The sequence below is a fragment of the Pagrus pagrus genome (assembly GCF_965226575.1).
Source record: "Pagrus pagrus genome assembly, chromosome: 15".
NCBI lineage: Eukaryota > Metazoa > Chordata > Actinopteri > Spariformes > Sparidae > Pagrus > Pagrus pagrus.
In genome coordinates this window covers 4,367,724-4,439,812 of record NC_140199.1, presented here as the reverse complement: position 1 = coordinate 4,439,812, position 72,089 = coordinate 4,367,724, and positions in this window count along the sequence as shown.

Sequence of the window (72,089 nt, the reverse complement as noted above, 5' to 3'; positions counted from 1 at the left end):
GAGTTTAACGGATAATGAGGAATCTGTGCTTAACTCTCTCCGCAGTCACTTATTTAATTTTCTACCACCCACATAACAACAGAACTGCCTCATAAAGGCAAAAAAAGTTTAAGAAGATTAGAATTTGGGATTGTTTAATCACGCACACAAATACATTTAGCTCTGTCACAGTGCGGGGTCATACTCAGAGTTTATCATTTAACTGCTGACTGATCTGGAAGTCTACCATTGGCTTGGGGAGGAAGGAGAGACAGGTGCTTTGCCGCCTCCATGACACATGGTGCCAAATCAATGACATGACATCACCAGCTGCTTCTTCTAAGCTGCCAATAATGGGATTCATCATCACATGCACCGTGACCAACCAGCAGCTATCCCAAGAACTAGGGCAAGAACACTTGGCCAACTCACAACCCACCAACACAGCAAGTTTTGTTTGCTGGAACAAACAAATCAGAAAAACTAGTTTTATTCCAGTTTGGACCCTTGAAATCCTGCCGGTCTCATTCCAAGTGCATCAAAATAAGTCCCTTCAGGTCTCATGTCATAAAGAGGCTGAAACTAACTCTAATATTAATCCATCTGTGTCAATTTGAGAGAATCAGATACTGATCTAACCTAACCAAGTTTTTCTGCCTAAACCTAACCATAACCAAACTGCTGTTTCAAGTTAACCACGTGATAGAAAGGTGTTTTTTGGTGGCAGGCAAGACGCCACAGATGCAAAAGGGTACCTTGTTTATCCTTATGAGACACAGAGGGACATGGTCAAGGTATTGGCATTTGTATTTGAGGACCTGGGATGAGAACATGCTATTAAAGCTGATGTGAGATGAAATGACATTAATGTCCTTCAGGTGATCATTTTCCTTAAATTCCTCCTGTAACTTGGCCAAGAGGTCATGAAGATTTTCATGTTGGTCATATTTAGCCATTATCAAGCTAATATCCTGTTGTCTCATCCTGACATAACACTCATGAGGCTTTGATTGCAGCTATGTACTCGTTTTGAGCAGGCACATCCCGCATTTTGTTTTGCAGCCAACAATAGGCTGTTCATAGTTCATACGTAACAGTAAACTTTTGGACCCCCGGGGTCATGAGGGGGAAAGCAGGACTGGGCCCAAATTCTCTCCAATTCATTAGTTATTCTGTCTGCTGTAAGTTCCTTCACTTATTCATATACCGACAACCTTGGGAGCTAATATTCTCCTCTCCTCCCACATTATCATCTATCTTAAGAGAGCTGTAATATTTACTTTCCCCTAAGGTCTAAATTAAACCGCTTCAAGTGTAGGAAAAAAGAACAACTTAATTTGTTTTCCAAATAAGTGTCATATACATATAATGCCTGTAAGTATCAGTCCTTTCATGGTCCTGCGTGAGTTAAAGAAAGGGAAATAAACTCTTTGACATGAAGTATTGGAGTTTTCTAAAGGAGAAGTCTTAATCCCTCTCCATCATTCTCATATTGACCAAGATGCCAATTGAGGTCATTCTCCTCTGTTCTGCCCACATCATTATCTGCCCATTATGCAAGCATTACCCCCAACATCGATTAATGACTCACGACTACACAAAGTACAAGTTTTTCTGCAGGCCAACACAACCCCCCTTTAATTCCTTTAAACTGCACTTCAGCGTCTCAGAGTCAACAGCATTTGAGGATGACGATGACACTTTATCAGTATTAAAGCCCTCATATCCTGACTAATGTCACTGAAACTTTCATCAAATCAGAATTTAAAACATCTTCGCCTCACTCAGTCAATAAAGGTATTGACTGACCCGAGATAAAACCCCCCATCATTTATCATGTTATTGAGCACATTGTGACAGCCCATCATGGAGATAAAGCTTAAAACAGGAGACAATAATTTCCTTCACTTGAATAATGAAAGAGATGAAGTGAAAACGGAAGTAAGATATCTTCCCCTTATAAAGTTGTGACAGCTACTTTTACAAAATGACTGAGAGCACGCAATAAAAAGCAATTGAGATACTTCATGAACAATGGATAACTGAGCCTGATAAGCCTTGATTTAGTGTTTCTGGGGTGAAAGGGCATCTAGTTCCTGCATATAACCGCTGTTTCAACTGGAATTGACCGACTTTATTTGAATGTGTTGTAGGAAAACTGTTTCTCTTTGAAATAATGAGGCATGAGAAATACAACTCGACCTGCAGATCCCCAACCCAGTGTTTAGCCTGATGAACCGTCTGGGCAGAAAAAAAGGTCTTGATCGTCTCCTGATTAATATAGAAAGTTCATTAGAGCTGGATTCCCAGAAACAAAAAAAAATGTACCGACTTCAGTATCTACCTAATGTGCACTCAAAGGCAAGAGTGCATTCACCTAATTCTATTTTAAGAACTGGAGATTGAGAATGAGTCTTAATCTCCCCGTGTTAGGAAGTATTGACCGACTTCACTGTCAAACTTCTCCTCTTTTGTTCCTCCCACATCATCAATTGGTCATTACAAAGAAAAGACCCGGGATAGTGTTTTTTTGGGTGGATGTTCCCTCTAATGGTGAAGATATTGAGTGCTTTGGGAGGCTAACGTTTTCCTCTCTGTTCCTCCCACATCATCAGTTAGTCATTATGAAGGCTGAGTCATTAGTACGCAGACAGATCGTTAATGCAGAGACAGATCGTTAAGAGGGCCCAGCTCTTTGTCCTTATTGAACAGGGTAGTATTATTTTCACACCTGACTGTTATTCATCTTTGTGACGGTGAATGGGAGAATAGAGCTGGATTTATGGACGGAGACAAAAGCTGCTATTTTCCCATATCTCAGTGTGTTAGGGCCTCATAATGTCTCGGAAATAGACCAGTATTTTTACTGGGTGATAGCTGAACTAAGCAGGTTTGAAATGCTCATGGCAGGTCACAATTCACACTGCTGAAAATGTGACTCCATTATTATTACACCATTTAGGATTTCAGCTTTTACTATTGAAGTTTGTATCTCTATGCAAGACCAACATGAGTCTGATAATGAACCAACACTGCCTTTATGTGCCACCTACAGTGTCAACAATTACAGTGGGATGCTGTTATTTTAAGGATAAAGGTTGATTCTGAGAATGAAATACTTGGATGGATTGTATCAAGTAAATTCACATTTTGTTAAAATTAATAATCAAAATTCATACAAAATAACTATTTCTTTTAACAACAACCAGTCAGTTGTTCAATGAGTCAGTTGTTCTATTTGTTCATCAAAAAGTTAATTAAACAACTTAACATGTCTTTAAACAACTGGTTAGTGGCTGTGGTAAAGTCTGATGCTGCCATGTACAAGCCGAAACTCACTTCTGTTTTCTCCTCATGTCTGTACGTCTATGAAATTAGGCTTATTAAATGAGGGATGACTCAATATGGATGCATGATCTGGCATCACCATGTTGGCTGACCACTCATGTTTTTGTTATATCATAGCTTTGCAACTTGGAGAAAAAAGACCAGCAAGGTATGCACATTGGATAAGTTTCAATTTGTAACACGTTAAACATTGCGAAAAGGTGTTTTATATCCAAACCATGTCGTCCTAAACTGAAGTATTTTTTGTTCCCTAATCAAAACCAAACAGTGACAGAAAACTGAAAAGAAACAGAAAATAAGTAACTAATAATAAGTAACTAGTAATAAGTAAAATAACTTATTTTCAACAACACCAACACAAGTCACAAAACTATGACATCACTGCGGCGTAATTGGTCAGTTGCAATGATAATCCATGACCAACACAACATGGTAATATCAGATAGACCATCAATGACACCTCACACTAATTAATGTGTTCTACATTAAACCTTGTTGTGAGCATTGTCATATTGAGGTGTTGCTGTACCCCTATTTGCTGCGCATTTGTCGTGATTTGAATTGGATATTAATTATTCCCATCACACGCTCCAAAATAGCAGGAACACATCAGCATTTTGAAACATAACGGGACAACACAGCAGATTTGAAAAATGAGCGAAGAGATGATTCAACACTTTTCTGGCACAGCATCAAACGCTGAACATTACAAGCTTCACAACTGTAGGATTTCCTCATGCCAGACGAGCCTAATGTACTGTATTAGATCTCGTGCTCCTTCCGTCCATTCCTGTTTAAGGCAGCGTATGATGAGGGAAGTGAGGGACGAATAGTTTTCTCTTTAATCAAACCATGTTTTTTCCTGCAGTGTGGACCGTTCGCACATCTCTAAAAGCTATGGACAGAACCCCCCTGCAGGGCTTGAACTTTTCCCGGCCGTATTTGCTGTAATATGAAATGGAATCAATATGGTTGCCATGCTGAAACACATTCAGGCACTCAATTCAGGTTCATTTCGCCCCCCATCCAGTTTGCTCTTTCTCTCTTTAAGAAGGAAAAGATAGTGGAGGAAGGCAGGGAGGGCATGCAGCGGTCCCTCATACACACACACAAATACTTCCCTACAATGGCAACAGTGGACTCATCTACAATGAACCTGTGTGGACCATTGTTCTGTGTCGTTTTGAAAAATAAAAAAGGGAAGCAGAATTGGGTCCAAAGTCAGTTGTTTGTTGGTGTTAGCAGACTCAAATTCTTAACTAACGTTAGATAGCAGAGCAGAGAGAGTCACTGAGAAAAATCGGACCTGGGGCCTTCACAAAGAAATCCAGTCCAGCAGCATTAAACAACTTAAACAAATCGTTTCACAGTTGTATTTGCAACTACTACTACGACTATGAAAAATGTGGAGTGGAGCGTTGTAGTCTAATGTCTAATTTTGAATTTCAGAGTCAGGAGAAGAAGAAAAAAACAAGCAATAATGAACAATGTCGGGTTGTGTTTTATATTGTGTTTGGGCTACATTTTTTTTTACATTTTTTTGTTGTTTAAGCATCTTCACTTGGACATCACTCTATAGTATCCACATTAAAAAGGGGACCTACATGTACGGTGTGCCATTACTTGTTAGCACCAGCACATTCTGTTGAAAGAAAAAGAGTTAAACAAAATATATAGTCTTAGTTTAATGTCATATAATGAAGTCACACAAACACATATTAAAAGATAAATACAGTTACAACCAGTGTAAATGTCTGAAACCTGCAGTCATGTCAGTTGTTTAACCACACAAATATCCTCAAAAATATGTCATCATCTTCAAGAAAAGCACACACATAACACCCACATTAACATCTGGTTAATCTAACAATAATGGAATTTAATGACCAACTATACGACCGATATTAAATGTCCCACCGGTCCACTTTTGTAATGACACCGAGGTCCACTGTTGGATAGATGCACAAGTGTACACACAAACTCACACACAGGGACACACTCACACACATTAGGAACATGCACACCGTGGCCATTCATCCAGGCATTGACTTGAGTAATGAGTGGTTTTAGTGAAGGGGACAGCTCACCTTCTTACCAACCCTTCTCAAGGAGACTTCTGATCATTGTTGTCAGCTACAGCTAAGCACGTTAAATGGATACTGCACTGTCCGCTGGTGTGTGTGTGTGTGCGTGTGTGTAATTCGAGATGGACTGAAATGTGTGTGTGTGTGAAATCAACAGAGGAAGGAAACAGAGTGTAAGTTTATGTCTTTTCTTGTATGTGTGTAAAACAGATTGTGTCTATATTTCTGTGTGTGTGTGTGTGTGTGTGTGTGAAAGCGGTACTCCCCAACACCTTACATCTGTCTCCCATTACGATTAGGACGGACCCACTGATAGATGTATAATAGACTTTCCTTTCTGTGTGTGTGTGTGTGTGTATGTGTGTGTGCTCACATGTGTGTGAAGGGAGCATTTAGCAGCCAATCAATCACGAGCTGTCAGATGGGTAAGTGTGGGGAACAGTGTCAGCAAAGGTGACACACACTCGCACGCTCGGGCTCTCGTGCACACACATACACATGCATAAACATGGGAACAAAACTTCACTCGGCAGGTGGATAAAAAATACAGAGTCTAAACTTACCATAAACTTTACCTTACTTACTTCTGACTCAACATGTCCTCATTCACGACCTGTTGAGTTGTCTTTGACCTGTGACCTTCACTGTAAAGATCTGGTTAAGTTAAAGTCACTTTACATATGTATTTTTTCTTTAATATGTGCATACGGCTGATGTGCATTCAACGTCACAAACGCATCAGAAAACAGGGCACAGTACAATGGAGCATGGAGGCCAGTGATGACGTTACGTTGGTTACTTTTTTAATATCTTTTATCATTCCCTTGTTTCAAACTCAGCATCAACAGAGCAGTGAAAGAGGGGTTGAGAAACTATTAACATGCCAACATCCAGAACGTCAACATTCATCATAGCATTGCGCAGGAAAAGGGGTGAAAACTTGTGGGTCAACCCAGGTGTCATGTTTCCATCACTACCACAGAGGTGGAGTCGATAACATGTCCGTGACCACTGCAGAGTCATTTGACCTGGGAATGAATGCTGACTGTACCCTTTCCCACTGACAAAAGACAAAAGCCAGATGTGAGTGGGTGTTCGTGGGTGTTTGTGGGTTTTTTCTGTCCAGTGTGAAAGAAGTTTATGACTTTTTGATTTGGGTGCTAATGTTGCTGGTTTGGAAAATGTTGTCTTAAAGCAACAGACACTGACTGTTGGTAGGAGACGGGACAAAAAACACTATTCACATGCTTTAGGAGAGCTAAATCTACATGCACGTCCATCCACCAAGACTTTCGTCGTTGCTACAAACAGTATAGTCATTATAAACATGACCACAAGAGCTTGTTGTCAAGAAATGTAAAGTATAGGTCATTTTAAGTGTTTTCAGGAAACTAATACCCAATTGTTATACTGTTATCGTTGTTAATCGTGGTGGTCCTGGAAAGTCTTGTTTTTCTTTCTTTTCCTTTACTAGGGACATTGTTTTTTAATTCACTATTGTTGTAACAGTGCGTCGTGACAATCAATTTAACATTCATAATGTGGATGAGGAAAAACAAGTGTATCATATTCACGCATTAATGGATTTTAATTAAGATTCTATGTGCGTGGGAATGTTTACTCAACAAATCGTCTGAGGAACAATTATATATTTGTTTTTTCTCTCAACTATTATCTTTACATGTGTACATGTGAAGCAGTTCACTGGGTCTCTTCTTTCAACACCCTAACTTGACAATCTTATTCCCAACCTTTCCCACGCTCCACACACAGTACAGAGAAGCTGCCAAACCCAAACACAGCTCTCTTGGACATGGCACAGATGCAGCTTTGGTTTAATATTGTTTTTTTTTTTTTCTTTTCTTACACTTTGTTTCACTATTGGTCAAATGCATCATGATGTATTGCTGTCAGCCAAAGAGTAACCAGAGCAGCTTTCACTGGAAATGTGCACTTTGGTTTGACTGGAAAGGACTTGTACTCAGTAATTTCCTGAGAACACTGTGAAATTTAAGCTTTTTCTTTTTTTACCGAATAGTGCTGAATTAGTTTTGAACCATTTCCGTTCCTCTGATGTCAGACATATTAGCTGCTTGTTAACTTTGTTCAAAAAGTGCTTCAGTCCATGTTTATATCGTCTTTATCAACACAAATTTATATATTTGTCAAAAGTTGGTATTTGCTAAATTGCAAGGTAAAATATGAGACAGGTTAATTTGTAATATGATCAAAGACGTAATGATGCTACAGTCAATTATCAACTAAACTTCACAACTTATTTCATTTTTATTGTCTGAGACTGATGAGTTATCGTGAGTTATTAGTATTTCCAGTTTCACTTGACTGAGGTATATGAAACACAGGAAACACTATAATATTAATAATAACAATAATAATAATAATATTAATAAAAATAGGAAGAAGAAGAAGAAGAATAGTGGCAGATAGTAATGAAGCGGATCACTAACATACTGACCAAACATTAAGAAGAAAAACATACATGTACATGTACAATACGAGCTGTAACAAGCGACAACAAACAAGCACAGACACAAACTCAGAAGTGTTTGTTTGGTATTAGCCTAAAGCAGCCAGCGAGGGCAGACAAATGCAAACATGAAAGCACCACTCGCTCTAAGCTTGACTGGATATGTGAGGTATTTGTGAGGTGTCTGACAGCGGTGTATGTGCATGGGTGTGTGTGTGCGTATGGTTATCTGCGGAAGCGCTTCAAACCGCTCTGTGTAAACAGATGGACACTTTGACCTGAAGATTTGTTTGCATGCAGAATTAAGAAGATTAAAACTGACAGTAAACCAGAAAACTAAAATTAAAAGTCTAGATAAGAATGCTAAAATTCAGAAAGAGCGCAGATACACTGTCGCAGCAGGTCACAAATAGCAACAAAACCAGCAAACAAACAGATTGTGATCCTTTCTATAGAGAACACAATGAAGGAAGTACAAACAAACCTTTGTTAAGAACCCAGACGAGAAAATGGCAGCGCAGAATGATGACAAAGAGACGAGATCTGACCCGACTTAAGCTGCATTTAACACATCATTTTCAGACATTTTTCAAAACCAGACGTTCCAACTTTGCAGATAAAGAGACAAAACCAAAATCTCGTGTCCCAGATTGAATGTGGTTGTTAATAAGCGCTTTGTCAAGTATTTGGGAATGCAGTTGAATAAAACTGACTGAAGATAACAAGTGTTCACACAATTGTCTGTAGAAAGATGGATAACGAAATGAATACAAATGCGTACAAACTGGTGGAAATAAAGGATTTCAAGGTAACCTTGGGATCTTTTTATAAAAGAGACATTCACGGTTCCACCAAAGTGCATTGTGTATCACTGATGTCTTAAAAAACATAAATAAAAAATATCCTCCTCATAAAATACTTAAAGACAATTTTGGGAAGAAACTGAAAATTGTATTGTTTCCTCACAGTCTTCTATTTTCAGCGGTGCATTTCTACATTTCTTGGCGTGTTTTCACCGACTGTAGATCAGTGGAATAAAATGAAACTGGCAGCATTACAGCTTCATAATGCATATCCAGCTTGTTCTCACCAGAAAAAAAACAGCTGTTTACAATGTCTGTGTTGGCAGCATAGTGCAAACTATACTTCATTGGCCGTAGTAGTTAGGAGGGGAGCTGGGGTCGGTGGTTAGGGCAAACAAGCACAGCTCTCATTTTGTTCTTTCAAATTGCGTAACACTGTTACATTGCATCGCAACAACAACTTGTCTTCCTGCGTAGCTAATGTACTTTACTCATCTTAATCCAATCCACAATCTTTTCCTAATCCTAAACCTAACCAAGTGTTTTTTATTGGGTAATCCTAACCAGACTACAACCATTTCAGGTTAACTACGTGATGATGAATTTTCGGTCCACTTCGCCTGTTGCTGGTTCTCTCCGATGGTCATATGTTGCACTGTTCATGTTCTTTTGGGAGTCATTGGCAATCTACCTATTCAGTAGTTGATGAAGGTTCTCAGTCATCCAGGTCATGTTAAATCTAAGTGCTGTATCATAGGCAACTGGACTTGTTTCAGTTTCTTGAAGACGTTTCACCTCTCATCAAAGAGACTTCTTCAGTTCTAACTAACTGGCAAGGAGTTGGCAGGCTTTTAAACTCTGTGTGGGAGTGTCCTTACAGAGTCGTTAAGGACTCTTGTGAGCTCTGAGTTTCAGAGAGGCCACTTGTGGGTCGTTGACTCAACCGGCCTTCATGTGGGTTGCTAAGGCTAGGTGAGCCCAGGTGTGAATGGTTCTTAAGCTGTCTGGGGAGGGAACCCAGTACTGCATTGTAGGTGGGTGGGTGATACCTGTTCAGTTGTTTAAGTATTAGAGACTGTTGGCATATCATGTCGAAATAAGGGCCGCCTCTTAAAAACAGCTCTATAGGGCGAGTATGGGTCAAAAACTCCATAGCATACCTTTAAATACATAATAATGATGATGTATTTGTCCACCACCACATATCAATACATTGAAAAAGTGTTTATCAGACAGCTCGCAGACATCTGCATTTGCTTTTTTGTTTATATTAAGTGCTGCAACATGGTCACCAATTTCTAACTAGCTGTTGTTTACAGTGTTTTAACCAAAACCACATTTTGCCAAACCTCAGTTTTATAAAACCAAAGGTATTCAGCAGCTTTGGCTTGGCACATTTCTATTAACGGTAGTAACAGAAGAGTAACAGTTTCAGACAGCAGTCTCTAAAACTTCATGACAAATTCTGAAAAGATAAGAAGAAACAAACAAGATAAAAATAGGTGAGTCTTTACCCGTAAGGAGTGCCATGTGGACTACCAACGACTGGATCTCCTGAATCAACTCAAATACAGTCTCATTGAACAAAAATATTGGTACACACACACACACACACACACACGCACAACATCCTGGTACAATACAACACTGATGATCTGCTGTCAAATATGAGCAAAACAATCCATAGACAAATATTTGTTGTGACAGGGGACGCAAACCAAATGCTAATTTGCAGACACCACAGAGGATTAAATCTGTGAACAACGGCAAGATTGACTGGAAGGTTAGTTGAGAGAAATCCCTGTAGAAACTATTCAAAGAAACAAACAAATGAGAACAAAACAGAGCGAAAACCAAGCGACGGCAAACAAATAACGTCAGCCGGGGAAGAAACTGTCTAAACATAGGAAGAAATGTGTGCGGGTGAGTGTGAGGTGAGGTCTGGGTGAAGAGTGCATCTAAAAGGTTTCATGCACAATTTATGGTGGAAATCCCACAATGCACTGAGTTTGACCCCCATCAAACACACATATGCGCTCGCGCAGATGCACGCTACATTCATTTCCTGTTCCCGAAACCCAACAGTCAAACAACTTGTTGCAGATGTGCAGGACAGTAAAATGTTCCGACTGTGCAGGATTTTCCTTGTCGCTCAATAACCTCGTGTGGACATTTGGTTCTCATAACACACACATACACACACACACACACACACACACACACACACACACACACATACAATTTTTCCTGCTGTACCACACTCAAAATGGCCATTTCATTATTCAGGGGTTGAGTCTCAAGGGGGATAAAATAAGAAGCTGTTGAAGTGCGTCCATGAATGTGTGCATATTTCAGCCACATCAAAGACATTAACATCAGATGTGGCTTTACATTGGCGATATATGTGTCAGTCTGTCGCTGCATGTCCACGCTGTGTCCCGTGGGTGTATATGTTGAGTTCATGTTAAAGGGTAATTCCACCACAGTCCCACATTAATGTATGTTCTACTGCATATGTAGCGCCTTTTTCGGCTCCCGAGGAGGCTGTTTGTAAATCTTATAAATCTCCTCCAGTGATGTAATTCAGTGGCTAAGTTGCATGTATGTAGGAATGTAGGAATACAGAATGCAATATTTCTGGTTCTGCTGTATGAATTTGTATCATTCATTTTTAAAATGTCCATAATGAGTCCAACAGTGTCATAGGTGTTGTACAGTGATAGACCAGTGAACAGCTTTTCAAAACCTTCTGCCTACATTACCTACAATGCAACCTAGTACATTCAGCTTCCTCCGAAGCCTCAAAACCTTTATACTACTTAAGTAAAAATACACATGAGTATGGTGTACTACCTAGTCAACTTTAATATGTGTTTCCCACTTTGTACTGTTGTCCAAATGCTTAGTGACAGATATTGTACCTTAAAGAATGGACACAAGCTACAACATCCGACAATGCAACGTAAAACGTAGCGTCCAATCAACAGATACTATCAACTTGCATTGTGCAGGTACATTGACTTTAGATCACTGACCCATTCAAGGAATGACCTGACTATTATCCAGAGCATTTGCCTCCTGACACACAGCCCTCTACAGTTCATTGAATTCTGTGTGTAAGTAGTAAAAATGCCTGTGACATATCTTTAATGGTGTTATGTGTTAGGCAAAATACATGTTTATGAATGTTCCCAGTTTCATTTAAAAGGGTTATTCAGCCTGTTTTAGTGTGTTTATGTTCATGACCTGCATTTACCAGCTACATGCATTAAGTACATTTTGCTAATGTACTGTATGTACTTACCATGTATTTTAAATGAATGAACATAATGCTGTATGCAACCATCGCTGTGTTTCAGATCGGGGTAAGTGTGTTTACAGTGAATCAATGTTTTGCTCAGTGCAGTTTCTGCTCCATGAATTGGTTGTTAATGAGTAAAAGGTCAGTGGTGTTGAGGGCTTAGATGAGCTCCTGTTGCACTCGGCTACAGTGTTTTACTGCCATGTTAATGGAATAGGAAATCTGTAAATAGAGCCTGTGTGATGTTTTGGTGTTGCTCTTTCAGACGGAGATGTTTCATAGACAACACAACAGTGTTTGTACAGTATAGGTTGCTTTTTAATATGCTGTAATGCCCTCAGCTTTGAAAGAAGACAACTCCCTGAAGAGGAAAAAAACAAGCACAAAAACATCTAAAGTTTCTGTTGAACCTGGTTTACTTCATTTTTCACACAAAGCACATGCGGCAGGTATGTGAATGAATAACACGAACAGGGGCAAAGTAAACTGTTGCGTTTTTTTATCAAATGCTGCTCAAACGTGCATTCAAAACACATAGCTCGGGACAATTTAATTTGCAACTGAGAGGTGTCCGATAGCACGTTTTCAAAACACTTTCCGGACTTTTTTCTTAATCTCGCTTGATAAATGAGTCGGGCTGTGAGGAAAGAGCACTTTCTGAGCACCCATAAGCCCTCTAAACAGATTACAAAGACTTATGGGTAAATAGAGGCAGCGGGGGTGAAAAAAAAAAGTGAACATCCTTTTTAATAGAGCTTCCTGGAAGCAGAGTGGAGTAATGTGACGCAACTGTTTCTCTTCCCGTCACTCGCTGATGAGAAATAAATGAATGAGATTAAGGTTTTAACGCTGCTGTACGAGTGTGAGTGAGTGTGTGTGTGTGTGTGTGTGTGTAAGTGTCAGAGGAAAAAAAGACAGAGTGATATTATGATACGGCTGCAAGAGGTTCAATTTGCCCTCTTTTCAAAGTGGTTTAAGCTGTGCGGTTGGTGTGGGCCGCAGTGTGTGTGTGTGTGGGTTCGTCTGGATATGTGGGAGTTATCTCAGTTTCTTTCAGAGACAATGATAGACACAGCCCATCTCTTAGCGCCGAAGTAGCACAATACATTTATGTGCACACACATTTGTCGGGTTCACACCTGTCTTTCTTTTCTCCTTTTTCCTGAGAATGAGTCACTGTTTTATGAAATGCTGACGCTGTCGTAATGGATGGTCATTTAAGGACTTTTACATCATGCAATATAAGAACAAGAGACTTGATATTATGAGCTGTGAGACTTAAATACCTAAAGACATGGCATATAAAACGAAGCAAAATGTCTGTTTCAACTGTAACCACACACCTTCAACCTAACTTGCATGGCTTTGGACTGTGGGAGGAAGCCGGAGTGCCCACAGGAAACCCACGCAACCGAGTAAAACATATCAACAAACATGGGTCGACCCACTGGTTTTGGATGCAGAACCCTCTTGCTGTGAGGTGACCAGCCCATCCTCATCAGAAAAACGATGGTCTGGTACGGAAATGACAACATGACAACAGTCACTGGCAATAGACCTTTTGTCGTTTTGATATGTAGATGTTGGAGGTGACAGCGATCGAATCATCAATGTTTATTGTATTCACAGCCAATAGGGACCTAAATAAACAATAAGTGATATATAGTTGTGAAATACGGAAGAAGAAATCCTGATAAAACATTTTCCTAGTTTGACTTCGATGATTTTTACTCCTGTGTTAAAGCTGAGCTAAGAAAACAAGGTTTTTCCAGGATAATCTTTGTAGGTTCCTTAATTACTTTTTCATCTGTGAAAACAAGCTTTGGCGTGTGAAAAAAATAACTGAGAAAGATTATCCTGCAAAAACCTGTTTTTTTCACCTTCTCTTTAGTCATAAACAAACTCAGATCAGACTTAGAAAATTGAGGGTTTTTTTTTTCTCATGTGCCTCTCGGGGCTTCTGTAATAAAGAGACCCATAGCTTGAAATAGCTAATGAGTGCACTTCTACCTTCAGAGCTTTCTCACAGTTTTACAAAGGTACGAACAAAAGACCTGTCAGTGCAGAGACTCACATCTAATATTTGCACATTCTGATTGACTAAACTTGTCACTTTTTTAAAATTTTAAAAAAGGACTTTTTAAAGACACTGATTTTCTTTCTACATTTAGTTTCTGTCTCATTAAATACTTGAAAAACAAGACTGATATGTCAGAAACACTGACATTCAATCCAAATCCTCCGCTGGATAAGTGAGCATGATGTGATCTTGCATGTCTGTCACGTTCTGAAGAGCAGAAACAGTCACAAAGTTTTTTGTGTTAGCAAACAAATTGGACAAGAAATAATTAAATCCGCCCTGCGCCTTATTCATGCGATTTTAATTGTGCTTTCACCTTGTTAAACACAGCTCGGAGCTGTTTTTACTCATGTTTTGCATGTTTCTGTCTGCAACTGGAAAGACAAGAAACCCAAAAACCCAAAAAGCAAACAACAAACAAACCATTGATTGAACTGCCTCTGAACAAAGGGAAAGCAGGTGTGAATACATACATATATGACTTTTTGATTTTGGGGCCTATTTTTGGATTTTCTGCCTTTTGAAGATCCCTCCCTGGTGTTCCTCTTTGGATCGGTTTCACTTAAGAACAAAACAATTTTACTTTTGAAGGAGAGGACGAGGCAATAACACGTTCCTTTCTGACAGTTGTGCAGATGACAGACTTTACTGATGTACCTGACAGGAGCTAATCAACACCTGATGTGGAGAAAGGTTTCAATCAGACGTGACAAAATGTGTACTCCGACAAACGTCTGTCGGTTTCAGTCCATAGCTGACTTACACTTAGGTTCAAAACACCAAGCGTATGCCAATTAATTCCTGGTTTCAATATCATTAGTTTATTTTTACTGTTTAGAGTGAAGGTCATGTTGCTTTAGAAGTTTAACTGATGAGCTGTCTTTGAAAATAATGTAGGTCTGCTAGTTCCTGAGATTTTTAATTGATATTTCCTATCACATTGTTCAAAAAGCTCATGCAGCGTTCACCACAAGCTTGGACGCACACATATGCCATCCAAACTGCAATACCCCCACAAAACCAGTAGGAAACTCCCTTGTGTCAAGTCTAGACTTCGCTTAGAGATACAATCATTTCCACATCAAAGTGAGGTTTTAGAAATAACGTATTACACGTGATTTTCTGCTTAAATCATACTGTTGATATCAAGTCTCTTTAGATTGTAGTTTACACAGGTTTTTTTCTAAAAGGTTGGTGGGTAACTCAGATAAAAGAGACTATTTCCCATAAACTGTATTATTCACATGAGTATTATTTACTTCTTTCAATCCACAATCCTTTCAAAGGTTTTGCTTTGAACGGGTATTTACCACATAGCATATAAAGCAATATGTAAGACTGTGAGAGGGGAAGAGAGCCGAGGAGAACAGAAGATATACGGAGTAAACAAACAGTTGCACCCTGCTTAAAATGCAAGCAAACACGATTCTTAATTGAAATTCTGTAAATTGGCTGGCGAACACTGCAGTGTTTTGTCACATACAGAAAATCACAATCAGTCCTGGGAAACATACTCACAAAGAAATGCACACTCACACCGACTCCACTCTGTTCCTCAGGAGGGGAGCTGATACAAACATAAAAGCAGAGAAATTCATATTGGTTCCTCAAAGTGTCTCTGTTCTCCCCTGGGTTAGTAAACATTAGCATTCCAGTGATTCTCTGTAATATCCTAATCTGCTGTGTGTCACTCTGCAGTTGCCTCTGTTAAAATGGGCTCTCATTCACTGTTATGGACATAAAGTCTTGTTTCACTGCAGGTTCAGAGTATTTTACAGCGCACAGATAATTATCTATTCCAGCAATCTGAGGTTATGTTGACAAGAAAGTTAAACTGTGTTAAACTGCTTCATTACATAACATCTGAACGATCAAACGCTCCCAGGCAGTACATTTCACAATTCTGATGTGAGAGAGACTTTAAAGTCCTGGATCCACGCTGAAATGAATCACTTGTTCCTCAGCCTATGTTTTTACTCTCCAACAGTCTGACCAACCAAACGGAAATCTGTTAACACATTTTCAAGAGATACCGCGACAAAACAAACAGGACCAACAACTTGACCTCCTTGGCCGAGATACTAAGAGCGACAAAGTCGTAGGCAGGATACCAGCTCAGGGTTTTGAAATTTAGTTATACTGATTCAATGAAACTACAGTGGAAAGGAATACGCTCATTTGTAGAGGCAAGGCTTAAGAACTGTCTGCCAGTGTGTGTGTGTGTGTGTGTGTGCAGCCCAGTCTCACGCCAAACCATGTTTGAAACCTGCTGATCGACTCAAGGACACAGTGTAAGTGTGATGGGTTTGCCTTGCCAAAGTGCAAAAAGTAAACGTGTTATAACAAGGTGCAGCAGTAGCAGGGGTCAATAATGGCTGGAGCCAAAGACGGCTGTAGGATAGAGCCAAAGACGTCCATGTCCAAGTCCAAGTCCATGTTTTTCTGTCCGAACCCGACAAAGTCAGAGAGAGCGGTAACCGAGCCTGACCCAAGGTCGACAGACGTTCTGTACTTTTATGTCCAAACCTGACTGGAGCCCAACACAGTTAATGTCCAAGCACTGAGTTTGTGTTGCTGCATCACACAGTTTATGTTATGTTTGTGCTGAATATCAGATATTTTACACTATATTTGCAGTAAAATACCCAAACCCGGACATAATTTCTAAAGTTTTGTCTGAACCTGGCCTGGCCCGTCGTTCCCAATGGGTTCCTATGTTAGTACATACTGTATATATAGCACAGTATGTGTGCATTACACCACTGATTACTAATAATTGTAAGCCCCAACAGGTCCAGATGGGCTCAGGTCGGGTATCCATGCTCTAGTGAGGAGGAGGTTAGGGAGAATGAGACTGTATTGTTTCCACGGGTAGGCGAAGCTGTGGCACACCGTGGTAATGGATCAGACACGGTCTGGGATTGTGGGTTCCAACCTGGCTTGTATTTACTGTATATATGTTATTTCTATGTGCCTTTCAACAGGAGCAGATTTTTCTTCCCTTCTTATTTATTTTAGTTTGGAGTCATGGACCAAACATGTTATTCATCAAGAAGAAAAACAAAGATTCTGCTGATATTTGTAGTTCTTTCTCTTTTAGCAAAAGTCCTCATCAAAAAAGCCGGCTTGGGTGCTTCCAGCTGTTTTAGTTAAAATTTGCATGTTTTTGTTGTTCTGCAAACAGTACAAAGGAACGCAGGCAAATCCTGGAACTCAGCAGACATCACAAGCTGCAACAAACGGTATATGTTATTTTTCTCTTTTCTTTATCTTTTAGTTTTGTGGTATTGATCAGATGACGCACTTTGGATGAATATGAAATCTTTTTTAAGACCAAAGAGCTTGGCTGATCACCTCCGTCTTACTTTAGCTGATGTCTTGGACAACAAAGATACTTCAGTGACATCATTTAGTGAGTTTTTAAATTCACAAAGAGCATAGTACCAAATGTACTTGCCTTAAGCTACAGCAGCTATATAACTATATATATATATATATATATAGTTATATATGACGGCTGCTAATCAACACCTAAAGTGGAGATGGATTCAATTCTGACGTGTTGTTTTTATTTTGACGCAGTAGGCCATATGTTAAAGTTATCAGGGGACTTGCTTTGGATTTTGACTTTCTTTTGTGTGGATAAAAACACTCATGATGATATGAAGTGAAAATGTAAAAGACAGGAGCTTTGGGAATTTGGAAGTATAATCAGATGAAACGATGAAATGCAGTGTTGATTGAGCATATGGACTCTGAAAATAAAGATCAATATACTGGTTCTCAGAAACTCTTTCTTCCATTTGTTCCTGAAGAATATAGTCCCCTTTCTTATTCAGTGCATGAAGTTCCTTAATGGGTTCACTTTAACATCAGTGTTTAGTCGAATGCAAGCTTTTATTAACCTGGTTGAAGGTATTTACTGACTAATGGCTGCCATCCAGTTGATTGAATAACAAAAGCAGCAGAAGAAGAAAACAAAGATGTAATTTAAGGCGCGACAGGTGAAGATTATAGATAGGGCTCACAAGTTTCTTAACTTTTATGGTTAAGCAAGTGGAAATGAAGCATTAGACTAAATAATTCAAACATCCAGAACAGAAGTCTGAACAGTGGATAAAGTTTGGTTAAAAATTCTTGTCTCATTTTTGGGACTTATTAAAGTCAGTATCGTTTTTACAGAGGGAATTTTAGATATCTGGATTTTAAATTTTGGCAGGTTTTAGAACAAAATGTTTTATAAATCAGGCTATGAATGATGTATGAACAAATCCCTCTGTAAAAAAGATAGGAAGAGAACTGGAAGCGTTTGGTGTGTGTGAGGACTACTAAAGCGAAGACTTCAACATGTTTTAATACTCCGTACTTAAAAACATCAGCTTGGTCGGTGGCCTTTGGCTTCACAACATGACGCTCTACCTACCCCTCTAGTGTCTGTTTTACACGTGAAGGTGTCTGCCATCAAGTTAGCAATAACACATAATGTACTGTAAATATGCAATGTCCAGTTGCACTTTCAGCTTGCTGTCAGTCAAGCTTTGGTTTTGTTTAGGCACCAAAACTACTTAGTAAGGTTCAGGAAAACATCATGTTTTGGGTTAAAATAACTAAATACAGTCTTGTAACATAAGTGATGTTACTCGTGCACCCCGACCACCTCTTTTCTTGCTCTTTTCTTGCACTATAGGGCCACTTAACGAAGTGATGCTAGAGGGTTAGAGGTGTTTTTCTCACGTTGGGAGTGAGAACAGGCTGATTTGTGAGAGAAAAAATTATTTTGAGAAATGGCCATTTATGATTTGTTTTGTAAAATTAAATGTGAAAATGTGTTACAGGTTTTCTCATAATTCATGTCTGTATGCAAATGAGCTTAATTAAATCCACGCTAATGTGCTATTTTTTATGTTTTATGGTCAAAACAATCACTATTTCAGTCATTATTTCAGAGGCTGGAATGTGCTGAAATTTTGCATTAAAATTACAAATGGGGGAGATTCAAGTTTAATAAGTAAGAGACTTAATTCATCCTTTTAAAGTACACCGACCCCTCAACACATTGTCTACAGTTGATGTTTGACGGGGTTCAGCTTCAACAGTTAAACAGTCTCCCTGTTCGCAACTGTGCATTAGCATTCAACTATCCGATTTTAATCACCTCTGTCGCTGACAGATATTAAAAGGTACCTGTGAGGGCCAGAGCAGCCCGGCAGTCTGAGGCACAGACCATGTAGCCACAGCACCTCTGGTTTGAATTTGGCCGGAGGCTTTTCATGCATGACCTGCCCCCCTCTCTCTCCCCATGTTCCCCGTCATTCTCAGCTGTCAAACTGTCCAATAAAGGCAAAATATCCAAGACATTTCTGCACCTGCGCTAGTCAGAAATGTCTTGGGACCAACGGCAGCCCACCTTTTATGCAGGTCTCTACTATTAATGTTCTGCTGAAAGGTTTAAAAGGCTCAAATATCCCTACAGTACACCACCCTCACACTCAGCAAGTGACTCGTATCAGAAACAGGTTTGCAGAGCTCAAAAACAGACCGAGAATGTGAAAGATGATTGTTCTGCCAAATGTAATGTCTACTTTTAGCAATAAATTCAATTAATGGTTGATTTAAAACTTCTGAAACTTCAATATCGTACAGTAGTATCCATGTTGCTGCTGTCAGTCCTGGTTTAGCGTTGAATTGTTTAAAATCTGGTCTAATTAAGATTTTGGTGCTTCAGTGTCTCAGAAAACAACAGCTGAAGGTGAACCCACTGTGCATGCCACCACATCACAACTTTTCGCCTAAATTCAACCTTAAAGCTCAATGTCTGGCAACCAAAACAGGAATGTTAAGCCAAAACATGAGCTTGAAAATTGAACGTAAAGGAAACCTAAAGCTGCAACATGAAGACATGTAAAGTTTCAACACACCCGTGGCTTGGTGAACTGAGCTTAACAATGACTTTCCACTTTTTGAACACAGTCTCATAACTCTAGGTCAGTCTATCTTGGATGGATATCCTTGATTCAAAAATATAAATTGGATTTTCACTTCCTGAACCACACTGTTGAACTCTACATCTCAATTGTGACAAACTGTTTCTGTGGCTGGAAACGTAAACTTACCTCGTGATTAGAAGAGTACCGAATGCGCTGCCCTCTTGTTGTGTTACAGCAATCAGCGGCTGAGGGGAAGAAAGAGGGACATTCATTTACATGAAAATGTCACAGATTATTACCATAACACTGATTCAGATCCAGAGGCATTGTAATTGATAACCTTCACACTGAATCCTTCTTGCATCAGCTCTGCCTCTCTGTCTTTTCTCCCACGGCCAGAGTGTAAACAATCGGGCCCATAATATCAGCGGGGTGATGTAATCACTACAGTGATGTGATCCACTTTGTTTCCGCGGGTAACTCACTTAGAGACACATTATGTCGGATGGATGAATGGAGGGCTGAATGGATTGAAGAGAGGAGGCAGAGTGAAAGAAAAGAAAAAAAAAAAGAGATGGATGAGTGAAGGAGAGGGAGGGAGGGAAAATTGAATGGTGGAGGTAGAAAAGGCGGTGAAGGCCAGAAAGGAGAGGAAGAAAGGAAAGATGAGATGAGAGGAGAGGGAAGGTGAGCCGAGGGGGATAGAAAGATTATTTGTTAAAAGGTGAGTTTAGCTGAATTAAAGAGGTGTTTCAGCAAAAACAGTGAACATCAGAGGTGAGGTGAAGAGAAAAGAGAAAAAGAAGAGGATTGAACGAGCGACTTGAAGAGAACATGACAGAGATTGGAGCAGAGTGATATTAGATAAACTAATTACAACAGACCCTCCTTTTCCTGCACTCTCGCTGCCTCCGTCTATATCCATCCATCTCTTCTGCCGGTCATCACCTCATTCTCTCCGACTTTCCCGGAATAAAAGCGTGATGTTTTCCCGCCGATGGCGAGCGGCTCTGCTTCCCGCAGGCTCTTTAAAGTGAAACCGGATACGTGTACATCCAATCGGAAAGCTTTTAACTAACAGAGCTCTGGGTTGCCAGGTGGGTAAAGTATTTAGCAGTCGGGACACTCAGAGTGTGTGTGGGGGGTGTGTGTGTGTGTTGTGGAGTGTGTGTGAGTGTGTGCACATGTCAGTGGAGTAAAGCATTTAGTGGTCAGGGGATTCAGCTGAACCCTCGAGTCTGTGTGTGTGTGGGTCTTTTTTGTGTGTTTGTGCCTTCTGCATAAGTAAATCTGAGTGTTTATGTGCGTGTGGAAACATCTCACACCAAGACATTGTCTGTGTGTGTGCATCATGGATATTGTTTTATTATTAAGTATTGTGATATTAATTAATGAATAATGCAGTATTTTTGAACATTTGCACTTTTTTTAATTTTTAATGCAGTTTACACGGTTTGCATAAATCTGCAAGAAATCTGCAAAAGTCTGAATTAGGGGAAGAAGAATGTTTCTGCAGACGGTATTTGTAAAACTGTGCACGAGCCTGATTTTCATTCTCACAGGTTAGCGTTTGAAAGGTCAAATAAAAAGGACATGCAATGTCAACAGATCACATTGGTGTATAACAGCCATCTTTACCGAGCAATAGCGCGCAACTGTGGCTACTTATTGCGTAACTGATCCATACAACATGTACCAAAAATGACGATCATCAGTAATAATGTGCCTCGCTTGTCATGGGAAAAAACCCAGTCCTTGTGATAAAAGGGTCGGTTTACTTCAGTGTGTATGTACTGTAAGTGTATTATAAAGTGTGTGCTGGATATACTAGTGGTCATGCTTATGTGTGTAAGCAAGTAAACCATCATTCCAGGACACTTCCTGTGTGTATGTGTGTGTCACTGTGTGTGTGTGTGTGTGTGTGTGTGTGTGTGTGTGTGTGTGTTAGTGAGTGTGTGTGTGTGCGTGTGAATTTCGTCACTGTCTGCCAGCCGGACTACTTAGCAGAAACCTCTCATAGATTTCAAGCGCATGAATTATTCACAAAGGAAAAAAGTCTATCCTCCTGTTTCCTTTCTTAACCCCCCCCCACCACCACCACCCCCACCGCTGACACACACACACACACACACACGCACACACACCACCTCCCATGTATAATTACATTAGGGTGACTGGGATTGCACTTCACACATTGGCGGCAAAAAAAAAAAAAAATCTCAGTTATTCCTCTCTTTTCTCAGGCAAAAATAGATGCAGTCCTTTTTCAATAATCAAGGTGCACTGTGTTATAATTTCACGCCCGCTCCTGTCATCCCCTCTGCAGAATTATTTATTGGAACACGCTCGCTGGTGAAAGGTAAATCACCAAAAACAAACAAATTTTTTCCTCCTCCGGTCTCTTTCTTTCTCTGAATATTAAAATAAGGGCAGATACGACAGCTAAAAGGAGAATTTCATTAGCATAATGAACCGCAGGAGCAAGAAGGAGAGTCTTTTTCATTAGGTTGTGTGTATAATCCACGCTATTTGAGAGCAAAGTTAAGCGGGGAGGTGTTTAATTGCCTGCTTCGAGGGTTTTTTGTAAATTGATTGCTGTGGGACTGTATGGCAGAACAAAAATTGAAGAAAAGGTGTTTGCATGGCATCATCTATACAAATGACGTGTGAGGATATTGGCGGATACCTTCATACACAGCAGAGGTATCATAAAGCAACATTAGGCTTGTGCTTTAGGGGGGATCTAAGGACAGAAACAAAGAAACAGGAGGAGAGTAAGATGGAGTGATGTGAAAGATGTCATTAAATGTGTCAGGCGAGAAAATTGTCACATGAAGTGTGTCGGAAGTTGCAGACTGCCTGTTTAGTTGTTTTGTCGGTGAGGTTCAACAGAAGAATTCACCAAAAACTTAAATGTCATCCACTGTAGAGCATTGGGATACCACTGCAAGATATAATATGGAGGAGCTCTGCATTAAACATTTCCAACAATGTTCAAACCCAGAGAAATCAACAAGTTTACTCAAGGTTATGCTGTGTTACATTTGCACGCCCGTCGCTACTACCGGGATAGAGATTCAGGAAACTTAACATAAGTAAATCTTTAAAACATGACCTCATCTGTGAACATTTGTGCCAGAGTCAAATCAGATGGAGCGATCGTTTGTGTTTATTTGGGCTACTCGTGCAGTGTTCGCTTCCCCTCCAGCTCCGGGCAGCAGTCAACATTACAGAGCATAAACACCCGGCAATGGAGGCCACCTCCACGGACGCTGCCGCAGTCAGGCTGATAAACAGGAGTGAAGATGAATCCACATTTCAAACCCAAAAGTTAAAAAAATTATCTCTGAGCTCTAATCCCGTCGTAAATGGCTCCTAATCAGAACATAATCTACTATGACTCGGGGTCTTTATTCGCTAAAGGGTCGGGCTCTGCACCTGACTCTCTGGCCGGCTCTGAGAAGCTGAGCAGCAGCTACGTACCCCCACTCTGCCCCGGCCATCCACACAGCACCCGGCAACTGTCCTTTGCTTTGTTTTGATAGAGAGCCCTCTGGTGGCAGAAGTTACATATTGTACATTTAAGGAGATGAATGCTGTCTGATAGGAGGAATGGAAGGAGGGGATTACTTTTACTTTACTTTTGCAATATCATTTTGTGTATTTCTGGGTCCTTGAATAACTGCTTTATAAAAGGGATTGGGATAAAGGAAATGAAGAAAGAGAAGGTGAAAAGTAAATGTATGGTGTGTGTTTTCTGTGTTTGTATACCTGTCTTCTCTCTGTGTGTGTGTGAGCGACAGAGGTCAGACATCTCCATCAGATCATGCATGTCTTTGTTTGAGTGAGTGTGTGTGTGTGGCTGGTGGTGAGGGAGCGAGCGGGTTAGCCGTAACAGACCAACGGATAGAAAATCAATAGCATGAAGAAGAACCCTTCAGCAGCCACAGCCATATTTACCAGCCCACACATCAACCTTCATGTACACATCACACAACAAAAGCCACGGTGACATGTTCCAGCTATTTTAAGTGGCGTCCTCAATGCTTCTCAGTGGTGTGTCAGTTGATAAATGTCACATGTACAGATGGATTCATACTGTATGCAGGGACAAACACAGTAACAGATGAATTGAGATAGATTGTGCAACCGGTTTAGCTGTGAGTGTCATCTGTCTCCGCTGACAGGAGGCACGAAACGCTTTTAAAATCATTATTCCTTATGGGAAAACAATGAAAAGACCGATCAATAATAAAATGCAATAAATAATAAAACAATAGGTTCAGCAGTGTCAACTTGATTTTAATTGGCCGGGGGTTGTGCGCTATTTTCAGATAAGAATATCACTCTGACATACTGGACTCATAAATGCTCTCAATTAATACTTAGTATTGCTGGAGGGCGGCTTGTTTTAAAGGGATGCTATTTGTAGCATGTTTATATGATTGACACAGAAAGTGTCATTATGAAGTAGGGTGCTTCTTCAAAAACACGAATGAACAAACTGTCAAAGTCCAACTAAAGTCATTTCTATACCTTTGGTTTTCTGAGGCATGAATGTCCAGTTGGCACCAAAAAAGTCCTGCCTCCAGTTAGTGATGGGTATCAAGTCTATGTGCTTATGGTTGGGTTAGGCTTAGGCACCAACATGACTTGGTTAGGGTTTGCTTACCAGATTGTCTTGACACAAACACAGCTGAAAATTGTCCTGAAATCATTCATTCATTTCAACAAATATGTGTTTTTGTTGCCACAAACATGGCAGTATCCAGTGGTTTTAGATTTAAATATGTTCAAATGCCGTCTGGAACAGTGGTCTCTGGCCCGGCAGCTGTATCGCCCTCCCATCTGACGACATGACAGTTAGCTCATAATGTGATTGTGATTCGACATGTACTGTAGAAAATACCGTATATGTGACACTTGCCTAAATTTGAAAGTATCCTCGGTTTGTAGAAATGTAAAATGTCAACATTTTTTTGTCGGCTGGTCTTAAATAATCCACGGTGATGACTTGTTTTATCAAACCAAATGCTCAAAATCCAAATGTGTTGAATCACAATGACGGAGAAGTTTGAACATCTCTGTTTGACTGATGGTTAAGACGATTAGTTGACTATTACCTGTGGTGTTTATTCATTCATTCATTCTCTGAGAGATATCTAAGACAAAATGAAATACTGTGCTGATGCATTGATGTAGTTTGATACATTTAAAGAAACACATATTGTGTTATTTGTGATTTTGCAATGGTACCAAAGCTCCGGTGTCATATTTTTCAAAAATGTGAGCACTTTGTCTTGATTGCCCAACCTCAGATTTCACCACAATGGCAGCCGTGGTTGGAAGTGCTCCATCCTGCAAACTGATGGAGCTGTGAAAGTGACTTTAAAGGCCTGGGGGGCTGTTTCATGCTGTTCTGTGTTTTACAGATTCAGTATCTGCTGCCATTTTCTTAGTCCTACTGGAATTTGTATTCACAGCTCGTACGTGTCTGTGTCTCTCCATTCACAATGCCTTGACCTCTATAAAGCTTTGACATTTTAGTCAAATAACATGGGCTGCGATTTCCTGTTTCAACACTGTGACACCCCAATCAATGTGGGTTAAAGATACAATTCGTGATTTATCCCACAAATCTATACCAACCTGAGATATATTCATAGGTTGAAGAAGAGACTGAAAATGGAGAAGTGGGCTCTCAGTGGAGAAGTGTATACTCCATTTCATTTCGAAATGTGAAGCTCAAATATTTGGTCTTTTTGTCAGGGATGACTGCTGCATGCAGGAGAATCACATACGTTGACAGTCTTTATTGGAAATGAAAACGATACTCCACCAACAGTTGAATAAAAGATAAGATATTGTCTCTTACTTTCCTTACATTCTTGTTTTATCATCAAAACCTGGTACCTGCATTACCCACAATGCAACAGAGATACCTTTGCAACTGAACTTACATAAGCAATGTTGTTATTTTGAGCCATGTCTACCTAAACTTAACCAAGTCGTTTTCTTGCCCTCAATTCTTAAACCGTGGGAACGGATTCACAATCCAAGGGCACGGTTTTGTAATCCACTTTGTTTTTTCTAACATACATGCATGCATTCCCCATGGAGCGTTCTGACGGCCACATTTTTCACTCGCGTTAAATCTGCCATTAAATCTACAGTAGATGAAATTGAATTTACTGGGTGGGTGTGGTCATCGCGGCCCATGCAAGTCGGGTCCATTCACTGAAGAACAAAAGATCCGTGCACGTGGATTCTGGATTTCCACATCCAGTTTTCTTTTCTACCATGTGACCCTAGAGAGGCTCCGTAATTTTCAGATTTTAATTTGATACAAAAACTATTTGTAGGTCAAGAACAAGACGGACATCTCTGCAGAACTTCATTATACTGCTGAACCATCACACGTTTTACCTTTATCGAAAAACTGCAGCTTCTTGCGATTTTTCACGAGATAAATGTAGCTTGCACTGGATTATTTCCTTTACAATTTACATACACAACAGATACGCACAAATGAAGTAACTAACGAACCTCTGCGGTCACTACACATCTCTCGGCATCTTCACCTCAGCTGAAGCTCCCAACAAACTGACACCAATCCTGATGGTCAGCAAAGGAAACCCTCAATTTGATAATTTGCTTTGAGAGCAAAGCCAGTCGTGTTGCTAACAATGTCCCAAAGGGAATGCCATGCTGGAAGTACAGACTGAGGCTTTCATGCTCGGTCCAGCAGCTAAAAGCTCTGGATGAAATCCTCTCCCCCTCCAGATTACGGCATTCATTACTTCTGAAAAGAGCTCAGCATGAAAAGAGAAGGACGGAGGGGGAAAACGAATGAAAGTAGAGGAAGCAAATATTTGGTGAAAAATTGGAGTCACCCGAGCACGTGGCACGCTTCTGTTAAAATGTGCGGAAGGAACGATATTTAAATGTTTTTCGTGTGTGGACAGAGAGGGAAGAGAGGCAGACAAAGAGGGAGAGAGGGTGGAGGGAGACAAAACAGGAAAAGTGACACACATTGAGGCAACGAGAAAGAAAAGAGAGCAAGATCATCGGTGGGTGGAACGGATTCAGTCTGAATGAGACATTCTTCATCTCTCTTCACAATATGTCTCCTAATTTAGGTCACTAAATCTCATTCACTCACCATCCTCTCTCCAGTGCTGGCCTCTCTTCTTTTCCCTCTTAATTTATGTCATTTTTATTTTCTACAGTAACACAGCAGCCCCCCCCACGCCTCCTCTCTTCTCTCTCCTCCTCTCTGTAGACCGGAGAACATAATCCGATCCCTTCCTATTTCAGAGCTTATGGAATATGAAAGAGCCGTCTCCATTTCCTCCCGTCACTGAGGAGGACTGCAGTTTGGATGACCCATAGGGAAAGAAACGCTTTTCTTGATTTACGTGTACATTTTAATATGGATGTGCCAAAAATTCATACCAGTATTTTTTGTGACAAGCTGTCAAATCAATATTTATGAGGATGTTCTCAAGCTTGCCATAGAAGACAGCATTTTTGTTTCTTAAACAGACGGTCTTATTTGGGTTTTTTCCCTATTGTTTGCTCAGGCTTTACGTGTTGTTTGTTGGACTTCTTCATTTGTCTTTAGTCAAAGCTGCCTTTTTTTGTGGCCACAGGGGAGCAGGAGAACTCCAAATCAAGCTGATGGACACACAATATTGACATGTCCTCTCATTAAGGTGTTTTGGCTGCCATGTTAGCAAATGATTGTCTATTTACACTCCCATTTAAGTCAGATACTCGCTCTCCTTATAGCTCAGACTTGGTCCGTAACTCTCGGCTCTGTAAATATCCGGCTAATTAGCAGTTAGATTAGTGACTTTCTTGAAAATCAATGAAAATTCAACTTTGCTGGAAATTAGACTGAGTCAGACAGTTATCATGCTGTAAAACCATGAACAAAAAAGTAATATAACAAATGTATGAAGATTATAAAAGGTCTAAATGATCTATATATGGGATCAAAATCTTCACTGTAGCTGCGCAGTTAAAAGCGATAGCGCACCCTGTCTGAAGTTTGTGCCAGAGCTCGACCCCGTGCAGATGGGAGACAGCGAGTATAGCCAGAATGTTTTCACATCTCACTCAGGAACCTTGGAAAGACTAACCGAGACATTTTGTTGAGTTTTCTGGAGTCTGGTGGCTTCGAGGAGCGCTATGAACTTATGTGAGATCAATTTCTACAGCTCAAGAAACCAACATGTAACTGTTGCAACACACACACACACACACACACACACACAAGCGCCTAACTTTACACCTAACAGACAAAATTAGAGTATGCAGGAATCCTGCATACTCTAATTTTGCAGCAGGATGCACTGAACCAGGGGCGTGTTAATGCGTTTTTAAAACTGCAGCTGGTGTGTGGGCCTCGATAGAGTAGATGTGGGCAACTTCGCACGCATACATCACAAGTATACGTTGCTTATATGGATATGCTAATTTCTGCTAATTGTGTGATTGTTTGTATAGGTAGCACATTTTGTTAACAGATGTTCCTGGTTGCCAGTGTTGTCTGTCTTTGAGACAGCTTGATTGTAAAGTGCTCAGAGACTTCACTTGTTGTTTAATTGGCGTCTACAGCAGAAGAACATCTAAATTAAAGAACAGATAGACGAAGGGGCTACAGCTTATTGAATGTACGTGTGCTTTGAAAAAATGCTTTTTGTCTGTTCGAGCGTTCCACTCAAACGCACCTTGAATGTTTTGATTCTCAGAGCTTTACATGAGAACTTCTGAGATCAGAAGTGAAGCCTCGGCTCGTCTGACACTTCAAACAACTTGAGATGCCTTACTTCCAACATACAAATCAGACTGTACGTGAACTGTGCGGCACCATGGAATAATCATTGAGCCAGCTTACAGTCCCTCCAAACAGAGAAGAGCCATGTTTTCTGTGGCTTGAACACTTGAAACATGGATAAAAGTATCTTGTCACTTATGGCTGATTACATGCTTTCAGTACCGCAGAGCTGATATGAAGCGCTCGCTCTGTGTCTGCCCCTCCTCCTCTGAGAGCTTTGCTGCCAGGCTCATGTGTACTATTTATTCTATTTAAACCCAACCCTGTAATGACTGACTGACTATTTCCATGTAATACCTACACGGGTCCCGCTGGGATTTCTTAGATAGGCGTTCTATTTAAGGGAACCATTTTGCTGCAGTTAAGGGGTCAGCTTTGAAAATGCTTACAAGGATAATGACTGGTATCGCGAGGGTGTGAGCTTGGGTGCATATTATGTGTGTGCTTGATTGTGTTTGATCATATGTGTGTGTGTGTGTGTGTGTGTGTGCATTATTGATCCGTTCAGGGCTTCTCCCCTGGGAAGCTGATTTTTCTGGGCAGAGAGACGGTGAGGCCTCCTGCAGAGCCGATTCTTATGTTTCTGAAACCTTAACACTGCTTCGAGCCATCATCTCTCCTTCTAGTTATCCCGTCCTCGACAGTAGATCCCTCCCTCCTCTTTGCTCGTCTTTCATTTCATACCAGTGTTCTTCTCAGCTTTTATCCTCTCGCCCATCTTTCTCATTTGTCCTCTTTTTATCCCCGTCTCCTCTTCCCCCCCCACCCCTTCCTCCATTTGCCAGCCATTTGCCGGCTGTTTGTTCTTTCCCCATCTCCTCTCTGTTCTTGCTCTCCCCTCATGGCCTCGTGCAGATGTCGGATCAGACAGAACAACATGACTCACAGAAAAGGGCCGAATTCCCTTTGGTTCGCCATTCGATATCAAACAGGACAGTGTGCTGTGTGTGTAGAACCTTAAACCATCGTTGGGAACATGAAACACTGACAGAGACTAAACCGTGGTTGCATGAGAGGTCAAATTGTCCACAAGAGGACTGGAAAGGGTTCTTTTGAAATGCAATCTGTTTAAGAGTTCCTGCTTGGAATGATAACTTACTTTGTGGACAAACGCCACGGAGTACTACGGGGAAGTGGTGAATGAAAAGAGCGGTGATGTGCAGCCATTGTTGTTATCACGATCAGGTATTGCTTACTTTCATGTGAAGTGCAAAAGTACTGCTTGCTGTTTAAAATTGTTTGTTGACTGAAACACCAACTACTGATCCTAAGGGCTCTAAAATGTGTGTAAATGATGGGATAATACCTGATCTGAGTAAACCTTTGAAAGCTACAAGTTTTATAGTTTTATACTATCTGTAAAAACATCATCACAAAAACTTGTGACGGCTATAAAACAGGAGAAATTTCAGTTTCTAAAAAATAAAATCTGTTCACAGTGAAAAAATCCAAAGCGTCCAGTTAGGATTGCACAGAGTTAACAGGGGGTCAAGTATGATTTAAAGTTGCCGTGGCTTCTTTAAGGGTTTAGAATAAAAGTATTTGCACAGGATCAAAGCTCCAAAAACTTTATCTGACTGGAAACAGCAACGTTTCAACCTGTCTTTATCACCCACCAAGCTGACACAGCAAACTTATCAACCTAAATGTCATGAGTCCATAAAAGTCAATGGGCATCTTGTTTTGAACTTTTCACTTCAAAATGCTCATGGACTACAGATGAGAGGTAGTTTTTTTAACTAAATCTTGCACATTTACAGTTTAAATGATGAATTAATGTGCGTATTTCATGATGAAATCCAGCCCAATCAACATGTTGTCAGTTAATGCTCCTGCAAAACCACTAATACATTCACATCTGTACATATCACAGGCTACCTACCATACTGACATTTCTACAATACGTGTCATATCACATTCATATCACATGTTAATGACTGGACTTGGTGGTGGAGTCAAATGCGAGAATGCTGGCAAGGCAGTGACAACATATTTTGAAGAAGACCTTGGAACAATTTCAATCCTGGTTTGTGGCAACAAAACATTAAGTCAAGACGTCTTCAGTCTTGTTGGTTGGACAAAACTAGGTGAGACCTTGCGACATTTCCAGCCATTTTGTGGCGACCAAAGCAGGTATTTTAGGCCAAACGATGATATTTTATTAGTGTTTTTTGTTCCTAAATGCACAAGACAAAATTAAAGAGCCGAGCCTAAAGAAACGTAAAGTAGCAACAAAAATACAATTTAAATATATTTGTGTTTGGCAGAAATGCACATTGCCAACATTTATTCTGGAGATTGGGTTGGATAAATCAATGCTTTTCAAGATTGGATCAGTGAGAAATGTTTCAAAATAAACAATAAATAAATAAACGATAATAAGATTTTTGGATTTGACAGATCCCACAAAATGTAGATAGGGACATTAGGATGAAAAAAAAATACACCTGTGGCTGTAAGTCATTTTGTAATTTCACCTTATTTTTCCAGAATGTCTCATTGAGACACAGATTCTCATTGTCAGGAGACACCTGGTCAAGATAAAGACATTAATACAACACAAAACTACAGAAAATCAGGAATCAACGGAAACAGACTGATGAATCAGACAGTTGGCACAAAGGCACAGTAAACAACTTCGACAACTGGTGTGATTCAAAAATGATTTTAGTGTCGAAAACCGATAATTGATGGCCAAAAATTGTAATACCTCCATCTGTTTGACTGCAGAGGAGCAGTAACTTCCAGAAGCTGAAGCCGTTGTCACATCTGGGCTGTGGAGGTGCAGAGGAAAGGGAGGGAGGGGGGACAAGTCGCAGAGAGAAATATGTCATTGTAACATTAGACTATTACACTAATCCTTTCCATTTAGACACACTTCAAAGGGGACAGTTAAAATCTAGAGAATGAGCCCAGAGGGGTGCTCGGGTGTCAGGGGCATTTTTGTCTGTGCGCGCACATGTTGCTATAACGGGTGAGCATCTGTGGGGGTGTTAAAATATGTGTGTCAGTCGAGGGTGTGTGAATGGATTGTGCAGAGAGGTGAGGGCTTGACCCCCCCTGCCGAGGTTAATCCTAAATCTTCACCGTGAAGAAATGTGATACATAGCACACACACACAAACACACACACACGCGTGGCGGGTGTAGAGGAAGCAGTAGGGTGTCCAGACGGTATTAGCAGTATTTTTAGCTTTCCTCAAGCGTGCCTCAGACAAAGAAAGCCTTTCACATGCCCAGTCTGGCCTCCCCGCCGCCCATTTTCTTTTCTCCTCCCGTCGTCTCCTTTTCATGTTTTCCTTTCCCTCCCTCCCCACTCCTTTTTCTTCTTCAGTGTCCCGGTCGTGTTCATTTTCTCTAACCTCCCTCCCTCCATCCATCCCATCCTATCCCTCTCCGCCTCCCTCGAGGCCAATTCATCCAACAGTACCTCAATAAACCGCTCGCCTCTCACCCATTCCTCCCTCCAGTTACAACTTTCTTTTCTTTCCTTCTTTCACTCCGTCTTCACTATGACCCTGCAGCTCTGGCTAAAATAAACACTGGGCGCACAGCTGCCGATTTGGTTTATATTTCCCCTTTCATATCCCTCCGTCTCGTTCCTCTCTTCCACCTCCTCTCCCTTTCTTTTTCCTCCCATCCTTCCCTACCAGCCCTCAGAGGCCTTGGAGTTGGACACGTCTACTTGTGACCACAGTTGTCACAATATTGGAGATCCAGTGGACAACTTACAGAGTTTTGTCTTCAGCCTCCGGGGCACTATGATTGCTACTGGAGGGCCGGCATTAAATAAAGATGTAATCTGTCTGACCAGATCAATGTTTCCAAGGCGCCACTGTTCTGACTGTAATGGCTTTGAAAGCGGCTCTGAAAAGTTTGCGAGGCGACAGCATCTGTACTCTGCTTGGATTCACCCAGTGTCACAGAAACTTTCTCACACTTCTTCAGCACATTCCTCATATTTATTTATTTTTTTTGTCTGTCTGCCTTCTCAGAATTGTCTTTTTCTCTTTTTTTTAATACAGATTATGGTTGAATACACAACACTAATTTGTTTAGAGTTAGGGTAGTTGCGGTTGGTGTGCAGCGAAGTATTCAGCTGACTGTGCTTGTACAAACAGAAGTGCCAGACGGCAGCAGGGTGAACAGACTGTGGCTGGGTGGGTGTTGTCCTTTAGTATCCTTTGGGCTCTGTGCAGACATCTCACTTCACTGAGGTCACTGACGCTCTGTAGATGGGTGCCAGTGATGTTCTGGTCGGTTTTAATTACCCGCTGTAGAGCCTTCCTGTCCTGGAGCTGTGCACCCTGCCAGTTTGTGATATTTCCAGTCAATCCTGTAGCTCTCTCCAGAAAGTTACATACTGTTGCTCTAAGTTTAAGCAGCTACGAGGAACTTTCTTCCTCTGTTGATTCTGGCGGCCCCTGCAGACAAAAGCAGTAGGAGCACCGCCGTCTCTTGACCTGGCTAGTGTGTGCACTTGTTTTGAAAGCTGTAACTTATTTTTATAACTAACTGCATTTATTTGTGGCTATTTGAGAATAATTACTCTCCATTCATACAAAAAATACATCAGTTAATTTTATAACTTTGATGAGAAACGTCTCTCTTTACATGGAGGAAAGGAGCTTCTTGTCTAGTCTAGACGCTGCACATCACAGTGGAAGTGTGACATTTACTGATGTAATTGGACTATTGATTTGACTCTTGCAGCGTCCACTTTTCATTTATATGTCACATTTGTGTCTCATGGTTTATAATCAGGTCCTGCCGTCCATTTTTTAGACCACTTACATCTAAATTGTAACTGAACTGTTCAGAAAAGGTCCGTAAGAGAATTTTTTATTTTTTATTTTGCTATCACGATCAGCTGAGCAGATTCAAGACATTTCATAAAAAGCTGACATTATTTTTTAAATCAATAATAGCATAAAGAGTGTAATGGTAAGTGGTTTCCTTCTTTTGCTTTTTCTGTTTTTCTGGTTTTAGTGTTTCTTTATTTTGCCATTTTTCTTCTGTGTCTCTATTTACTGAAGACACACACACACACATAGCTACCATTCAAACACATCAACTCAAATACAAACTACACACAAAGACACACAAGTCTACAGGAGGCGGGCGTGTACACAACCAAATGAACAGACACAATGGGAGTCATGCACATAAGAAGACATAAACGTATCAGTCACAAGCACAGTCACACTCACTCAGACGCACTTTTAAGATAAGGCTGGAATCGGATAAAGCCGGCCATATCGCAACCTGCCAAGTCCCAACCAGGCTTAGCCGCCTGCATGGAGTGTGTGTGTGTGTATTTCAAAGAGATCAAGTGTGTGTGTCCAGACTTACCCAAGTGTGTGTGTGCGCCTCCTTCCCTCTTATTCTGTTTCAAAGAGAGTAAGCTGAGAGGTGTCACATTATAAGAAAAGAGCTGGAATAAAAAAACCAAACCTGATCACTGGAACACAGTTCAGCAGGCTTAGACTGTGTTTGGGATAACACTTTCTTTGACAACCATATCTCTGCTGCATTACAAGGGAATTATTCGTGAATGTATTTAGTGCAGAATCCCATTATAACACTACCTGGCTCGGCCCTTTCTCAGAATGTGTTTCACCCAAAGATGAAGAGAAGTGTAAAAGATTAGTGCCACGGTGCTTTTGGGAACCCCTGCCCACGCAAGAGTCTGGTTGTTGAGGTGTTATTAAAGAACATCAAGCGAGAGACTGCCAGGTGATGTCTGCTGGGTGTGCAGTGTGTGTGGGACCCACTGAAGGCTGTGGATGCACAGAAGTAAGGCTCTGCAGCGCTCATTTATATCGTGTAGAGATGACAGATTCTGAACTTCTCAGCTGAATTCAGAAATGCTCTGCGTTTATACCAACCCAACTGCAAGAATAAATGTTGGCACTGTTCATTCCTGCAAACAGTGGATGTGTTTAAACTTTTATTTTGCAGCTGTATTTTTCTTCAGGCTCAAGTTTGTGCAGCTGTGGTCTCTTGCTTGGCAGCTTTTTCACCGACATGTAGGTGTGATGCCACCACCTCTGACATAGAAGCCAGCTCGTATACGACACATGTTATATGAACGTAATGTCAACATGGTGCACATGCATTACAGGCCTTTTTTATTCTGGCACCTGTTGATTGGTAGGTAACACATGACAATACATGTACTTCATAACTGTGTGAAAAACAAAATCCAAATCAATCCAAATCAATCCTGAGTGGTCAGCCAGTGAATTGACTTAAATTTGACTCTTTGCTGTCCATCTCTGTTTGTTTAGGTGGATCTTTGGCATGAGAAAGATGGTTGGTAACCACAATCCTTCTATTACATAGATGCATAATGATGATTGTCATCAGGGCTCCCCGGCCAATTCAAGAAGCACCATTAGTTTTAGTTTTAACATAATTTTTGTAAAGATCACTGTCACCTTCTGATAGGCCTCTCATTTTAGAAAAAAAAATCTTATTTAAACTGTAATCTAACTGAAATTGAAGTTCATTTCTGCATTAATGATTCATATTTGTGATAAGCTACGAACTTTAAATCGATTTCACGATATTAGAACTACTTCAACTTCCGTGACCTCAATAATGGAACTTTTTAGGGTGAAGGATTTCATAGCGTGTTACATATTCACTGTCTAATCTGCCTGAAAACTTCTCAAACCCAAAGTTAAGACAGCAGTCTGGGCGGTTCTGCTTCATGCAGCTCTGTGTCAACATCACCACCCTGTGAACTGGTCTGTCAAACAGGTGATTGAAGGGCAGTAGTGTCACATTATAGCTATTGGGTTCTGCTTTATGGGCTGAGTCTGATGGCTGAAATATAACCCCTTCTGATGTACCCACAATTATGTGGACGTAAAATGTGCACATGTGCAGCTGCAGACATATAAACCACCACAGCAGTGAGGCCCAGACGCGTGTGACAGATGATTTTCTGTGGTATTTATGGATTGGTTTTGTTTGGAGTTCTTGTTTCCTTAACCAGAATGTATCCATTTACATAAAATCATTGTTTGAATGTGTAAAAAACACTTCACTACACCAAATAATGACGCTACAAAAAGGGATTTTCATTCTAATTTGTGTCACTAATATACTTTCCGCTGCCTTTTTTTTGTTTGTTGGAGTGAATCAATACAAGCAGAGCTGCTGATGCATGACGACAGACGAGAGTAGGTGAGATATCGTCACGACTGCCAGTCACAGACACTGCTCAGATGTATTATCTGCGTGTACATACCAAAGACTGAGAGGAGACTGAATCAATTGACAATCAGCTCTCTGAAGAAACAGAGCCCACTCAGACCCGATTTATATTGTCTTTACACTGGCTTTGACTGATTCAAAAGGCTTGACAACTCTCCACCAGCTGGAGCCCTGCACTGAAATTTTCATGTGCTGCACAGCCACTATGTGCTCCTAAATGGGGGTGAGCAGCACACACGCCACATCCGACCATCAGTGGTCTGTGGAGACCCAGCATCATAGGGTCGGGTCAGGACAGAGAGCCTTTAAGCGCCAAATGGAGGACGATCATATTCATAAGTGTTTTATCCACCACTTGATAGTCATTCTGCAGAAAAATCAGAGGGGAAGCTGCAAAAATGCATTCATCGGATAATGGCTAAAGAGGGTTTTATAGAGGAAATTATTTGTCCATTAATTGATTAGTCACCAAGCTAGAATTTTGATCATTAAAGCCATCCGCCAAATGAAAATGCCAGACAAGTCTGGTTCCAGCTTTTCAAATGTGGCGATCCTTTGTTGTTCAGCCCAGTCGGCAGAAAAAATGCTGCTCATGTACCTTTCTGCAAACCACGGATATGTTAAAAAATGTACAGTACATTTCTTTATGTTGTAACTTTTGTTTCACATTTCTTTGGGTTCAGTTTTCTATTTTATGTTGTGACACTGGTGTGCTTATCATCTGGTTAGGTTCAGGCAAAAAAAAAGTCCTTAGTTAGGATAAGGAAAAGATCACTTTTGGCTAAAAATACCAGGATCCAAGTTACCAGCTTTTGTCGCTACAAATAGAGCTGGAGATTTCCTGAATTCTAGTCAAAAATATCCAGTAGTGTCATGCTAACAAATGCTGAAATGAAGTCTTGGATGGCGGTCAGCCTTCTCGCCTGTAACTATGGCACATAAGCCTATGACAGGCAACTAATGTTAACATCTCAGAGGTTTGCAGAACGCCCACATTTTATCCTTTAAACTGTGCTGCTTTATTTAATCTTACTATAAAGTGAAAACCTTGAGTTCTGTTGCTCAGACAAAACAAGCAATTTTACTAACTAACTAATTATCCCAAAAAAAAAAAAACTTGAAACTCAAAAACAAAACAAAGCCAAACACTGTATAATCTCAACTGTGTATAGTAGAGCTACAGTACAGTTAGACTGCATAACTTTAAAGTTTAAGTTATTCTTTCTTGTTAAGCTTCAGTGGACCTAATCCACAAAGTTGTGATTCACTAAAAGAATCAAGAACAGCTTCTTCCCCACAGCTATTTATTTATTTATTAACCGAGGTGACATGTCACAATGTTGGAGCTCCATCTCAGCCTCACACCCACGATGTGTGATTAACATACTCGTCTCTTTTTATGGATCATGTGGTTTTGCTGGCTTCATTAGACCGTGACCTCAGTATGCGCTGGGGAATGTCAAGTGGTGTCAAGAATGAGAGTCAACACCTCCCAACACTGAGACCATGGTACTCTTCTGGAAAATGTTGGAGTGAGTCACTGCCCCAAGAGAATCAGTTCAAGTACCTTGGAGTGTCTTTCATGATTGAGGGTGAAATGAAACATGATATTGACAGGTGGAGTCGTGCTGCATCCGCAGTAACCAGTGGATGCTGTGCTGGGTTGTCATGGTGAAAATAGACATCAACCTGATTTACTGTACCAACTGGCTGCAGTTAGTTTCCCCTGACAGGATTTGGCTTACAAAAGGAGATAAAAGTGTAACCATTGTCAGTCAGTTTTGAAAAGAGCTTGTTGACACGGTTTGAGCATCTCATTAGGATGCCACTCAGATGCTTCCCTGTGAAGGTATTCTGGGCACATCCAGTCTGGGAGGAGACCTCAGGGCAAACCCAGAACACACCGGAGGGATTACATATCCCATGTGGCCTAGGAGAGCCTGGGGATCCCAGAGGAAGAGCTGGAGGACGTGGCTTGGCATGATGCCATTGTGATCCTAACAAGCAGAGCAAAATGGTACTGTCTGCTGTATGAACTTTAGCCCAATTGCCAGAATAAAGGTAACATTTTATATTTTATCGTTTGTCATTTTGCAACACCAGGGTTGTAAAATGAAACTGAGATTAAGTCCCTTTATGCTACATAAGTGAAATAAAAAAAAGGAATTGAGGAGTCTAGCTGCCTTGGGAAAGAAGCTGCTCTGTAGTCTGGTGGTTCAACAGCAGATTCGTCTGTATCTTTTGCCAGAGGGCAGCAGGGTGAACAGACTGTGGCTGGGGTAGGTGTTGTCTTTTAGTATCCTTTGGCCTGTGTGCAGACATCTCATTTCATCCACATCACTGATGCTCTGTAGACGGAGACTAGTGATGTTCTGAGCAGTTTTAATCACCCGCTGCAGAGTTGAAGAAACCAGTTTTAACTGTTGGCATCGCATTTCTGCAAAACATGTATGTTGAAACCTTATTTCCGTTGCTACTTTACATTTCTTGAGGTCCACTTTTTTAAATTTTATGTTGTGACAGTGCTGAGCCTATGTTCTGGTTACGTTTCGGCATGGAACAAAAAAGCAAAAACACTCGGTTAGGGTTAGGAAAAGATCATATTTTGGCTTTAAATAACCTGCTTTGGTCACCACAAACACGACAGGTGATGTCTCAAGGCCTTGTTAAAAACTTTTGTAACCACAAACAGATGGAAATTGACCAGAGGTCTCCTAAAAAATACACTCACACGTTTGTGTGCTCAGACCTTCATCAGGTTATCTTACAAGACAATGGGGGATACCATCTTAAAGAGGTTTTTACATTTGTACAATTCGCCTGGGTCACCAGCCACTGGCTTTTCAGCCTCGTCACCTCTAACAACCACCACCATCACCTTCACCTCCAGATATGAATCAGGTTATAAAACATGCAATGTGCACGTCATATGACACGTTTAACACATGTCACTATGGTATGTATAACACAAACAAATATGAATATATAAGTGATTTGCAGAAACATTAACTGCCAACATTTTATTCCAGTGACTGGTCTATCACTGGTTTATGTAGACATGTGTTCATACAACAACTGTGTGTGGTGAATGAGCTGCAGCTGTCCCTGAGACAATAAATAAGTTTGAGTGTAATTTAAAATGTAACCTGTACTCAGATTTTGGTTGCTTACTACAAGTTGGCAGACACGTGAACAGACAGAATCATGTCAGTGCGAGGGCGCACAGGGAGAAGAGATTTCTCGAGTTGAAGCCTGAGTTAATAAAGTGTGAGAATTCCCAGTTTACGTGTGGAGTGATAATCATCTCATCTTACAGAAAGACTCCCCGTCACAGGGATGTAAGTGTACACGCGAGCCGAGCTAAGAGGCCTCATCGCAAACAAAGCAATGAAGCATGAAAAACAACTAGACACTAACTCCCACCGCCTTCTGTCCAAATCACACCCATTCATATCCCAGCATGCACCAGCCTACTCTCAGTCACATACAGTCATATCCCAAGTGCCCAAAACAACCATTATTTTATGGGCATCTGAAATAGCCTGTGGGGAAATATGTAGTTTAGTTAAAAAAAAAAAAAAAAAACAGAAAAAGATGCAATAATCAAGTTGGGAAATAATTTAGGACACACAGGCGCAAGTACATAAAAGCAGCAACACGCACAGATTAAACACAATTACTCACACATGAAAACACATTTTTTTCTTATTGCTCTGTCACACACAAATGTAATGATGAAGAATGCCTACACACACATTAAGAGATGAAAAATCCTCATTTATTCATTATCAAACCCCACCAAGATATTATTCTTTTATGTGAGCTGATTAAAATTACCCGGCAACAGGAAAATATAATGGGGCATTTGTTTTTCTTTCATAATGATTAGTTTAACTCTGCAATTAATGAGCATGCAATCGCTTTTTCCCAGGAATGAGGTTTGGTCAATTGAAGGAGAGGAAGAAACAGATTGTGACGAACCAATCAGAGGAGAAAAGAGCAGGGAGATGGTGTCGACTTCGATTTAAAAAGTAAATGCTCGGAGTTTATGTCCATGAAGCGGGGACATCTTCATCTGAAGGATGTCTCTTATTACTGTGTCTAGTCAGGTTAAGTGTTTGAGTTTTTACTGGCACTCAAAAGAATCAACATTTGTTTGAATACAAGCTCAGTCGCCAAGATAAAATGCAGTTGTTATCTTCACATTTTTTTGTATCATTGGCTACAATACGTGTCACGTCACATTCACAAGACATGTTTGTGACCTGACTTCTATTTCTGGAGGTTATAAAAGCCAGCGAGTGCAGTTTTTTCAACATCTGTGAATGTGAAAGGAGCAAGGTCTCCTTTCACATCGCCAGCCGAGTTTGTGGTGACCAAAACAGGTACTTAAAGCTAAAACATGATCTGTTCATGTTCTTTTGCTATCCCTAACCGGGTGGTTTTTGTGACTCAGCCTAACCTGAACATAAGCACAGCATTGTCACAACATAAAAGAGCGAATTTAACCAGAAGAAATGTAAAGTTATAACACGTCCATGGTTAGAAGAAACATACAATGCGCACGTCCAGTTGCCTACGATACAGCACTTGGAATAACCCTGACCTGGATGACTGAGAACCTTCATCAACATATACATTGCAGGCATTCATTCTGGCGATTGTGTTACTCTCATTAATTTTTGATGGCCTGTTTATTAGATTCATGACATCACTGGAGAAAAAAGACTGGCGAGGAATGAAAAACATAAGAGGAAATAAAAAAGCATTAAAACCATTTTGTGGGCAGCACTTATAAAAGGATATTGACAAAATGGGTTTCAATATCATAATGAGCTCCACTAGTCCCCAGTACATTTTATTGCCCTTGCAGGCAAAAATTTAAAAATCGCTTTTTGTTATAAATATAATATGATTCAGTTCAACAACTGCAAAAAGGTAAACACCAGTCGATTGACTGCGAACTAGTTAGAAGTGTATCATGTTTTAAATATTGAAATATATCGGTTTTTAAAGCTTCTGATGCGCTCCTACATATCAAGTATTTATCTGACCAGCTGAATGTTTTTCTGTACGAGATAAACGGTCAAGCTTCAGCTCCACTAATGGGCTCTGCCTGTGATTACAGAGCTACAGTAACAGCACACAACTACCGGGCGCCATGTTTGATATGCAGATGGCGTCGGCTAATAGAAACACCTGGAGAAGAAGTCAGTGGTCTGACATTAATAGGATGAAATTAATGTGATGAGTTATCAAGAAACTGACCTCCAAAAAAAAACGTGTTTTCCCTCACTGTTGATCAGGTATTTGACGCGGTTCAGAAACACTTACAGCCACCGCGACACTTCATTTCTAGACTGCTAGGAATCCTTCCTATTGTTAATCGCCCACATCAGAGCATTCACCCGAGCTATAAATTTGTTTAATTCAAAAGGGTTGGCTGTTGTAAAGCTGTCTGAGCCGACATTCATCACTTCTGCTGGCACAACACCACAGACTGCCTGTCTGAGCATTCACCAAAGGAATGCAGGCCTGGAAGTTGTTTTTTTCCTTCTCGTTTTTCTCAGCACTGACCCAAAACACAAGGACAACACAGCAAAGGAGACATGAGAGGAGGTACAACAAACATATAAGAGAGAAATGGGATACAGGGAAGTTAATTAGAAAGTGATAAAGAGCCACGGTGGTGAGAAAAGTATGAGTTAAAGAGCGAAAGTGAAAAGATAAAGCAGAAGAAGGAGAGAGGGAGACAAAGAGGAAAATGGCTGGATTAAATGGTTGTCTCATTCTGGCTAATGATTTCACATGAAGGTCAACATCTGAAGCGTTTCTCCCTAAAAATGTCAAATACCCAACATTACCACCCTCTAAAAAGAGCCACCAGCAGTGACGACGTTACTTTCACCAAATGGCTTATGGCAGCAGTTTTCTGAAACTATGAATCAGGACCCAGGATGAGTTGTGGGACAGTTTCTGAATGGTTTCCACAAAGCTTAAGTACATCTAATGAACCCCGAGACGTGGCGTGAGACGTTTTATGTGCTCGGTGTCTTTATTCGAAGGTGAAACGTTGAATAAAATAAACAAAAGAGTTTGGCTATCCCTCGGGGACTTTACGAGAGTTCAGTGTAAAACAACTTAGCACTTGCTTGTGTCTTTGGTACTTTAATGCTGACAACCTCACAGCAGAAAGTTATTGTTAATCTCATCGGAGCTCGCTTGTTCTTAAAATGGCGCAATTGTGAGTTATGTTTCTTGATATTGATCAGCTGTGTCACACTTACCAACCAATTACTCATTAACCCCAGGCAGCGAGTGGGAAATAAAAGGGGTGAAATTACAGATCAAATCTGTCATTGCCAAATCTTGTTCTGAGAACAAACCTGTAATAGAAAAACAAGCCTAAAAGTAAAAATGAAATACCGCATAACCTGCAGGATCAAATGCTGTTTAAAATACTGTCCCTGTAGGTGTAATTCAGAATGTAACACCAACACACTATCAATAAATAAGTGTGTAGACTGAACAAAGCTGAGGGCTGTTATAAACTTTTAAATATTCCAATCTTTTTCTACCTCCTTGTCCTGCAAAATGTGTATGTTGAAAAATAACTCAAAGACATAAAAATACATTAAATCCAGGTTAAATGTCCTGCCTCAGCCCAGACCCCCCCGAGATACTGGTTTTGTTTGTGTGTCATATTTCCTCGTGTTTGATTTTAAATTCCCAATTTGACATTTACAAAATTCACAAGTCTGTTTTACCTACAGGCCAATACTTTCACTCACCGGTAGCCACCTTCCTATCAATGACTCTGTGAGTCGAATCCGAGCGGCTGATGCATGGAGTAAATGTTCGACTTGCCTCCTCGCACCCTGAAGCACAGGAATTGAAATACTGTGGGTGGTATAATATCACCTCGCTTCTCACAAAGCCAGATGCGGACTGCATGTGAAATGCAAAGTTGGCTCCTCTGAAACTCAGCTGAAATGGGAAAAGTCCCAGAAGAAGGTGATCTACTTGGAAAACATTATGCATATACTCTGGCTTGAGGAGTCTGATATTCAGTCTCTGTTGTTTGGATGATCACAAAGTATGAATTACTTAAAGTCAAAGGACGTGATGTTTAGCTCTGTTTTATTAACGCTTCAGCTAAAGAAAAATCTGCAGGGCACTTTCCCATTGTGCCATTATGACTTTAATTTCATACGCTCCTCATGAAGAAAAGAAAATATTATCCTTAACATCTTTATCGTGCTAAAAATAAATTTCTTATTGCTGATTGAATGTAGAGTGAGGTACTGTACCATTATATTATTCCACAAATGCATTATCTGATTCATTTACCAGCCCAGTCTCCAGGATATAATCTTAACGTATCTTCAAACCACGCAAACGGTCCAAAACCAGAAAGTAGGGCCATATTCTGACGTGTTTGTGGCGACCAAAAGAGTTATTTTAAGCCAACCCATGATGTTTTCCTGTGTTAACCAAGTGTTTTTTGTGCCTGAGCATAAGAACAAGCGTTATGACCTGAACAAATGTAAAGTTGCACCAACGCACTTAAATAACGTTTATTCTGGCTGATTGGGTTGCATTTAACCAATGATCTCTCAGCTGACACCTGTGATTGTGAACATGTGTATGTTCATATATGCATTGGTGACGTGCAGGTGTACATGACAAGCAGGTTGATGGCTGTCAGGCCTGCATTTGCCCGTGTGTCTGCAGTGGGTGGTGACTGATTTCAAAGTGTGAGCGTGTAATCCAGAGAGAGAGATGAGGTATTTGACAGTGTATGCTGTCCTGGCAGGGACACTTCTGAAGACTGTTTCTCTCTGAAAAACTATCTTTTAATGTCATGATATCAGGATAAATTGATATTTTCTCTTCAGAACTTTTCCCCCTGAGACATAGTGCCCTTTTAAAATGTGTCCAGCGTTACTTCTGACTTAACTGCGAAATGGCTCGTTAGTTTTTGAACCTTAAGGATATGCCAAGGGGCAGGCAGTTCCTGGCACAGAAAAAAAGCCTCACCTCACAATGCCAAACAGTTTTGCTTTGTCTGGCTGTCCACACATCCTATTCTGAAACAAATAGGGTGACTGGCAAATACTTTAACCACACCACAAGTGATTCTTGAGTCTCAAGTCATTCAGTCATCAAAACAGTGACTCAGTTTACATGTGACTCAAGCCCAAGTCACAAAGACACACAAGCCCAGTCACCTGGATGCAATATAAGCAGTTAACGTGTGTGTGTGTGTGTGTGTGTGTGTGTGTGTGTGTGTGTGTCACACACACTATGTACCATAATGACATCTGTACAAAATGTGCCATATCATGTTAACATTAAATAATTATATCTTGATTTTCACATCGGGAGACGGAGGCGATGGTGGTGGGGCTACAGGAGAGCTGGCTCCTAACCGTACTTCAAGTCTGCGTTTTAACTTTTGTGTGACACGCTTCTTATTTTTAAGGAGAACTCCTGGAAATTTCCAGCTGTGTTTGTGGCGACCAAAACCGGGTGTTTTTAAGGTGACTCTGGGACATTTCCAGCCATGTTTGTGGCAAATAAAACAGGTATTTAAGCCAAACCATGATGTTTTCCTACCTATAACCAATAGATTTTTGTGCCTTAACCTAACCAGAGCATATGCACAGCATTGTGACAAGACAGAAGTAGAAAATTGAACCAAAAAAAAAGTTCAGTTGCAAGATTTAAGGAAACGTTAAAGCTTTAACTTATCTGTGTAACATTTATTCTGGGCGATTGGGTTGAGACTCACGCTGGGCCTTTCATAGCACGTACTGAGCAGTGTTACCACCATGTCACAAACAGGAGCTTTACTCTGATCATCTTCTTTTAAGTGTCTATTTATATAGAGAGACTTAGATGACTTTGGAAACAAGAAGAATGCTTAGAACAAAGGGCTCAACGGATCAGATTCAGATCTGTGCAGATGCAGTATAAGACCAGAGGACTGACAAAGTATTTTCAGAAATTGTCAAAAAGATACAGTGTGCTTGAATACAGGCAAATGTGCAGCAGACAGAATTATCACTTTTCCTGTTTCTCCACCTCCGTCTTTTGCTCCTAAATTCCTCACTTCCTGTGCTTTTCATATACCTGTCACATTCACACACACACCTGCTGTGTTTATCATTTTACAGCCCAGTTGCTGTTGAGACCGCCAAAACATAAAAATCCTTTAGCTCCTTGTATGATTCGTGTTTCCTTTTCACCCCTCACTGTCTCTTCCTGTCACACCTCTCACTTGTTTCCCAATTTTATTTCTTAAAATGTCTCTGCATTATTCTATGCACACTCAAACACACACAGACAGGACTTGTTAACAAAGAGACAGACCCAGATTGATTGACTCAGCAGGCGAGGAGACAGGCTGCCAATAGGAGTAAGTCAACACACAGCCTTGATTCCACACCTTAAAACAAAACCCACATATGTTACCATAATTACTTTGGACAGTTTTGCTCTGTGGGAAAATGAATGAGCTGGAGCTGAGACTGATGTGTGACAGCTTTACACCTTAAAAGGAAACCAAAGGGAGAGCCTGCTAACAGTTTAAATGAGTCAGTACACTTCAGTACAAGCAACCGTCAATACAACAATAAAAACCTGCATCTATGATTCGTCCAACTGTTATTGCTCGGATACAATTATGATTTCTGCAACCCTGAGGAAGTAACATTGTTCATAATCAATAGTGAAGAGAAGGGAAATATAGTTGTTGGGACTTTAATGTCTGCCAGGGGGGCGAAAACATTAAATGTATAAAGACTTGACCTTTTCATTGCCGAGCATTTTTAACAGTAGCTCACAAATCACTTTTTTTCAAATCATTTTTTAGATCATGGCTGGAGACAAATGGTGTCCCTTTGTAAAATTGTTTATCTGGACTTTTCCGAGGTGGTCTGAAGCCCTGTGCGAGATCAACTTAAGGCCAAAACCACAGGTAATATTGGTAGTTTCAAGGAAAAGTTCACCAAAAATGAAAATTGGGCCATTAGCTACAGTATGCCTTCACGCCGCTGGAAAGTCCAGAGATCAAATCAAATTGATTAGAAAAGAGATTTTTTTTTTACACTGACAACCTTAAAAAAGGTTAATAATGTTCCAGAAATGTGTCTTTCATACAAAGCAAGAAAGTTCAGAGATGTTCTTCTGTCAAAAAGGCACCAGTTTATCATCCAACTGTAGAATTTAAGTTCCCACAGCCCATAAAAACACCACAGCACATCATTAGGAGTAAACTTACTCACTAAAGAGTAGCTTAGTGGATTTTTTTTTTTTAAAACCAGATGCGATAAATCATGGGTAAGGTATGGTACTTTAGGAACGTTATAAAAGATGTAAGAGTGGAGTCACTGTTCTGTAGCAGAGATTAGCAGAGGGAGGGTGTTAATGTCCTCATGCTTTAGTGAACAATGCAATGTTGTTCTCCAGCTACAGATATTAGTCAGCAGCATGTACACGATGGAAACCCGCACTGCTGTTGGATATTTGAATTTTTAAACTAAGTGGCTCTTAAAATATGGAAGCGCACAAAAGTCAAAGGCTCTTATCTGTGATTCGATGTTTGCTCCCCAACAGTCCATCCTAAATCACAACACATACTTTGACAACTTTGGCCAGATTTGTTGAAATGCTGAGACCATTTTCTAGCTGCAAAGTCTCCCTGATCAAAGATGGGATTCAACCTTGCAGCCATGTCTCACGGTAACTTGGGAGCTAGTTAGCGATCCCTCTTGTTTTCTCCCATTTTTATTATTCTCATATATGTGTGTTTCTTTGAAAGGAAAAGTGCGCACACACACTGGTAACTATTGTGGAACATAATACCCTCGAGGACCTTTTTTCACTGTGATTAGGAGTTGCTCAGTACTCGCATCATGTACCAACTTCATTGCCGTTTTGCCCATGATCACATAAAACAGGAGTCTCTTGGGTAATACGATTTTATGAGTCAGAAAAAGGAGTTACAGTTCCTCAATGCTGCTGAATTTTTCTACAAAAACATTTGAAATCCAAACACAGACAACAGTGTTGTTTGGTTTTCCACAACGTGAAAAATTAATGACTCCAACACTCTAATCAAAGACAGCCTCTAGAGATATGAATATTGATCTAAAGACTAATTTATCTCTTAAAGCACCATATGCACACACATAAGCATGGACAAATCATTGGACATTTTAATGTGTATGGAAACAGCTTGAAACAAAGGTTTCCAATATGTGAGGCATAAACTCATGCAGAACTTATAACACGCATGTGTTATTCCCTTGGACACATCAATCTCAATGTAAAGTGAACAAGTCTCTTCCAAACTTGGAAACAGGCAGATCCAGGACTGTGATCTATGATACCTCCAGGCAGTTAAATTTAAATGCTAATGCCTTTAGTATGGAGCCAGCAGACTACAATCTTAACTGCCAAGCCAACTGACTACCCACTGCAAAAAAAGGTGAGAAGCTGCAGGAGAAATGCGGAAGGCAGAACGGAGGTGTGAAGTTGCGGAGTTGAATTTTTCAGTCAGTTCTGAAGGCGGTGGAAGTCTAATGACTACAAAGGAGAACTTGTAAACAGAGAATCGGCTGCATTTCAGAAACCAGCTGAGAAAACCCGGACAGAGAGAGTGAACAAGACATGCTGTCGCTCTGCAATTATTAGCAAGGTGCCCTTGGGCAAGACGAGTCCCCAGAAGCGTCAGTGTGAATGTGAGCTGCTCAGCGGCCAACAAGAAGACGACAGACCGAACCCATCGGGCCTGATACAGAGTACAAACACTTACCTTTCTCCATGCCCTGCAAGTAAGTACTAGATATTCTCTGTCAAGCTGCCAGTATACGTGCACATGGCAACACAATGAAACAATATTTACCTGACTAATCCCTTTGTATCACCATAACCGTTTGGCATCATGCTTTGCCTTTTTTTATTGTGAGATATGACAGTTTAGATGAAACGTATTTGCATTGTGTTTGGAAAATTACTTGCCCACGCACCCATACTGTATTTGCATTTTAACACATTATAGATTAGCAAGCCAATACAACAGAGCCATTTAGCTACTGACAATCTAGATGTAACTTAGGTGGCTGCATCCTCACCAGAAAAATGACAACACTGGTCGATTGTTAAAGAAAGAGAAACTGCTGACTCTAAACAAATCTTAACTGGTTTCCAAGAGCACTGGTGGCTGCTAGCTTGTTAAGAAGGAAAGTAATATAAATAAAACAATATGAGAGTTACTGGAAACAATATTTTTCCATTCTTACCACCTTTCCCGATCTCCAGGAAAGTTAACACGTCACTGAGCTCAGAGACAAATCGACAATTTTGGTGACGCTTTAAATAACATTACCTACTCACTGCTGGTTATGCCACACACATGTACGTGTAGACACAACTTTGAAACATTGATGTCTTTAAACTCCAGGCTAATTAGCTCATTGTAAATTAACCCGATCCATCAGTAAATGTAAAATACAAAAATCGCTTTTTATCCAGATGCCACATTCAAAACTCTCTTTTTTCTCTTCTCCAAACAACGTGTAGCTCTCGCTGCGTTCTCAATCAGTTGACCTGCCACCTGTTTTAAAGGTCTGCTGGAGTTGAGGAGAGATGGCGAGAGAAGACAGCAACTGACCCCTGAAAAGATGCTTCACAGTTCTTGATTGGCAAGACTGACGCGTGGAACAAATACAAAGAGACAGTCAGTCAGAATTTGTGGACTTTCCTGACTGTCTCAGTCATTATCGGCTTCTCACCACCTCTCCCTGACTTTCTCTTGCTGTCTCTTTTTCTCACATTTTTCAAAGACAACCCTTGAAAAAAGGGTGTTGGGCAGTACAGCCACTGTCCTTTAAAATTTGTCCCTCTGCCATTTCACTCTCTTCCCCTGCCTCTGAAAGACATTTTCTGTCTTTCCCTGTCCTCTTTGTTCATGTCAAACAGCTCCTCACTCTTTTTTCTCCCACTGTCAGGTGATTTCAGAGCACTGGCACACAGAAACTGCTCTTAAACACACAGTACGATACATCAGTTCATTTGTTTTCTATGCAACATTACACTGCTGGTCCTTTATGTAAATTGCCACATTAAGCCCCTTCACTGACATTTCAGTGGAAATGCAGCAAGAACACACGCACACACACTCACACACACACACACAATTTAACATTTTCAGTCTGTTGCGTCGAGGTAAAGGTTCATTACACTGTTTTAAAATGCAACAAAAGGCATTGTTCAGCCGCCCGGGGGTGAGTATACTAACTTGACGGGAGGCCAAGTAATCAAAAAACAGTTCGAGACAGTTTGAAATTCACATCGCTGGTTCATTGTGTACTTATTCAAATATGCCACTATAAATATATATTTTACATTTGAATGGGTGTCATGAGCTTATTGCAGTGCCTCCTCTCTGAACCACTGGATCGCTGTCACTCTCCTTTGTCTGAAGAGAAATGAGGGAAGAAATCGGGGGGGAGGAAGTAGAGACAGGTAAAGAAGAAGGAGGAGGAGGAGGAGGAGGAGAGGTGGGGAAGGGGTGGCAGAGGAGAGCAAAGGAAGATGGATTACAGGAGAGAAGCTGAGAGAAGAAGAGAATTTTCTGCCGGTGTGGAGTAGGTGGTTCCTGTTAAAAATGCGGGTTGCCTACTAATGACTATGTGCGTGCGAGTGTTTGATGTGCACCTGAGGCAATGCTAAGTAAGTTGAGGGAGTAACTGCGGCTGCGGCTTCACATCATTTACAGTACTGCGAGCGCAGACACACACTTACACACACATGTTGGTAATCCTGACCCATGTTTAATCGTTCTGGTTATAAATATTTCTGCAGTAATCTGTTGACTGAGCATCACCTTTTAATGCCGGTTCGCCTCTGGCATCGCTGGGTTTTTTTGTCTTTGTAAACCAGCCTGCGCGCCGCAGATATCCGGCTCTGTTTGTCATACAAGGTACGTTGTTTACAAGGAATGACTGAGACAAATGATGTTTTCACTGTGCAATTACTATTGTTTCAAAATGTGTTTTAGGCTTTGGGATGGTTTATTAATAAGATTATGGTTGGCATGTGTGCGCACGAGTGTGTTTATTTAAACTGGCTTCACACAAACGTCCTACTGCCAGATGTCAACTGCCTTGGCAGTAAATGAATTGATGAGCAGTCAGTGCTGTGTAGCTTCTCCACTGCACTTCCCAAAGATCACCCTGCCTGTCAAACAGTGTCGGCGACACTCTTACATCTTTTTCATTTTATTATTCCAAACAAGTTATTGTTGCCGCTTGTTAAAACGCAACACACATCTACTTCTTTACAGAAAAAACAACACATCCTCGTACCTAAACAACTGAATATGTCCATTGCCAGTAAGTACAAGTACAACATGTATAACCTTTTTTGAAAACAACATTAGAGGCTGGATGTATGAGCAGCACGTGTGCATGGCATAACGTCTCGCTTTCATGCGTGAGTCACGCTTCTCACGCGCGTCACGTCATGTAGAGATTCGGAGTCTCGCCTATTTTTACCGTGACACACGCGTGGTTCTTGGCAAAAATAGACTTGAATACAGCCTGTAGACAGTCATATCGACATCATACCAGCATTTCACTACAGTTTTAACGTCTGTATTTGGGCGTTTGAGGCGTTTTTTCCTTCTTTTAGTCGACTTAATGAAGCATGAGTATCTGTCTTTAAAAGGGACAGAATACCTTTAGATGTTTTGCAAATTACTAATGTTAATTCAATTAAAATGAAAAGGGGAACCTAATACAAAAACTTACGGAACAAGGAGGCAATTAGTTCAAGATTTAACCTCCATTAAGCTCAGTCACTAACAGAGAGGAAAAGCAGCAGAATGTTTCTAATTAAAGGACTAAAATAAAACATCAATTAGTGCACCAGGAGGACATTTGGTCAGTAGTGGACACTGTCACCGGCTGCGTACCTGACATTTTCCACAAAACGTGTCATATCAGGTTCACATTATGTGTTTATGGAGGGGGTGATGGTGAAGTTACAGGCAAAAGGGAGATTTTAAAACATTTTCCAGTCCATATTTGTGGCGACAAAATCAGATCTTGTTGGTGGAAAGTCGGGACATCTCCAGGCATGTTTGTGGCAACCAAAGCAGGTATTTGAAGCCAAAACATGATCCTTTCCTCACCTTTACCAGGTGTTTTTTTGTGCCTAAACCTAACCAGAGCATAGCTACAGCATTGTCATAACATGAAACTGAAAATTGAACCTAAAGCAACAGCTGCATCATGAAGAATAGTAAAGTCTCAACATCTGTGGTTTGCAGAGACGTACATTGCTAACATGAAATCAGGAAGTGCATCTTCAACTCTCTACAACTTCTCAATTTACTGCATTTCCTGGCTGGCAAAGTTTAACTTTGGAAGCATGGCCGCCCAGACTCCAGTTAACTTAGCCGCGAGCTAACCATCGCAGAAATAGAAGAGGGAAAATGATCTCATATCCTGCTCAGTCTATGAAATGAATATGACCTTGAGGAAAGGATGTACAGCCTGCAACACACTTTAGAAAAATACCCAAGGCAACCAGTCATAGCTGTACATACATTCCTCTGATAAGAAGACACCCATCTGTAAAAGGTCCCACGTGGCTGTTAGCATGTATGAAAACAGCACTCTTATCTGCCGACTAGTCATACAGGACCGCTAATGCATGGATGAAGGTCACTGCTGCTATTAGGAGGTTGTAGTCATACTGAGTTAGCTTTTATCTCATTTGATAAGGATGAGAGTGTGTGCACTTGCGCGCACTTGACCGTGTGTGCAAGTGTGTGCATCCTGGACGAGCGCGTGCACATACACACATCTGCTGCAATAATGACATGCTTTATTCATGCGCTGTTTAACATGTATGAAGAGGAGCGCCGGCGAGAGTGGGGGGAAAGGAGAGCAAAACAAAAATATGAAAAGCAATGTGAAGAAGAAGAGGAGAGGAGAGGGAAGAGGAGAGTGGGAGGACAGGATGGGAAAATGAGAGTAGTGGATAAGAGGAAAGGAGTAGTGGGTTGAAGAGGAGAGCAGGGAGAGGCAAGAGAGGGGTTTGAGACTGCAGCTGTAATGGCTTCGCATACCTATTGGTGTTTGTGCATGTGTGTGTGGTGTTTTAAAACCACTTGTGAAGGTGTGATTCTGCCTCTTATGGGTTTTTTACTCATTTATGTCTGTTTGGACAAATAGTAGCTTTAGAGCGTGAAAAATTCAAGATCTCTGTCACACACTCTCACACGGCGTTCAACAAGGTGAAGTATGACCGAAACCTGTGCTTTATTCACATTCATATTTCAAGCACGGACGGCAGCGAGGCACTGTGCGAGGAAACACTCTGCGAGCAAAGAGGTTTCTACATGAAATAACACGCATTACGCCGTCGGCTTTCAATGCTGACACGGCGAGCACATTAAGCAATGGAGGTGAAGATGCTCTTTAAATTAAGGTTGTGTCTTGAAAGTCTGTGTTTTTATGCTAAGGTATTTAAAAATTGAGTGTCACAAGAGATAAACTCTCTGTTGATTTGCTGTCAAAGTCCTGTTTTTTAAAAGGGAAAATCTTCTCCTCACTGGTCTGTTTCTTGCTGACGTGTTATAATATTTAATGGAGACGTGAGAAATAATTCACGATTTAACCTTTTTTCTTTTTTTTCTTCTTCTCTTGAATGTGACTTTCTTTTTATATATTCTCATGTGTCATTTTACATGTTCCCTGATTCTCCCTTCACACTCACACTTGTGTTTTTTTCTGTCTCTCCACCATTGTCTGCGGCATCTTTTAAATATTTAGACTTTTTTTGTAGCATATGTTGTCTCCAAGGCAAGGACCAAAAGTAACAGTGAGAGAATGTGGAGTATGTGTGCTCACTTCAGCAGAGCGATATGACAGGAACACATTGTAAAAGAGCCCAAATATGTTTAAAAATGTTGCTGTTTGTAGAAGTTAAATTGCAGTCGCAGCTGCAATTTAAGCCCCAAAATGAGTTGAAGTGGCATTTATAGGCAGGAAATGTGGCTGTGGTGACGCTAACATTAAATAAGTAGAAAGAAAGGGGAACAGAAGCAGCTCCAGCAAACAGTTGCCACCTCAGAAAGGATCCAGAGTGTTTTATAATTTAGGTTTCCTGTAAGGTCCACATTTCTATGGTCCAACCCAACGGCAGTCTTACAGCAGCTGAACTCATGGGTAAGACTGCATTTCTGGTGGTGGGACCTACCTAAAGGCTCCACAGGGCTCCACCTCTACACCATGGACCTGTTACAGCTTAACTGAGGTGAATAAAAGAGGTGAGGCTAAAACCTACGCAACAAGGAGCCACACGTGGTAAAGGTCAAAGCAGCCTTTCCAAATACTTGATTCTTTTTGTCTGATTTGCTGTTGGTCAGCAAGCCGGGTAACAGCTGCAGCTACCTGGAGCAAAGAGCTGCTGTCTTTGAAAAGTTTACACTGATTCATTCATAGTTTGCAGCGATTGTGCTGATCCTCCTGCAAGAAATGATGAAGGGAAGAGAATTATTGACCATAATGCCTGAATTTGAGGGTTGAGACTTCTTAATATAACATTATTTCAGACGTGAAATGATAAAATTACTTTGAGGATGACCTCAGCTAGAAAGTCACAACAGAAAGTGTTTGAAATATTAGATGTAACAGAAAATGTGCATGAAGCAACCAAAGATTATTTCACTGTGAAAAAGGGCAGCATCAACAGGAGGACTTCATAACCACTGTTCGCCCAAGGTCAAAAGATTTACCGAGTATTAACAGCAAAAAAAGAGTGTTAAATAAAAATATTTTATTGGGCGATAGAAATGTTATCCTGAAGAACATTTAACTTTAACACCAATAAATGTAACTTAAGCTCAGGAAAGAATATCGTTAAATCACTGAAATGTGTTTTTGTCTTGATTATAAGAAAGTTTGTCGGTGTTCGTCGATGACAATAACATAAACTTCCAGCGGTGATTGCTCGGACAATATTCCCATAAGAAATGCACACACACAATACACCCCCGACTAAACCCTCTGTTTCATAAAAGCACACACACACATGCGCAAAAAAACACAAAAATGTCAGAACTCACAAACACAACGGGCAGCCACTGTACCTGTACCTCACTGTTGTATACTGCAAACACATACACACATCTGCGCAGCTCTCATATGGCACATTGCTTTAATCAATACCCATACAAACACACAGCCCACACAAGCACTCAAGGACCATAGAAAAGCTAATTATGTAGCCGCTTCTAAACGGCCCTGCATGGAACACTAACACCACGTAGCCACACTAAAGCTAAATGAAAACTTCCAATCCGACCAAACAAAGAGACAAAACACTGACAAGACACAAGAAAAACAACACAGAACTAAACACGCTGCACGTGACACGGTTTATCTTCATTTTCAGAACAAAACAACAGGATGTGGTCACTTCTTCTGTTTTTGAATTGTGAGCGTTTACTGACAAAAAAAGAGTAACCAACGGTGTTGCTACAATTTCTGACTGAGACTTTGACTTTTGCTGAATACGCTGCTGAATGCAAAAACATGCTTCCAAAAGAAACAACCCTGCTCTTCATTTAAACATGTGAGGACTCACTGCAAATGGAAATAAAGTTATTGTTAAACTTTTTACACTTTTTGTCTGAGCCTCGCAGAATGACTCCCTCCCACACTGTCACACACGCAGACACACACATCTGTGTTATAAACAACAAAAACCTGACTGCGGAGGTACAAGAGCTCTCACACACACTTTGCCCTCCCCTCTACGAGTGTGTGGGAGAGAAAACCTTTTAACAATACTACTCCTTGTCAAGAGGCAGCACTCTCATAATAGCATGTATATGTGAGCTTGTGTGTCTGCGTGCGTGTGTGTGTGTGTGCGCGCGCCTTTTTATTTATATGATTACACGCAGCAGCTGCAAGTGTGTTCATGTGAAAATTCAAGTACTTTCGAGCTGCGTTTGGTGTGTTTTCGTGTGTTTCAGACGTGTTTTTGTGTTTCTGTTGGGCTGTGTGTGTACATGTGTGTGTGTGTTAGAGGAAGCGTGGGGGTGTGTGCGCATCTGCCCTTGCTTTAATTGAAGCTTGTGCGCTGTCAGCGTTGGTCAAGTGGTCCTCTCCGCTAAATGACTTAGCTGGCTGGAGCAGCGGCGGCGTAGCATGCATAACTATCACTCTATTAGCCCCATATAAACACAATGATTACTGTAATAGAGACAGAGTGAGGGGGAGGCGGAGAGATGACCGAGATTGAAAGGAGAAAGAAGGAGAGAGATGCAGGAAGAAAATAAACCAGGATGGGTGCGCGATGCATATCACTCACAGACATTATTTTCCTACAGCAAGAAAAACCTGTAGTTCATCACCGCAACACTTTCAGATTGTTTTATACATCATGATTAGATCTTGAGGGTATTTTAGAGCTTTGGCTGTTTACCATGGACCTGACCAGCAGTGTGATTGTGGCTCTGAAGGTGAAATACCCTTTGTCACTGACTGTTTTTATACTTTTTTGTCTTGTCTCTGCATGTTAATATAGTTTAGTCATGTCGCTTTTGGATCAGCATGTGTGTTTTGCTCACGTGGACCTTAATTCATTGCACCAAGAGAGAACCCTGCATCCACTCATATTTGCTGTCACCTTTGTATGCACCTGCACATTTATAAGCAGCTCATCGGGTGTAGTGTTTAAGTGTTTTTGATGCTTTAAAACAAGAACATTTTGCCCGCAAACGAGAAGTTGAATTCCAATTTGGGATCAAAACTAATTGCTTGCTAATGCTGGGATGAATTTCCTTGCCATGCCAGAATGTGCACATTAATCAGGGTGTCAGAAATGAAAGGAAAAGAAAAAAGGAGGCAGCTGGCAGAGAGCTTTAGACCCAAATAATGCAATTACCAACTTTTTGTCATTCAGCTCAGAAAGCTGCTCCCAGCCAGGCTGAAGAGGCAAACGATAGCCAGGACGTAGCCTTATAAGTTGGAGACGGGCTACCAATCCAGTGGCTGCAGTTCGGATTGGATTGGTTTAGACATATTCTATATTGCTATGTACAGCACTGACAGAAACTGGCAACCCTTTGGCACCTATCTGATGATGTAATTGAGACTTGTTGCCATAGTAGCAGATGTTCAACAAATGTTTCAGGTTGCATTTGAAACTTGTATAAAAGGAAAATTGCTTCCTTTGTTATTTTCCAGACGTTCTTTGCCTTTTTGGCACAGGAGCTCAAAATGTTTTGTAAAGTTTTGTTTGCAACTTTACTTTCCTATTCAACCTCAAAGTTTCATTGACTGGCCTTCAAAAGTCCATCTAATGTGCCGGTCTTTGCAACTCTACAGATACCGTAGTGCTTGGATTCAAATACTGTTTCAGTGCATCTCCAGACTTCATTCATTTCAGGTACACTGAGAGGTTTGTTGATGCAGATGCTTGTGGTTGTTTATGCCTTCTCTTTCATTTTAAAGTTCATATAGTATCTTATAGCTGGCCCACTTGTGGTGCACCCACAGCACTATCTTATGTTTGTTCTCCACGCTATCAGCAACAACAGTGCTTGTCTCATGCGGAGAGATTTGTTTTGCCAGCTTCAGATCTGCTATATTCAGATAACAGCGAGACAGCACACAGGAATCTGATGCAGGAAATTAAGAGATTGAAAAATGAAATATACAATATTCGAGGGAAGCACAGTGTTGTTGCTGATGCCCGTTTCTGGGCAGCCGGTTGAAAACAATATTGCTGATGTAGACAAACCTTTGAAGAAGGGTGGTCTGCTTCTGGACTGTTCTACGTCCTGGCCTTCATGACACTTGAACCTTAGGAGGAACATGAACGAACGAAATGAACAACATGCATTACATTTCATACTAACTTAGGAACAGCAGGGCTTAGACCTGCAGACTGCAACAAAAACTAATGTTGATGCTTCAGATGCTTCAAAAGCAGAATCCAGAGAACGAGGGAGCAGCTTGGTCTTGATGATGATGCTTCAAGCAGCACACCCTCTATGCTAAATTAGCTGGAGGAGCAGCTACGCAGCCTGAATAGATATCGCTCTATTAGAGGAATGGAAATGCACGGATTACATTGACGCTTCCTGTTTTCAGCCACTGAGAAGCTGGAAAAGGTAAACCATGCGACTCCAACACATCACTGTAGAACTGCAAGAGGTGTAGTCAGTTATGTAACATGCTCAAACATGGAGTGGCTCATTGATTGAGAGATTTAAGTTAAAGTTATGTCAGTAGTATTAGTGTAACTTAACATTAAATATAGTCAAAAGATAGAAGAAATCAGATGGAAACAGAATAAATGATTTATGAGTGTTTAATACAATCATAGAGGAGTGGATAACCAGAGTAATCTGTTGGAGTTTTGTCATTGGCACTCGACCACAGATATGCGATCAGAAATATAAGTGCACAGGCGTGGATATTAACAAATATCCTCTTAGCTAAAACACAGGATTTGAGGTAATTCCCAAGATTATCGTACTTATCCCATCTTAATCTTCAAGTAGGAGTTTCAGGCGCTTTCTACTTTCCTGAGGAGAACAGTGTGTTCGTGAGAAGACATGGCGGTGTCGCCCTGAAGGTACTCAGACACGTGCACATACAGATAAACACATTTGCTCGAGTGCATGTGTCCCGTTATCTGTCTTTGTCACCAGCAGATATTTTGCAGCGGTTTGCCCAGTACAGTGACACACTGTAGGCCTAAGGAGTTGAAGCAGTACGGATGCCAGGGGGGAACTATCTCACTATCACATTTCAGGTTGGAAAAGAGGAAAGCAATCAGAGATATCACACACTGTAATGACATGTTAGAGGGGACAGCTTCAGATTATTTGGTTTTGGTTGAAATGGTGATAAGGATTATTCGGTTTTGGCACCATGTGCTGTGTACAGCACTGAGGAAAGGCGCTACAACTTGAGGTCCTTCAAGTACTGGAAGCTGGAGGTGAGTGGAGAAGGATGATTGGTCCATCCTGTGGTAAGTTTGTTCAGAACATCCCCATTGTACCTTGTGTTGCTGGGCCTGTTCTCTCTGCTGCCGCAACTCTGAGTTCAGCCTTAAAAACACACAACCATCTCACTGCTCCTGTATTGCCAGTCAGACAATCCCCAAGGAAAGTGCCCAACACAAGAAGACACGGCTTGTTTACACAGGCAGAGGTCAATGAGGATGAGGAGGATGCAGACAGACCCCAGAGAAGACCTCAAAGAAATGTGCGGTGCACCAATCTGCCTCATCAGCACCAAAGCGACTTACGGCTCCCAGGCTGAAACTCCCCACACCCCCGAGAGAAACGTGACTTTCAACCCTTACGCTCAGCTCGGGACATTAACCTGTAAAGGACATTCCCAGAAGAGCCGACACTAGTCCCACTGGTGCAGGAAAGTGGAGACCCGGTGGAGACCTGAAGAAGAGGCTTATAAAGAGCAGTTCAACATCCACTCAGCCCTGCACAAATTACAGGCTCCCAGATGAATTTCACCTCACCTCGGTTGTTTATCCTCCCAAGCAGCTAATTAGGCGTACATGCACACACCTCACAAATACAACTGATTCTTCATAGCACTATTCTTTCATAACTTTATACACTTAGAGCTTCGCTAAGGACATCTATCCTACTTTAAAGTGGACCATCTGCAACATGTCGATAACCTTTGACCACGGCAGCCACAGGAAACACTCGAAGGAAATAATATAGGAAAAGAAAATATGATAAATAAATACAGATAACTGGATAAATATGATTTAATACTTGGTTAACTACGTCACCGTTATGAATAGGTGCCGCACAGGGTTTTAGCTTGCTCACATGATTAAACGAGGGTTCATGGGTTGACCATCATCACTGCTCTACTCTTTGATAACTGCTAATTAATTGGATTTATGTAAATTTGTATTTCCCTAAGGGTCACAGATCCCTTGTTGAAACCCAGGTCATTGGACAATAAACATCACAATACCATTTGTGAATTTTTGGGTGCATTTTGTTTCTTATTGCAGTGATAAATAAGCTACAACTCAGATTTTACGTCCTTGTGCCTGCTGTGTTTTCTATAACGAGATGGAAGATGTAGTTTTTAAAGTCTCAGGGAGACTATTGTGAAGCGAAAAAAGAAAACAGTCGTAATACTTAGAAAATGAAGTTCAAACCTTTGTACCCACTTGCCATGATATAACCCTATATAGTTGTTAAAATGCTCAGAAAACTCCCATTGCTAGATGTCAAGAGACGTTAAGAAAAGCACCTTCAGATGCAAATTGATGGGAAAACTGCGGCTCAGCCCACATTGTTATATAGGTCGCCTTTAAATACGGTGGAAACTCTCACAAGGAAATATAAATTGGCAGGTATGGAGGAGGATTAGGGAAAGCAAAGCGAGCGTATGAGTCGATCCTGGCAGTTTTTAACTCCTAGTTGGAGACTGTAGCGTGGCGAGATTTGTGGTCTTTTCTTCTCCTGAACTTCAGTCATCATAACTCGATTCAAAGGAAAGCTGTTAAAAGCACCACAGGATAGCCCTCCCATAACAAAAGCTTTTTAAAACCCAATTTTTAGTGTGAAGAATGTGTTTTTACTGTCTCCTTCTGTCTCTTCCACCCCCAGCTGTCTCTACATTAGCGGTCGATGCTAACAGGAAGCTGACTTGTGCTTTATCCAGCTCTGTGACCGAGCTGCGGTCTGCACAGATTGGAAAATCAATTACCAATCACAAACCAAAGTCCCTAAGAAACACACATGCTTACACACTCGTCCTGGCCCTGCACACACACACAAACACACACACATGCACACACACAGGTGCACAAACAGAATGAATCCACTTTACAGACACATCCACCTGGCCTCGTGCACACACTGATTAAAACACAATGGTTCCACCTCACACACATGCACATTACACTCCGCAGCAGCTGCACTTCAGGATGCTCTGATGTGACAATAATCAACACCGTGTGTGTGTGTGTGTGTCCTTGTGCATGCATATATGTGGGTGTGTATGTGATTAGGCGAGGGGAAGATGCGGTGTCGTCTCCAGCAGAAAGATATGGAGATGTATGCAGACATCAATTTATCATCCTGAAACGGAGAGGAGACACAGAAAGAGAGAGATTCCCGTCACGTCCGTAAACTTAAACTGTGAATTAAAATCAAACTTTTTAATGTATACAACACACACACACACACACACACACACACACACACACACGCTGAGACATGACGCCATCTCTTAAAAATGGAAATGCACTGGATTTGTAGCTGCCTAACACTCGGTGTAGCCCGTTGATCAACCAATCAGCCATCCAGCCAGCATTCACACCTGCTCTGAGATTCTCCAATGGCTGATAATATAACCTTTTACAAATTAACACATTGTTAATATATTCATCCACAGTATTGGTTCAACACATGATAGAAGAAAACCCTTAAGGTGCTGTGTAGAAGCAGTCAGTGAGAGATATTACTAGACATGTTGAGTCTGACAAATGTCAGGTGTCAACCACTGTCACATCTTTCATTGTACATCAAATGTGGACACTGCTGACTGAAACATCTTGAGGCTCTCTCAATCTCAACAAAAGACGTTAGTAGTTTGACCACAATGCCACATGAAAAATAAAGCCATGTTCTAGCTGTACATTAACATCTGAACAGGCAGTGAATCAGAGGAGGTGCAACAATATATCAGCTATGGCTGAGTTCAAATGTACCAAATGGCACACAACAGAAAACACATGCACACACTTTGCTGAGAGCGAGTTCAAAAGCATTCTCCATGTATTTCAAGCAGTGACATTTGAAGCACAAACACTCATTTGAATACCTCTGAGCTCTGGAAATATAGTTCACCGTGTTTAAACCAGATCGGATCTGTTTGTGGTTTATCTCACACGGCGATATTTGACAACAAGGTTTGCAGGAGGAGGAAGATTAAAACCTACAACTCTCAATGCTGTCAAATAAATGTCTGATTACAGTGGACTGAAGATGCACTCTGCCTTCAGATTTAATTCAAGTCGTGTCGTCTGTGTTTTCGAGGTGGTGTGGACACGTGTATCTGTTGGATACCAATGTTTTCCTGCTTTAAACATGCTTTAAAGAGCCCTGTGAGACATTACAAGCTCTTCTCTGACAGAAGCGTGAGTCATTTTGTTACAAACACTGTGCTCACAAAAAGACATTAAACTGATTTTCACCCAAGATGCTGCTCCTTTTCTTTTCATGCAGAATGTTTCAGATTATGCTGCATGTAATCTACATTTCCCTTGGTATAGATGTCTTTCGATTATACACGCTAGAAGTCTTAATGTGACAGATGTATACTAATTAAAGCCACTATGTTTGTACATTGATATAACTTAAAAGTATCCTGCCATGCTGCGTGATAGGTGTACCGTGCAGCAGCAGACTAGGTGTGACAGTGTGATGTCAGTAGGGGGCGCTCAGTTTATCTGAAGCTTAGCGCAGGTTAGCAGCACTGTAGTTGGGATGTGACGCCACATCACACTGGACTGAGAGACAGTACACTGCAGATTTTAAACGTTCAGTGGACAACCGAAAGAGCAGGTAATACGTGGTGGGAAACCACACGGATCCACAGCACGCAGCTTTACCACCGCTTTAGCTCCTGCCGATACTATTATCTATAAAGTCTTCTTGAGTCTCACTTAGAAATGAGCAACTCCATAACCTTATACAGCTGCATGTCAGATACTTTGAAGGACAGAACAGGCTCTGATATCATGGTTTGAGATGTTTCATGCTTTTGCATCACCAGTCTATGAGAAATATACCATACTGCTACAAGGGGGAGGAGAGGGAGAGACGGCTGTATCTCAGAGTTTGACAGTTGCTCTGAAACAATCACCAGGAGATAATAAGCACAAATGATTTAAACGCCCTGGCTACACATGCACAGAGACACTGTCACTGTGATTGTGTGTGATGCTTTATTTAGCTGAGCTGTCTGTACTGTGACAGCTATTGTGCTGCTGCACACCTGGTTGCTCCAGTCTGTCACTGACTGCTTAGTTCAATGCGTTTAAGGGCTGGAGGAAAGTGCGCAGTTACAGAAGCGACCGAACGGCAGTGGGAGCGTTGGACACTCTTGGGCATTCAGCAACATTGGAAATATTTCAAAATATTTCCAGTAGCCAATATGACCACCTGCCAACTGGCTGGGGCAACAAAAGTAAAGTAAGTGGGGAAAAAACCCCAATAAATGAATCTGTTTGTTGTTTCTTTAGAATAAAAAAAACCAATATATTTAATTTTGATTTTTAATGGAAAAAATGGTTCAAGCAGCAAAAAACATTGTCTATTCATCCAATTAGATGGCGAGTCTCTAGAGCAGATCTTTTTTGTGTCTGTGTGCAAAGGTCACGTTAATGAGCAGCAGAGAGCCGAGGCGACGGACCCATACGACTGTCAAACACAATCTGTTAGGGAGCGAGGGGGCCGAGGTTATTGGACTCTGCAGCTCTGACTGACCCATCCAGTTATTTGTCAAAAGAGATTAGTAGGTAAAACTAGACCTCAGCCCGCCTTAAAGCCGTTAGTTCATGCAAATAATGGAAATATATATTTTCTCTCTTGTTATAGCCATGCAGACAGCACGACTGTAGGTTAGGAGATCCTGTATAAAAACGCCCTCTGTGGTATATTTTCAGTTTGGTCATCAACGGGATCAAAAGGTCCATCTTTTTCACAAAGACGCGTTTTTCACTATTGTTAATCCTGAGGGTGTAAGTGCTATGAAACAAAAGATTTTAAAAACTATTTAAAGCCTGAAATGCACATGGAGATAAAACTTGATAAAAAAATCAAAAAATCTGAATTCAACAATAAGAGGCAGGTGGCTTTGATAGAGTTATTTAGTACCGTGCTTCCTAGCAACGCAACTGTCCAAGTCCTCACAGCTGCAGCAGTGTCATCCCAACAAAAATTACTAATACACAGATTAGGTATCAGCTCATCCTGACATTTAAAAACACTGAAGTACTATAATATTAGCATGCCATCTGTTTCATTTGTCACTGTATGTTTCACAGTAGAAAAGAAATTGTCGCATATTTTGCATTATTCTTCTGTGTGCAGCGAACACAACCAGGCACACAAATAGACTCCACTTGTTCTCTGTGGTTGTCTGTTCTCTTGATTCCTCCCTCTCGCTCTCTGTGTAATGTAAATAAAAGTTTCAGAGGTGTGTAACCTGCACAGCCTGCAGCCTGGAGCGAACAGCAAACACAGTCTGAGTCCCCGCAACGTCTATCGCTCTCACTTCTTTATCTCACCTCATAATGTGAAATGAAAACAAGTAACAATGTATAGCTCCACTGCATGCGGTACATAAAGTAGGGATTTACATATTGTTTGTTTGCTGAGACTTACAGGAGTTATTTTATAATAGGAGCTAAAGGTCTGCAAGGGCATTAAACTAACAATGGAAACAACTAGCCCTATCTTTTAGACTTGTTTTCGATCCAACTCAGCCTGGTTCATACTGTCAGACATTAGTCCCAAAGTTGATTCCACTGTATTCCCCCTTAATGATAAAGAAATGTGTTTATATTAACTACATGCGGCTGTGAAATCATGTACAACATTGTCTGAAGCCAACAAATTTACCACATATGTACAGTAAGTGTGGATAAATTTCACCCTCGACTTATATTTACATTCCAGCCATATGAGCCAGAGCTTTGTATGTGTTTTTTGCAAGTGTGTGTACATGCTTTACTTTTTACTTTTACACACAAACACTCATACATGTACACACACAGGATGACTGGGACATTTGACAGCGGAGCCAACGGCCATCGCTCTTTCATTTTGTCTTTTCCAAAACAACAAAAAAAAACACATTCGCTCTTCATATTTATCTCTCTGCCTTCAAAGGCGGCCATCAACAGGCAGGAAGAAAGAGAGACAAAGGGAGAGCAGGATGAAAGGCAGGGACACTAAAGTGCTGAGGCTCGGTTTTATTAGACGGGTTGAAAGCTTCCCCCCCTTTGGCAGCTAAAACATGATGAAATCGCCCCGGCTGATTTGATGAAATCTGCAGTGTTATTTGGAAAACAGAAAAAAAAGACGGAAAAAGAACAACCTGCATGTGCGAAAAGGTAATTAAGTGAGGCTGAAAAAATACAGACAGTGATTCTGTAGTGGCAATTTAAAGTTCATTTTACACCTCCTCATCTGACTTCATCCAAACTGTTTACAGACTTACAGTACATTAACCACTGTTGTTGCCATTCACAGATATTGTGAAAAAACAGTGTTAATGTCTAAATATTGACATTCACTGTCAACTGTCTGTTTAGCAGCTCGATGGCGTGGCTCCCACAACTTCCTGTAATCATCATTCTGACACAGAAAAACACTTGAAAGAAGTAAATGGAATGGACTTCTACATTCTTCTGCATTTCTACTGCGCTTTTCCAGTCTCCTGACCGCTCAAAGCGCTTTACAACACTTGTCACATTCACCCATTCACACACACATTCATACACTGATGGCAGACACCTGCCATGCAAGGTGCCAACTGTTGATCAGCAGCAATTTGGGGTTCAGTATCTTGCTCAAGGACACTTTGACATGCAGCTGGGGGATCCGGGGATTCAAACTAGAGACCTTCCAATTACTAGACGACCCGCTCTACCTCCTGAGGCCGCCCCTAAGTGATTAGTACTGACAGGGGTAGACTGTTCCTCCATCATTGTCTATCTGAGGAATGGTGCTGCAGTTGTACCTGAGTGAAAGAAAAGATATTGTGTGAAAATATTAGTGGCGAAAAAGAAAGTCAAACAAATAGTACTTGAGTAAAAGTCTTAAAGTATCTAGTATAAAAAGTACACGTAAGAGTAAAAAATAGAGATACTAATACTAAAGTTGAACTGAGCAAACGAGTAGCCGTCTGTATTACTCTCAGTCCTTCAGGTAGCTCTAAAGGTTGGTGACCTCTGACTTAAAGAGTGTGCAGTACTGAATTATGCAGCCTCTGATTGAAAATATCCAATAAATCACATCAAGTTAAGATGATAAGATGCTTGATTATCAGGGATCAGTTAGCTGACTACCTGTCATCCTTAGTGGCTGCTAGCAATTAAAGACATTAATTTATCAAGGTATCCTATAATCATTTATTAGTTACGGCCAGTTATGCTCCTGTTGACATTTTCAGAGTGCAGACAGGCCAATCAGAATTGATGCTTTTTAAATGTTTTAATTAGATGAACTAATGATCTGTAATGCAACATTTGGATGAGAGTGTGTTCCTAAAAAAAAACGTGATTTTCAGTCACTTCTCTGAGAAACTTTGTGATATATTCATCCTGAGATCATGGACTTGCTTGCATGTTTTTTTCTCTCTGTATGTATTTATGTATTCATGTAAAAAAAACTAACACTGTTCACTCTAAATGCTGACAACTTGTATAAATCGCTCCTCTCCACATGAGGACGTTTGCGTATTACTTTTCACACTTACATTTATCCGTTACTTGTGTCTTTATTTATGGTTTGAGAGTGCGTGTGCGGCAGATAGCGCAAATAACTCTTGATAGCTCTCGTTGCATGTGTGTACAGTACATGAAGTATGGTGGTGGTGGGTGCTAAGGCTGTACGAACATGCCATCTCTGAGATATAGCCTGCAGGCGGGGAAGACCGGGCTAGCATCAACATCGTTCAATAATTCATATTACACAGGCCTCATTACATACAGTTCCAACACACACTGGTCACAGGAACACTGCCATTATCTGCTTGACACACATCCGTGTGCTAACCAAGGCGCACGGGTGTCATCACCACTGCTATCATGGGTTCAAACAGCTGGAGGAGATATGGGCTGGAGAGGGAGGAAGAGAGAGGAGAACCACTCGGGATGAAAATGGAGTGAGGGTTACGTCGACATTTGTTAATGAGGGAACTGGAAATTCTGCAGCTAATTTTCTGCTAATCCATAATAGATAAGCAATAACAATTTTCTGTGACTCCAACGGTTGGGGCGGGTGTAAAGGGAGGAAGAGAATGAATCAGAGGACGAGGAAGAGAGTGGGATGAAGTGACAGAGCAGAGATAGAGGTGGATGGACAGGCAGATGACCGACAGATGATATGACTTAGTTTGAGCTGGTAACTCAGCCGTAAAAGGTATTTATCTCCATTGTGTTTTATGTGTTTAGCTGCACATGAAATAATGTGCTGCCAGATATTTGTCTTTCGCACCAGTGAGCAACTTTTTTCTGCTGCAGCATCGAGGCGTAGATCAGTAGTTCCCACACAGCGTGGTGGAAGATAAATCTGACTGGTGGTGAGAGGATTAAAGGGACGGGGATAGGAAAGAAATAAAAAAAACAAGTTCTACCACCCAGCATTTCATTCTTTTTTTCTTATCCCCACTATTTTGCCAAATACTGGCTAGTATGATCTTTTCAGGCCTGTTAACGAAACAATTGGAAGTTAGAACTCGCAACTCAATGGCATGCAGTCACACAGCGTTTTTTTTTAAGGGTCCCAAGTGAAAAGCAATGTCAGTACACGATCTGTACTGTGTTGTTCTGCACATGCGCAAAAAGTGATCCTGTCGGTCAAAGAAGAAGTCTGCAAATGTGCCTGATCATGACACAATCAAACTTTGTTAAGATTTTTAATCAGTGTAAATGTAAGATTTTACTTTTATTTAATATGCTGAAGTTATAAAGAATCTAAAAACCTGCAGTTTTGAAATAACTGACAAAAACAAAATTAGGAAATTTAACCTAAGGTGTGCAGAGTGCATCAGGCAGTCGGTATGGATCGGATAGTGACCAGAACCACTGCTAGATCATCAAGGCCATTTATTTTTCAATGTATACTGTACATTATATGTGCAATGCTGTATTTTTATCCCACTTGTGGTTGGACTTTTGAATTGCTATGCTATATTATACTCCATCAGTGTTACCTTTATTCTTCTTATTTCATCCACACGGTACAGTTGAACAAACAATTGTGCATGTCGAATGAATTAATGTAAATAGCAGCTTACAGATGTCAGATTTCAAACCTCTACACACATCTCCCTGATTTACCGGTTAGTTTTACTGCACCTGTTATGATTTTCTAAAACCTATACACAGTAGTTTGGGGAACCTGGCAGACGCCTAGCAGCACTCTACCCAACCTCAAGCTGAGAAGATGTCTTTTCTCAGTAAGTAACAGCACCTGTGTGGGTGTGCAGGGCCTTTCTGGTCTTATAGCTCCGTTGCTCCAACGAGAAAGGTTTGTGTTTAGGATAGCTCCTTCGCTCACAGACTTATTGCATTTTAATATTAAAGTTCTATCGTCTCAAGGCGCAGTTCAACCACCCCCGCTACACTTGTAATGTACATGTTGACAGCGGCAGCCGACAGCTTCAGCGCTGTCTTATGGCAGACGAGCAGCAGTTGTTTTTAATAAATAACACAGACAAGGATAGAAAGTCTCTGATGATTCAGAAAGATGGTGGATTTATTGCTCATTCAGCCACAGCGGGATACGGACTAAAGAAGAACATGTTTGTTTCGAAGTTATTTACTGCAATGTTGGAGATACTCGTATATACACACATTAATAAACATCATACAAGCTAACTTGTTGTTAGATTGACAATTGCTCTGCATGGTGATGGAGGCAGGAAATGCAAATATACTTTTTCAAAAAAGATTATAGATATGTGTTGCTGGGCAAGGCTTGACATGAAAAGGTTGTAAGTGACATGAAAGAACTTAAATAGTATAGTTATTTTAACCCAAAGAGTAATCTGTTCGTAAACCTAACCAAGTAGTTTTCACAAGTGCCTAAACGTAACCAAACTGTGATCGTTTCACAACGTTCAGAACAGTTCAAATGTTAAAACCGACACTAGAGGGATGAGAAGAGCATCATACTTTGAAGCGGAAGGCCACTGAAGAAGCTGCATTATTTGAAAAGTTGGGAGTGAGAATGTGTTGGTTTCACTACTGCTCAGATTTGCTTTGGCTGAGTGAAATGGAAACGTTTAAAATGCCTGACATTCTGCACCGCACAGCAATACTTTTCTACCCATAACAAGACATTTTCAGCCTCTTGCAGTTTAGAAAAGTGCAACAGTCAGTGCTACACTTTGGTGTGTTTTTCAATTAATTGTGAAAGCCCTAATGGATGGATGGAGCTAGTTGGTGTGCTACAATTCATTGTCTTATTGACTATCACGGTCGGTAGCTGAATGACATCTGTTAAGGGCATCTGTTCCAAGGAGAGAGGGCCATTACTGTCACAAATGCACACAATCACACACAGAAACACACACTAAAGTGTGTGAGGTAAGCAATAACGGCAGACTCTTGCCAATGATGCTCCAAGATCGGATCGCCTCCGGCCTGAAAGTGGCAATACCTTCTCTTCTGCGGTCTCTTTCCACTTGTGTAAATAAATGTGAAAATGGGTCATCAATTATGAATAAATATACAGATGTGGCCACATTTCCAATATCCTGATTATCCTTGCTAATATAGATACAGACTCTATCAATTTGCGGCTTTAGTAAATTGCCATTTTCTACCTCTTTCTTCCGCCCTCCTTCCCTTCACCACTCCTTCCCTCTCTATCTCCTCAGTGTAAATTGGTCATGCATAATGGATGAACAGATATAGACGGAAGCAGAGCTCTTTCCGTAGATACTGGAGGAGAGTTGGGTTGAAGTGGAGGAAAACATGCCAGCTGAGTACACACCCTTATCTGTTTTTAGAGATCATCATCACATCCATGTATTTTTGGAACATCACACAGGTGTTTTTGATGGACAGTCACAACATTTCCAGCTCAAACCATCATATTTGACACAACTTTCAGTGTCACCCTGACTTTCAAATAGGGAGATATCCGAACTTCACTAAAAGACTCACAGGTACGCTTGCGAGTGGCTTTAGTGTTGTATCAATAAACACGTAAAATACTTCAGTGAGTGGATCAGAACTGGACTGCAGAAGTAATGCTAATACTTGACAATCATTTATTCTCACACAGTTTGAGTTACTTATATCTCTACACCTCTACACAGTCATTTCGACTCTTTAGCCTTTTAGCTGTTCTGGTTTTATGAGCTGCATCATGACCATGAAGAAAATGAAACTTCTAGCAGATTCAAAGCCTCATATTTTATCTCAGGAGTTGGTGGATAACAAAGGGAAAAGTAATGTGTCATATCCTTGGACTAGGGGAAATCTTGTAAGAATGTAGCATGCCTGCGTGACTCCCACACTCTTCCTACTCCCAAGGATGGCCAGCTGAATGTTCAAATGCCCAAAACAACAAACAAAAATTCACTCACATCAAACCCAAAACCTCCAAAACTTCTCTCGCGAAACAAAAATTTTAAACAAATAACATGCCTCTAACCTTAACTCCAAGTACTAGGATGGGTAGTATTAAGTACTCACACTCAACAGTGTAGTAATGACTAGCGGTTAGGAGGTTTAAGATCACATTTTTGAAGTTTTGAGAAGTTATAAGTGTAATGATTTGTAGGAGGTGCTGTCTTTCGTTCCAGGAAACAGGTGCATCAAAATGAAAAGCTGTTTTTCAGATCTAACACGTGGAGCATGAAGTATGAGCCAGTCAGTGGAGTGTGTCTGATAAAACCCACATGTGAGATGAGTGCTTCATATCTACAGAGAAATATTTACCACTAATTATTTACAAATCAGCAGAATGGAACTAAAACAGAAATTGATAAATTCCTAAATCAAACTGTACACACGCCAAGGTCTTAAAAGCTGCCACTTGGCACAGGTTGTTTGTTAGCTGGGGTTTAAATGGACTGATGGCATCAGCATGGCCAATCCGGAGGCTGCAGTCTCTTCAAGCTGATCAATCATTGGGCACCAGCTATTTCTCATCATCCCTATACACGCACATGGATGCACTCTTTGCGAACATTTACGAGAGCTCCGTTACATCAAATATCAAAACAAATATGACTCAAGGTCAAAACTATTGTTATCTTAAATATCTGATTTACACTAATTAGGTGGCCAGAAAAACAACTAGGGATGGAATGATTGTTATTCTATGTCTGCTGGATATATTTAATTGGCAAATGTTTGCTAACCTCTCAGGCATATCAACTTCACATTGTGATGATTTGCTTTGTGTTTTGCAGCTTGTAGCTAGTTCTACTACTCTTTCCCAAGCAACTTCCTCAGCCCGACTGGATAGTTAAAAGCAGCAAACAACCATGATTCAGCAAAGGAGAAGAGGGTGCAGCCAACAGAAAGTTAAAAAGTGTCGGTATATAGGGAAAAAAAGGTCCATGTTCTACCTCCACTGTTTAAGGGGAGTTCAGTACAAAAATGTGATTGGCGTGTAAGGCAAGGCAGCTTTATTTATACAGCAAAGTTCATACACAAAACCAATTAGAATGGCGTTTAAAACTCCGAGCAATACAAATATCGAATGGAATAAATTCAATTGAGATAGGAAAAGTCACAGTGCAATAAAAGTTTTAAGTTATAATGATGGAAATACAAGTGCAGTAGAGAAGTCACAGGAGACTCCAAGATAATTGAGTAATTTATTAACCAGCAGCAGCACTTTAAAATCCATTCTATAGGTACCTGGAAGCCAGTGTAAATATTTAAGAACAGGAGTGGTCAGTGTGGTCAGTTCTGCTGGTTCTTGTTAGAGGTGAGGTGAAATTGTCTGGTGGTCTTTTGGGGAAGATCAGACAAGACTCCACCCTGCTGGAAATGAAGGCATGAATGGGTTTCACAAAATCTTGTCCAGCTATAAAACCTCTAATTCCTGTTATTTGTATAAGATGATGAAATGCTGTTTTAGTTCCTGTCCTGGTGTGACGAGCTTCTGGAGCTCAGTTCTGAATCACAGCAAGATGTATTCCTTGGATTTTTGTCTTTTTAGCTCTGAATCAAGCCAAGCAATAGTCTTTCCTCCTTGTTGCCAAATACAATACTATCTGTTACATGTTTGTTTAATTAAAGGAAATTTAATTGCATTCAGCTATTTTTTTTTGCTGTAAGCATTGATAGACTGAGTCTTTGGGACTGTCACTTCGTGAAAGAGCTAAGTAAATAAGAGTGTCGTCTGCGTAGCTGTGATAAGCAGTGTTATTGGCATTGGCACTTAAAATGCTGCCCACAACGTGCATTTTTAATCCTTCTTATGTTGAAAAGAGACTGAATTTCCCAAAATCCTTGAGCTCCTTAATATATGAAATTATTCTGTTAAAATGTCATGATCGTCAACATACTGTTTTAATGACTATTGAGGGTAGAGAGATAAAAAAAAAAAGAGAGGGATGGTAGTCCAGAAGCCTGGGCTCCAGCAACCAGTGGGTGTCAAGAAGCAACAGGTGCTCATGTGTTCCCGTCTGTGTTTGATGATGCGTTAGCAGGAGGCTTTAAAATTGTAGTGTCTTCTGCTGAGGATTATTCAGCTCAATCTGCCGTGCTATCAGCAGAGCAGAAATAACTTACGGCCATCCATATGTGTGTGTGTATGTGTGTGAGTTCTGTAGCGCAGCAGGATAAAGTGCACATCAAAAGCAGTGGAGAGGAGAGATAATGAAATACACCAAAGGGACTGCAGTATGGATGATCGTTATCGCAGGTCATTTGACAACATTATAAGTATTTAGGGTAAAATGTTGCCCTGATCCCTTTGATATATAAAAACTCATAAAAGCATACTGAAACAGTCGCAGGAGGAATTACTTTGTGCAGGTCGTCTAATTCAGGAAAACATGATTGAATCGAGCAAATCTTTGCTGAACACGTGGTCACGCTGAGTCACCCAGTGCTTTGTTTTGTTGGCAGGTTGTCGTGATGCTTGAATAGTTCGGTGCTGCTTTTTTCAGCGACAAGATAATAGTGATGTGTGATACCGCTAATTTCCTGTCTGATCC